Raw genomic sequence first — 71,819 nt, 5'->3', positions numbered from 1 at the left:
GCACAGTGCAGGTATCTGGAATGACCATCAAACTCTCTGATGATCTTCCTGTGTCTATAAGAATCGGGCATTTCTGCCGTCACCAATCTGTGACCTGGCTCAGTTTGACTCTCTCCATTGGTATTATTCTCTGTTTCCACTGAGCTGCAAGAGTGCCTGTCCGCAAAGTAACTGAACACTCTCACACAAATACCCTTTGTTGACGTGCAGCTGGGATTTTCTTTTATCTATTGTCAATGTGAAGTGCCACAGTTTTGAAGCCATGTAAACGTTTCCTGCCCAGGTGAATGGTTGGTCCGCACAGCTGTTAAAAGGAATTAAAAGAATAATCATATTATTTCAGGTTCTTGTCACAGTCATAGAAAAGCACAACACAGAATCAGGCCCTTTGGCCCATCTAGTTTGTGTTGAACTATTTAAACTGTCTGCTCCTGTACCCCTGCCATCCAGGTGCCTATACAACCCTCTTAGAAGTTGAAACTGACCTCGCATGGACCAGCTGGGTTTTCTGCTCATTCCACACCCGGATGACCGTCAGTGGAAGAAGTTTCCCCTCATGTTCCCCTTAACATTTCACCTTTCACCCTTAACCCATGGCCTCTGGTTGTAGTCCCACCCAATCTCAGTGGAAAAAGCCAGCTTGCATTTTCCCCATCTATAACCCTCATGATTTTGGTACGTCTCTGTCAAATCTCCCCTCAATCTTCTACATTCCAAGGAATTCCAATTTTGGGGGATATTAACTTGCCAGTGGATTGGGAAAATCAGGTCAGCACTGGATCTCAAGAGAGAGAATTTGTAGAATGTCTCTGAGACTGATTTTTAGAACAGCTTATTGTTGAGCCCACTCGGGGATCAGCTATACTGGATTGGGTATTGTGTGATGAAACAGAGGTAATTAGAGAGATGGAAGTGAAGGAACCCTTGAGAGGCTGTGATCACAACATGACTGAGTTCCTGTGAAATTTGAGAAAGAGAAGCTGAAATCCGATGTGTCGGTATTTGAGTGGAGTAAAGGAAATTACAGTGGCATGAGAGAGGAACTGGCCAAGGTTGACTGGAAAGGGACACTAGCAGGAAGGACGGCAGAGCAGCAGTGGCTGGAGTTATGTGAGAAGTGAGGAAGGTGCAGGACAGATATATTCCAAAGAAGAAGAAATTTTCGAATGGAAAAAGGATGCAACCGTGGCTGACAAGAGAAGTCAAAGCCAAAGTTAAAGTAAAGCAGAGGGCATAGAAGGAAGCAAAAATTAGTGGGAAGACAGGGGATTGTGAAGTTTTTAAAAGCTTACAGAAGGAAACTAAGCAGGTCATTAAGAGGGAAAAGATGAACAATGAAAGGAAGCTAGCAAATAATATCAAAGATGATACTAAAAGCCTTCTCAAGTATATAAAGAGTAAAAGGCAGGTGTGAATAGATATAGGACTGATAAAAAATGATGTTGGCAAATTGTAATGGGAGATAAGGAGATGGCAGAGGAACTGAACGAGTATTATGCATCAGTCTTCACTGAGGAATACATCAGAAATATACCGGACATTCAAGGATGTCAGGGAAGAGAAATATGCACAGTCACAATTACGACAGAGGAAGTACTCAGGAAGCTGAATAGTCTAAGGGTAGATAAATCTGCTGGACCAGATGGAATGCACCCTTGTGTTTTGATGGAGGTAGCGGTGGAGATTGCGGAGGCATTGGCAATGATCTTTCAAAAGTCAATAGACTCTGGCATGGTTCCGGAGGACTGGAAGACTGCAAATGTCACACTGCTACTTAAGAAAGGGGCAAGGAAGCAAAAAGGAAATTATAGACCTGTTATCTTGACATCGGTGGTTGGGAAGTTGTTGGAGTCGATTGCCAAGGATGAGGTTACGGAGTACCTGGAGGCATATGACAAGATAGGCAGAACTCAGCATGGTTTCCTTAAAGGAAAATCCTGCCTGACAAACCTAGTGTAATTTTTTGAGGGAATCACAAGTAGGCTAGACAAGGGAGATGCAGTGGATGTTGTGAATTTGGATTTTCAGAAGGCCTTTGACAAGGTGCCACACGAGGCTGCTAAACAAGATAAGAGTCCATGGAATTACGGGAAAATTACATACGTGGATAGAGCGTTGGTTGATTGGCGGGAAACAGAGAGTGGGAATAAAGGCATCCCCATTGAGTCCTGACAAAGGGTCTCAGCTCGAAACGTCGTCAGTGCTTCTCCTTATAGATGCTGCCTGGCCTGCTGTGTTCCACCAGCATTTTGTGTGTGTTGTTTTATAAAGGCATCCCATGCTGGTTGCTGCCGGTTACCAGTGGTGTTCCACAGGGGTCCGTGCTGGGGCCGTTTCTTTTTATGTTGTATATCAATGATTTGGATTATGGAATAGATGGCTTTGTGGCTAAGTTTGCTGATGATACAAAGATAGGTGGAGGGGCCCATCATGCTGAGGAAACAGAGAGTCTGCAGAGAGACTTGAATAGATTGGGGGAATGGGCAAAGAAGTGGCAATTGAATTACAATCTCGGAAAGTGTATGGTCATGCACTTTGGTAGAAGAAATAAACGGGCAGACTATTATTTAAATGGAGAGAGAATTCAAAGTTCTGAAATGCAATGGGACTTGGGAGTCCTCGTGCAGGATACTCTTAAGGTTAACCTCCAGGTTGAGTCGGTGGTGAAGAAGGCAAATGCAATATTGGCATTCATTTCTAGAGGAATAGAGTATAAGAGCAGGGATGTGATGTTGAGGCTCTATAAGGCACTGGTAAGACATCACTTAGAATACTGTGTGCAATTTTGGGCTCCTTATTTTTGAAACGATGTGCTGACATTGGAGAGGGTTCAGCGAAGATTCACTAGAATAATTCCAGGAATGAGAGGGTTAACATATGAGGAACGTTTGACCACTCTTGGACTGTACTCCTTGGAGTTTAGAAGAATGAGGGGGGACCTCATAGAAACATTTTGAATGTTGAAAGGCACAGACAGTGTGGATGTGGCAAAGTTGTTTCCCATGGTGGGCGAGTCTAGTACGAGAGGACGTGACTTGAAGATTGCAGGGCGCCCATTGAGAACGGAGATGCAAAAAAAAAAATTTTTAGCCAGAGGGTAGTGAATCTATGGAATTTGTTGCCACGGGCAGCAGTGCTGGTCAAGTCACTGGGTGTATTTAAGGCAGAGATTGATAGGAATCTGAGTAGTCAGGGCATCAAAGGTTATGGTGAGACAGCGGGGGAATGGGACTCAAGGGGAGATTGATCAGCTCATGTTGAAATGGCGGAGCAGACTCAATGTACTGAATCGTCGACTGCTGCTCCTTTGTCTTATGGTGAATCCTGTGTATGCACCCTGGAAGCCTCAAGAAATGATCATGATCATAAATCAGGCCCCAGATAGAAAAGAAAAACCAGCACAGTTTGTTCAGTATGTCCACAGTACTACACAAATGTTCAACACGACCCTGCAAGATTTATTCGGTCTCTCCTGCATGATTCTCTCAGCTGATGAAGGGCAGAAATGGAAGGCAGAATTGAGATACCAAACCTATCAGGAGTTACAGGCGGGAAACCATAATGAGAATGAACAGACCAACCAGATCATTCAAGCCTTGGAAAGGGCTCTCCAGCAACCTGTAAACATCACTAATGTACCTGAATGCAAACCTAAGCCTGGGGAATTTGGACCAGACTATTGAGAGTGATTTGTGGCCTGCTACGGCAGCTTCGCAGGAGACCAAGACTTTAATGATGGGAATCTGTCCCCCCTGTTCAATGACCCATTGCTCCAATGCTTACCAACTAAGTTAGCCAACATGATTAAAACAAATAATATGGACTGGCCTGGGAATGACCAAAATCGAATGCGACGAGCTTTGACATATCATTAGGACCCAACTTCCGAATCCCGATCAACCCCGAAGGGAACTAATATTAAAGGTGAATATGCTCAGCGGGAAGAAAGATGCGAGCGGGCTATATCTGAGGAACAGAAATGGGAGCAAAAACTGGCCAAGGGGCAGGTGGGGACAACAACCCGTTTAGAAACTGACAAGAAGATGCTTTCAACCATGAGTGCCAACCCTCAGGAAGAGCCCAAAGTAATATTGCAAGTTGCTGGAAATCCAGTTCCGTTTATGATTGATATGAGGGCAACCACAACCACTCTCGATCAGGAAATAGTATCGGAAAAGGGATTCCAGCTATCAGACGCTACAATCACTCTGTCTGGGTTCGAAGGCACGGAACGTACGTATTCACGTACCCAGCCACTGCAGGTGGAATTCCAGGATAACCAGTGTGAGGTTTCATTTACAGTCACCACCAGTCGGGGGTGTAATCTCGTAGGGAGAGACGTGCTCTGTCCGTTGGAAGTCAAGATTCTATGCACAGACAAAGCTGCCTGGTTTAGAGAGTATGGAGTATGATCAGAGATTAAGGGAGCTAGGGCTTTACTCTCTGGAGAGGAGGAAGATAGAAGGAGACATCATAGAGGTATACAAGATATTAAGAGGAATAGATAGACTGGACAGTAAGAGGCTTCCGAGGGGCACCACAGCTCAATAAAAGAGGTTGTGGCTTTTAGGTAAGGGGTGGGAGTTTCAAGGGGGATATTAGAGGAAGGTTTTTCACTCAGAGAGTGGTTGGTGCGTGGAATGCACTGCCTGAGTCAGTGGTGGATGCAGATACACTAGTGAAATTTAAGAGAATACTAGACAGGTATATGGAGGAATTTAAGGTGGAGGGTGATATGGGAGGCAGGGTTTGAGGGTCAGCACAACATTGTTCTATGTACTTCTGGTTGGGTGGCGATGATCACAGGTTTACGTAAATCGAAGGTCGGTTGCAGTTGGAAAGGGCCAGGACTGAGCCAGACGGCTGCATAGTCTGGGCCGGGAGTATAGGTTCAGATAGTTCTGGTCCCCCAACCTGTGAGAGTGGATGTCAGTGATGTGGATCTGTTTACGTGTGTGGGTGTGGAGTAAATGGTGGGAAAGGTTGTGGGTCTACTGGTGGGGTGGAAGGAGGTTGGAGATGTGGGTTATCAGACACAGTCTGACCCGGGAGGATGGGTCCTAGGGCAGATTATGTTGTAAGCAAGGGAGGATCTCGTCCGGGAACAGCTCGATGGTGGGAAGCAGATGGTGATGACGAGAGGCTGTTTATTGGAGTCAAGGCCCGTGCCTCCTGGAGCTCCCCAGGGTGACACCCATTGCTACTTGTCATCGATGTCAATAATCTGGTTGAGAATGTACAGGGTATGGGTAGTGAGTTTGCAGCAAGTAATTGTAAACAATTACTTCTTTTTGCAAGATAGTAAATATGAACAACCCCCTTTCTCTCTCCACACTCAGAACGGACCAAAAGCTACTTCAGAAGATGAAAGTTCTTCAAATGAGCAAACACTGAGGGAATGTGAGTGACTTTAAGGAGCTGGGACACTGACAGTACATTACCAGACCTGGAGTGATTGCAACTGGGTCTGATAGACATAACTGACAGTTCTGGGCACATTCAGTCTCACCTCAACTATTCCCTACCTTCCTTTGTACAGGTATGTAAAGTCTAATGGACCAGTGTCTGAGTAAGTGAGACTCACCAAACTTTCTCCTGACTGAATCACTGGAATCTCCGAGTCAGATGGGTCCTCTCCAGTTTATGCTCTCAGTCCTCGGGCTGGTTCACTTGTTGCTGTTCCCTCGTCTTCAGTCGTGGTTTTTCTTCCAATAAATCTCTCACTGCAGGTCTAACTTCAACATGGAAGATAATGAATCACGTTATCCATACAAAGGAGAACAAAACACTTCTTTTCACTGAAACCTAAACATTGAAGACAAATATAATGATCTCAGTGAACAGATCGGTAACTGTCCCTGACACATCACAGAACCTGATACGGGATAGGAAGGAGTCATCGTTCAGTCATGGTCAGATATAAGATGCAGGAACAGAATTAGGGGATTCGATCCATCGAGTCTGCTCCAGCACTCAACCATGACTGAGATTTATTCCAACACCATATTCCTGCCTTCCTCCTGTAACCCTGAAGCTACTTAGCAATCATGAATATAGTAATCTCTGCCATAAATATACCCAAATGACAGCCTCAAACCAACCTCTGTGGCAACAAATTCCACAGATCAGCCATCTTTTGGCTGAAGAAATTTTTCTCATCTCAGTTTTAAAGGGAAGCATCTTTATTCTAAGACAGTGCTGTCAGATCACAGACTCTCCGTCTAATGGAAACATCCACTCCATGTCAAGTCAAGTCAAGTCAACTTTTTATGTCATTTCGACCATAACTGCTGGTACAGTACATAGTAAAAATGAGACGAAGTTTTTCAGGACCATGGTGTTAATTACAAAAACTAGACTGAACTACGTAATAAAAAAAACACAGAGAATGCTACACTAGAATACAGACCGACACTGGACAGCATAAAGTGCACAAAAACAGTACTCGCATTACAATAAATAATAAACAGGACAGTAGGGCAAGGTGTCAGTCCAGGCTTCGGGTACTGAGGAGTCTGATAGCTTGGGGGAAGAAACTGTTACATAGTCTGGTCGAAAGAGCCCGAGTGCTTCGGAGCCTTTTCCCAGATGGCAGGAGGGAGAAGAGATTGTATGACGGGTGCATGGGGTCCTTCATAATGCTGCTTCCTTTGTGGATGCAGCGTGTAGTGTAAATGTCCGTGATGGCGGGAAGAGAGACCCTGATGATCTTCTCAGCTGACCTCACTATCCGCTGCAGGGTCTTGCGATCCCAGATGGTGCAATTTCCGAACCAGACAGTGACGCAGCTGCTCAGGATGCTCTCAATACAACCCCTGTAGAATGTGATGAGGATGTGGGGGGGGGGGGGGGGTGGGAGAGAGATGGACTCTACTCAGCCTTCGCAAAAAGCAGAAACACTGCTGGGCTTTCTTTGCTATAGACCTGGTGTTGAGGGACCAGGTGAGATTCTCCGTCAGGTGAACACCAAGAAATTTGGTGCTCTTTACGATCTCTACCGAGGAGCCGTCGATATTCAGTGGGGAGTGGTCACTCCATGCCCTCCTGAAGTCAACAACCATCTCTTTTGTTTTGTTCACATTCAGAGACAGGTTGTTGGCTCTGCACCAGTCCGTTAGCCGCTGCACCTCCTCTCCGTATGCTGACTCGTCGTTCTTGATGATGAGACCCACCACAGTGCTGTCATCGGCAAACGATGATATGGTTCGAGCTGTGTGTTGCAGCAGAGTGAACAGCAGTGGACTGAGCACACAGCCCTGGGGATTGCCCTCCCGATCCGGACTGACTGAGGTCTCCCAGTCAGCAAGTCCAGGATCCAGTTGCAGAGGGAGGTGTTCGGGCCCAATAGGCTCAGCTTTCCAATCAGTTTCTGAGGGATGATTGTGTTGAATGCTGAACTAAAGTCTATGAACAGCATCCGAACGTATGTGTCTTTTTTTGTCCAGGTGGGTTAGGGCCAGGTGGAGGGTGGTGGCAATGGCGTCATCTGTTGAGCGGTTGGGACGGTACACAAACTGCAGGGGGTCCAGTGAGGGGGGCAGCAGGGTCTTGATATGCCTCATGACGAGCCTCTCGAAGCACTTCATGATGATGGATGTAAGTGTAACGGGATGGTAGTCATTTAGGCAGGACACTGGAGACTTCTTCGGCACGGGGACGATGGTGGCGGCCTTGAAGCACATTGGAATGGTGGCGCTGCTCGGGGAGATGTTGAAGATGTCAGTGAGAACATCTGCCAGCTGGTCTGCACATCCTCTGAGCACTCTACCAGGGATGTTGTCTGGTCCAGCAGCCTTCCGTGGGTTGACCCTGCACAGGGTTCTTCTCACATCGGCCACGGAGAGTCACAGCACCGGGTCATTCGCAGGAGGGGTGGACTTCCTCGCCACCACGTCATTTTCCGCCTCAAACCAAGCGTATAAGTTATTCAGCGCGTTTGGGAGGAAGGCATCACCTGCACAGTCAGGTGATGTTGTCCTGTAATTGGTGATGTCCTGGATGCCCTTCCACATGCGCCGCGCATCACCGCTGTCCTGGAAGCAATTGTGGATTAGCTGGGCATGTGCACGCTTTGCCCCTCTGATGGCTCGGGACAGATTGGCCCTCGCTGTTGTTACAGCCGCCATGTCACCTGCTCTGAAGGCGGAGTCGCGGGACCTCAGCAGCGCACGCACCTCTGCGGTCATTCCATGGCTTCTGATTGTCCCTGTCCACTGCACCCAGGTTTTTCAGCCTTTGGTAGGTTTACTTAACCACCCCCACCCCTTTCACTCCATCGAGCACAGCCCCATAACCATCAAGTGCTCCTCATACATAAAGCCGATCAGTCCTGAGATTATTCATGTGAACCTTGTTAGCAACAACTGCACCGGACACATTCCCAAGTTTAAATCAGGAAATTTAAACCATTCCAGAGTGAATGTAATAAAAACAAACTGGAATCACCAGAATCGCTCAACAGGTAAGGAACTGCTGTGGGAAGAGCAACAAATTTAACGATTCAAGTTCACAACCTTTTATCAGAATGGATTCAGAATTTCTCATTTTTAGTGCAGATCTCCAGCAACTTGAGTTTCTGTTTGATTTCCACTGTCTAACAGACAGGTGACAGCGAGGAGGAACTTCAAAACACAGTTTGAACACTGAACTCCCTGAGTCTATTTCTACTGGTTCAAACACAGAACAGCCCATTTCCTCACAGCCTCTCCTTGCGAGGGATGGAATGGGCACTCATTCCCTCCTCAGACTGGCAGTTATTGCTTCCAAAGGAACTCCAGAAACAAACATCTGATCCCAGACCAGAAATACTCACTCAACACCTCATAAACCCGGGCAGCTTGATCCCCAGGTTTACTGCCACTAATAACATTAGGATTGGATATTTCATTGCTTTTGGTGAAATCCAGGAGCTGTGACTGTGGTGATCCGTGGATTACCTGCTAATACAAAACTAAATTTATCTCACAAACAACCCTATGGCTTCTAAGCAAACAACGTTAATTTGCTTGATAATTATATTTTGTGATAATTAGTGAATGCAACCGTGCGATACTTTGTCATATTATTAAATTAAATATTATATGTTTTATTGCACGTTATATACTGAAATGCAGTGATTGGCTATAATCTTAATATATGTCTTAACTATCACTATATTTCTGTGGAGCTCTGGAATTCATATATATTTCATTCATCTTGGTTTAGTGCTTGACATTATAAAAAGCCATATTCTCATATGTGTGTGTGTGTGTGTGTGTGTGTGTGTGTGTGTGTGTGTGTGTGTGTGTGTGTGTGTGTGCGTGCGTGCGTGTATGTGTGTGTGTGCATGACACTCAATTTGTGTACCTGCTCGTTGCATATGTGTTACGTGAATGGGGCAAGGAAGTTGTTCAGTACATGAAATGCGCAGGTACAAAAATTGGGTGTGACACACGAGGGGTGACTGATAAGTTCGTGGCTGAAGGTGGAAGAAGTCAATTTTACAAAACCTTTCCAGCATCTGCAGATTTCCTCGTGTTTACAAATCCTAGCTATTTTCAATTATCTGAAACAGAAATACCACAAAAGTTATTAATTTCAAACTTTCTGCATAATCACTCAAAGAGTTGAACTACACGTGCAGGTACCGAGAGCTGTATAACTTCAGGCCTTCTAACTTAGGCCACGAACTTATCAATCACCCCTCGTACAGCTCCGGCAGCAAAAACTTGGCAATGCACCCCTGCTCCAGCCGCAGAGCGCAATGCAACCGGCCCAGATTCACACAATCTCGGGCTCAAATCCGACTCACCCCCGCTCGAATCGGAGAACCGCCAACAACAGATGCAGTGAGAAACCGCATGCGTTTAGCAGGAGGTTCTCCGCAGCGCCACCGGTGCCCGGAGGTCTGCATATAGTCGCCGGTGGCCGGTGGTCTGCACATAGTCGCCGGTGGCCGTTGGTCTGCACATAGTCCGGTGGCCGTAGGTCCGCACAGCGCCACCGGTGCCCGGAGGTCCATGCAGCGCCAGCAGTGGCCGGAGGCGGGAGGGACAACGGAGAGGTAAATCACAAACCCGACGAAGTCCGCAGATGCTGGAAATTCAGAACAACACAAACAAAATGCTGGCGGAACTCAGCAGGCCGGGCAGCATTTATAGGAAAGAATCAACAGTCGACGTTTCATGTTGAACCCTGCTTCAGGATTGAGATGGAATGGAGGAAAAATCTGAATAAAATCTGGGACGGCGTGAAATGTCTAGCTGGAAGGTGATAGGTGAAGCCAGGTAGGTGGGAAAGCTCAAGAGCAGAAGAAAATAGAGTCAAATAGGAGAGGAGAGCGGAGAATCGGAGAAAGGGAAGGGATGGAGCAGTGGACCCAGAGAGAAGAGATAAGCAGGTGAGAGGACGTGAAAAGTCTGAGAAGGAGGGGTGAGAGTGAAATTTGTTCACAGGAAGGAGAAATTGATACTTATGCTATCAAGTTGGGGAAGGAGGTACCCAGACGGAATATGAGGTGCTGATCCTGGACCCTGAGGGTGGCCTCATCTTGGCACAAGAGGACACGATGGGTTGACATGCCGGAACTGGAACGGGCATCGGAATGAAAATGCTTGGACACCGGGAAGTCCTGCTCGGAGCGGAGAGTTCAACGGTTAATTTATTATCAATTCAGGTATCCATAAACAAATGCAAGTTTTTTTTTCTTCTCCAGAGAGCCACGAAAGAAAGAAAAAGCATGAAAGTCTTTCAGAGAAAAAAATCAAACTCTCACCTCATCCCCCACATCAAGAAGAACAGCATCCCAATCATCAACCCCCAAAAAAACACCCCCACTCCGCACAACTGCGGAGGATCCGCTGTCACCAGTGTAGAGGCGGCCGCATCGGGAGCAGCGGACACAAAAGGCGACACCGGAAGATTCACAGGTGAAGTGTCGCCTCACCTGGAAGGATGTTTGGACAACGGAGAGCGTTCGGCCGTCCGGCCCTTTCTCTGTGACACCCCGAACTCCACATCAAATCCGTCCAAACGAATCTGGGTGAACTTTAATGCCCAATAAATATAATTCCTCTCAGCGATCAGCTGTCTGAGTGATCCCCTGACTCTGAGAGGAAGGGGTATCTATGGCCCACACTGTCAGGGTGTTGAGTTTACCAGGAGACAAAGACTGCAGGGACGGGAGGTTTTCTGTTGACTAATACACTGTGTGTGGACCCCGCTGGCAATTCTGGTGTTGTGACCCGAATCGGGACAAACACCACGCTGCCCACTCCACCAACAACACGGCACAGCCGGACACGTAACAGGGGACTTTACATCCCACAACCCTGGATTCAGTGATGAAACCCGTGATTAATATTGTTGTCCCACTGAAAAGTCCATTAAGGTGCTTTTAAATGCTAGCGCACTCACACAGCTCCTCCCCGCGCGCGACTGACGTCACACATGGGTTCCCCAAAACCGGGATCTGCGTGGTATTTCGGTTTCACGTCTGGGCTAATGATCACGTGACCAGCCCCTTCCCCATCGCTGTCAACAGAGGATTCAGGAGCTGCGCTATTCCCATTGGTGCGAAGCGATGTCAATCACAGGTTACAACCAGTCGCGGAGGCGGACAGGCCGAGTGGGCGTTACCCCGCTGAGTTCGTCTCCCGCTCAAGCGCCGACCGCCTCCTCAGAGCGGAGAAAACCTAAAAGTAAATGTCCGCTTTCTGATTTATTCCCATTTCCCTCCGAGGGAAGTTTGGGCGTTTGTGAAGCGTCTCCTGCGGCCGGAGCCTGATGTATCAGTGAGAGGTAGGAGGAGACCGCTCGGCCCGTCGGTTTGATGACGGTTCCCCTGGGAGGGATTTTATTGACAGGATGAAGATGGTGAGAGAGGCGGCGGACAAGATGTTTGTTCCGGTGGGGACAGGAGGGGCTCATCCGTGGAAACAGGATGTTCTGGGTAACCACCCAAGAGGAATCATCTCCATACTATCTCGTCCTTTCAGCGTTCGGGATCTTTCAATGAGATCCCCACACATTCCTCTGAATTGCGGCGAGTACAAACCCAGACCCGGCAAACACTCATCATGTTAACCCCTTCATTCCCGGAATAATCCTGGTGAAAATACTCCAAATGCAGCTCGACTAGTGTCTTACAAAGGCTCAGCATTATCTCCTTGCAGTTATATTCGATTCCCCTTGAAATAAACACTAACATTGCACTTGCCTTATTTACCATAGAAACAACCTGTAAATGAACCTTCTGGGTGTCATAAGGGGGGTGCTGGTAGTGGACACAAATGCAAGACACAGACACTGAGGTGCTAGGAACAGCGCTCGGGTTGTCAGGAAAGCAAAGGCAGAAACGACGCTGGACATTGACACACAAGCCCTGGACGAGACTAGGATTCAGGGCCGGGGCCAGGAGTCAGACAAGGAAAGCGGGACCAGGATAAGGAACTTGGTCCTCGGTGCCTGGACTAGGACTCCGAGCCAGAGACTGGACAGGGCCCGAGTGGTACCGACCTCACCCCGTGACCGACCGTCTCCCGAAGGAGAGAAGCTGCTTTCCACCCTGATGTCCTTTACCAGGTCATCCAGGAAGGATTTCGGCTGTCGTCTGTCATTCCCGACACAGCATTCCACTTCCTCTTCCCCTTCCCTCCAAGGATGACTCGCAGGGACTTCACCAGCCTCGGCATGCTAGGCCAGCGAAGCGAGGCTAGTTTAGGCGGATGCTTTGCTCCCTCAGAGCTGTGAATAAACTCTCTGATCTCCTCCACAGGTATCAATGGGGAGATCACATTGTCCATTGTCTCGCTATCACTAGAATCTCCCTCCGACCCATCACTGCAGACAGATCCCCCATCTTCCTCCTCGTGTGTTCTGGAAGGTGGCTGCCCCTGTAACCCACACTGCGTAGCGGGTACCTCCCTCATACCTTCCCGCTCCACCGTCACATCAGTCTTATCCACAGTTACGACGATGGACGGAAAATCCCCAGGGACTCCTGCAGGCCATTAGTTCATGGGGTCGGCATGCAGGTTATATCACCCACCCCAGGAAACAGGTATGAAGGGGACCGCAGCAGCTCTGGTCCAAGGGATTCACCGGCATACTGATGCTGACAGGGAGAGAGCTTGGTCTCCTCTCAGCTCATACTGTTTAATACACTTGCCTCCAGGGAGGCGCTTACTGCTAAGTCCTGGGTGGAGGGCACCAGGTCTGTTTTAGGTGTGCAACCAGGCCTAGCACTAGCTTCCTGCACAACCACACCACCTACCACAGGACTTGTGGCTACATCTGGGGATTCAGGGTTAGACACAAGCTCCACCGAGATTCCGACCCCTTCCTGGGACTTCCCCGCATCTGCATTCCCTGCCCTCCTGGGGGAACATTCCCTTCTCCTCTTCAAGCCGGTGCAGCACACAGGTGCGGGATTTGCTGATGGAGCGGTACTCTTCGCTTCCATCCCTCCGTCCAACTGTGCACTTCCCCGAGCCTCCCGCTCCGCTTCAGGGCAAAAGGGCGTGAGCTCTGTGGTCTCGGGGGCCGACTTCTTCATGTGTTTGGATTTCTTCCTCAGTTTCCTTCCCCGCACAGGCTCCACCCCGTCCCTCGCCTGAACCTCCCCGCACGTAGCCTCAGGATTACCCGACTGAACCATAAGGGCATGAGAAGGGACTGAAACAGACATAGGAATAGGGGCAGTGGTAGAGACAGGGTCAGGGGCAGGAGCAGAGACTGGAACAGACGTAGGAATAGGGACAGGGGTAGACAGAGGGTCAGGGGCAGGAGCAGGGGCCGGCACAGATGTAGGAGCAGGAATGGGATCAGGGGCAGAGGTAGCTGGGGCACTAGTTCCCGAAGTGGGCTCGCTGGGTTTTCGGGTGCTAGGACAGTCCCTCCGAAAATGCCCCACCCCGCACGCATGGCACCGTGTGCGCTCAGAGCTCCAATACACCTGATAATCTACCCCCTCGTGCCGGACAGTAAACCGGCCCTCAACTTCGTCCTCCCTCTCCAGATACATGAATACCTGTCGCCGGAAAGAGATTACGGGATGGAGAGTGCGTCTCTTAATATTGTGCCTGATGGCAGTTATTTCTGACCTTACATGCCACAAGCGTGATCGTGCGGGAAGTAGGTCTTCGTTAGGGATGAAAGGCTTTAAGCTACCTCCACACCGTCCCATATACACTCCCCGTGTCAGACACAGAGCGAATCTACTTCAGTACCGTCCCAACACACACTCCTGGAGTCAGATACAGAGCGAACATCCCTCCACACTGTCACATCACACATTCCAGTAGGTCTGTCACAGAGAGAACCTCCCTCCAATCCTTCCATGGAGACTCCTGGGGACCGACACAGTGTGAATCTCCCTCCACAGTGTCCCATCACACACTCCCGCGGTCAGACACAGAGTGAAGCTCCCTTCACACTGTCCCGTCACACATTCCCGGGGTGAGACACAGAGTGAATTTCCCTCCGCACTGTCCTATCACACACTCCCGGGGTCAGACACAGAGTGAAGCTCCCTTCACACTGTCCCATAAACATTCCCTCTATTTGACGGATGTGGTGGCAGTAAGGAGCCATAAAATCAATAACTTCTTTATTTATTTCATCAGTGTTCGTGGGGAGGGACCATAAACAGGCAGTGACTCCACAAAGTGCTTTTGGAAGTAGGTACAGAGAAGATGTCAGGGGTAATTTCTTTACTCAGAGTGGTGAGTGCGTGAAATGGGCTCTGGCAACAGTGGAGGCGGATACGATAGAGTCTTTTAAGAGAATCTTGTACACGTACATGGAGATCAGAAAATTGGAGGGGAATGGGTAACCCTGGGTAAATTCTTAGGTAAGGACATGTTCGGCTCAGCTCAAATGTAAATTAAACATTGTGAGCGCTGCTGACGGGCAGGAATAAATACACTGTTCCCGAATCACTCACAGTCACACACAATTAACTGATCGGCGACAACGAGTGACAGGCTGCAGAAACAGTCCCGTTTCTCACCCATTGATTATAAAATCACAGTGCCGTGTCTGAGATCGCTGCAGATCGAGGGTCAATGCCGAGGTGTCTGCTAATTTAACATCATTACATCGGCCAGACTGCCGAATGCATCGGCCTCAGCCCAATCCTTAAAAAGAAGCATCCTCTCCTGGGATAATCCCATCCGGGGAACTCGGCCCCACCCGCGGGGTCTTCCTGTCTGTGTAATTCCTGAGGTCGCACTTGTCGGAGCTCTTTACCCGGACTTCAGCCGGAAGCAGAAACGCGGGACGTGAAGCGATATTGTGTCACTGTGGAGCCATCTCTGACGTCACAGAGGGCTTGGCTAGAGCCAGCGTCCGTTGGAACGGTTGGAAATTAAACGGGAGGGCGCCTATTAATGGGAGGGCGGAAATTCGGTCAAAATATCCCTATCCCGCGGGCTGTGATGTTGACACATGCAGATATTCACAGATCCACTCTCAGTCCGGGTCGAAGTTCCTTCAGAGACTCCACTTCCTTCTTCCATGTCTCACTGAACTGATTCCCACTCAGGCTGAAACAGATGGAGGATTAAAGTTTCAGTAAATGGATTATACAATAGTGTCATTACAGGGGACTGAGGTTATGCTTCAAGAACACCCACAAAAATATCACCAGAAAACCCGCGGATCCGCTGATATTAACATTAACACAAACACTCACCAGATCCTCTCCAGACTCGGGAGAGTCAGTATAATGCGGCGGAGAGCGGGGACAGATCGGTCTGTCAGCGAGTTTGATGCCAAGCTCAGCTGCGTCAGTGATGGAATTGTACTGAGAGCGGAGGCGAAATCCTCGGCACCAGAATCCGTGAGACCGACACTGTGAAGCCTGCAGATGAGAGAGAGAGGACGGTGAAGGACAGAGAGAGAGAGGAGACAGTATAAATCCACAGTGTTTATCAGTAACACAATTACTAATCACATTAATGTTCAGTGTCAGACACCCAGTGACTCTAAACACAATCTCCCACAGTCTGGTACTTACCACAGTTCCTGTATTTTACACTTCGCGTCCCTCAGAGCCGCAGACACCAGTTTCACTCCTGAATCTGCCAGTTCATTACCACTCAGGTTCAGCTCTGTCAGGGATGTGTTTCTACTGAGAGCGGAGGCGAGATCTTCGGCACCAGAATCTGTGAGACCGACATAGTCCAGCCTGGAGATAAGAGAGAGTGAGGGTGAAGGACACAGAGAGAGGAGATGGTACAAATCCCCAGTGTTTATTATTAAACCAATTACTGATCACATTAAAGTTCAGTGTCAGACACCCAGTGACAGTAAACACAATCTCCCACAGTCTGGTACTTACCCCAGTTTCTGTATTTTACACTCCGGGTTCCTCAACGCAGCAGACACCAGTTTAACTCCTGAATCTTCCAGTTTATTATCCCCAAGTCTAAACGTAAACAGATAAATTGATGAACAAAGTGATTCAAACCGTGGGTCTCAGGGAATTTCTCTCACTCGGGTATTTCAGGAAACATTAAACCCTTCAGTAAATCACTGATCGGAGATCCCATCACTGTCAATGACTCTCACTGACCAGCTCCGGGATATTCACCGAACCTCAGTGATTTAGTCCGTCGTTGTTACACTGTCAAGTCCCCAAATTCTGTCTCTGTCCATGATGGTTAGAAAAGTGTTCGTGCCTTGAGAGGGTCGACGGGGCCAGAGCAGAAAGGGAGAAACTTCCACAGTAAGGAAGAGATGTGTTTTGGAAAATATCCATGGGAAATTGCGGAAAAGATCCTCAAAGGTGGGAGGGGATGGAAAGTGATTCCACATGAGGAAGGAGTAAAAGGTGAAGAGATCCAATCAGGAGGAAGGTAGATGTGGTAGAGAGATCCATGAGGGAAACATGAATCGACAAGACAATGAGGCAGAAATAGATCGCGCGGACGGGAGGGTGAGGCCCACAGTCCGGAGAAAAGAGATGCGCCCATGAGGTCTGGGTATCTGGTTGTGAGCACAGTCATACAGGTGGACTGATGGAGATAGTCACACACGGGGAAGGGCAGAGAGGACAATCTAACAATGCTATTTATTTCCTTCTCACTGGGACGGTCTGCTGACGGTCTCTTGTCCCTCACCGGGAAGGGGGTGTGAATCTCTGACCCACCTGCTGCAGTCAGTGTCGGTCTGGGTGTCAGTAACAGTGAGAAGGAACATTGTCAATGGACGTGTCACAGGCAGCAGGAAACACGGCCATTCCTGTGATTTACTACCATTAAACCAATGGCCGTTGTTCACTGATCTGATGAATGTCTCCAACATCCCTTCACAAGGAACCACAGGAATATCGACCAATCACAATTATTCACAGTCTGAGTTACTTGAGTTTTACACAAATTCCTTTACACTGAAACAAAAACAACAGAACAGAGTGAGAGTTAAAAACAAATTACCTCAAATCCTGGCACCTGTGCAGCCTGGGTCCCAGACGTTGGATTCCTTCACACTGAATTAGGCAGTACTCCAATTTGAGCTGTTTTACTGTTTCACAGAGTCCGATGGCATGAGACAGGACCGCGCAGTCAATCGGGGTCAGTGTCATTCCGCGGAATGAAAGTGATTCCACAGATCCCAGTGCAGCCTGAGCCAGTCCACGATTCTGAGACTCAAACAGGTAGTGCAATGTGTTCAGGAGGCTCCTTTTACCAGCTTCATTCTCTGTGTTACCACTCTGGCGTTTAATCTCTTCCTTCACCCAGTCAATCACCCGGCAGGTTGTTTCATGAGGAAATGGACCCAGAAACTCCTCCAGACCCCGAGCAGTCATTGGGGAGGAGAGACCAGCAACAAAACGGAGAAACACCTCAAATCGCCCATCTGCTGTGTTGTGGACTTCAGTAAGGAATTTCAGAATATCCCCGGGATTTGGATCAAGGAATTGTGCGACTGCAGCTACAAACTCTTGGATGGTGAGGTGTGGGAATGTGTACACCACGCTCCGGGCAGAATCCTCTCTCTCCAAAAGCTCCATCAGGAACCCGGACAGGAACTGGGAAGGCTGCAGATTGTAGTTGATCAAATCTCCATCTGTAAACACAATCTTCTTCTCGGACACTCCTCTGAAGGCCAACTGACCAACCCTGAATAACACATCACGGGGGTTCTCAATCTCACGCCCGTGGTTTTTCAGGATGTTGTAAATATAGTGGGAGTACAGTTGGGTGATTGTCTTGGGAACTCGCTGCGGGTCCCTGACTCTTTGTGTGAAGAAGGGGCCCAGTGCCAGACCGAGGATCCAGCAGTAGGAGGGGTTGTAGCTCATGGTGTACAGGATCTCATTCTCCTGCACGTGTTTGATAACTGCTGCCGCCACCGTCTGATCTTCAAAATGTCTGATGAAATATTCCTTCCGTTCCTCACCAACAAATCCCAGGATTTCAGCAAAGACACTGATCTCCGCCATTTCCAGTAAATGTAACGCAGTGGGACGGGTGGTCACCAGCACTGAACACCCTGGGAGCAGCTTGCCCTGGATTAAACTATACACAATGTCCGACACTTCACACCAGCACTCGGGATCTGAGCACTGGTGCTTGGGTTCTGTATCTCTCCGACTGTCAGCAAAGTCGATTTTGTGTTTGAATTCATCTATACCATCAAATATGAACAGCAATCCCTTTGGGTTCTTCCAGACCTCTCTCAGTAACTTCACAAAGTAAGGATATTGATCCAGAATCAGTTCCCTCAGGTTTATTCTACAGTTAATCGAGTTTAAATCCCGGAATTTGAAACTGAAGACAAACTGGAATTGTTGGTATATTTTCCCCGAGGCCCAGTCATAAACAATCTTTTGTACCAGTGTTGTTTTCCCGATCCCCGGTACTCCAGCCACTGCTGCCGAACGTCCCGAAGTTGATCGCGCAAATAATCTTTTAATTTTTCCCCAAAATCTATTTGAGTAACTGCTCTGAAATAGATTATCAATGCCGATTTTTTCCAGCTCTCCGCGGAGATGTTTCTGTCTCCACTCCTCCTGGTCTCTGCCTCTTGCCAGAAGCTCATGTTCTACCAGTCTCCTTTCTCGAACAGTAGAAATGACCGTGAGCTCAGCGTATCGATCAACCAGCTGGAAAACCTTCACCTTCTCCCTCATCAGGATCGTGTTCACTCTCAGTTTTTCAGTTTGTGCCCGCAGAGTCTCCATGTGTTTCTGTCGAACATCTGAGGACGGAAAGAAATAGGTTGTCACTGACTGATCTGATGAACAACAAACACTCACGTATTCCAGCCCACAATGAAGAAACTTGTTGAAGACATTGTTTGGGCGAAATTAGGAGATCAGAAACAGAGTGTCTGAAATTGAACGTTGGGCCAGAAACATTTCTGATCTGATTCAGATATGTAGTTAAAAGCTCCGCTCTGCCTATTGTTCGTAGTTTGCAGACTCCCCGGTGTTCCAGCGAGCACCAAGTGCTCACGTGATTCTGGAGCGGAGAGTGTTGTGTGGAGCGGGTGGTCTCACTGCTTTCACTGCTCAGCTTTGGTTGAATTCTGCAAAAGTGCAGACGATTACACGGAGGGGGTTTGCAATGGGCAATTTACGTCATTTTACTTCTCTCATAACTGACCTGATCTTCTTGATAGTCCTTTCAGTTTAAGCTGTCAGTACTGAGCCACAGAGTTTCCTTTGCCAGGCTGAGCCAGCCATGGTATAACTCACGCTGCACTACTCTATTGTCTCTTATTCTCTGAGGGTCTGGGACATGAATGCAGGCAATAAGCACCCAGCACTCACTACAGTCTCCTTTGCTCCGAGGAGCTGGTAGATGAGCTCAGAAATACACCACCACCACATGTCTGCAGTCTCCTCTGCTGCTGGAAACTTGTATTTGAATTCAGGCAATCCTCTGTTGTTGCCCGCAAGAGCAGGAAACTGAAGAGGCTCGCAGTAGCAATAGTGGACTCTATAGTCTGGAGGACAGATAGGCGTTTCTGTGGACAGAAAAAGGAAACATTGCTGGTTCTTTTCCTCCCCGGTCCGAAATGTTTCTGGACACGTCCATAATATGCTGAAATCGGAGGTTGCGCAGCCAGAAGTCGTGGCACATATTGAACTGATGACATAAGAAGTAAAAAGGTTCGGGGTCTGGAAAACAGAACATAGGGAGATAGGAAGGAAGCGGAGAAGTTGGAACTCAAACATAGTAATCACAGTATTTCTGTCTGCTCCACACGACAGTCAACATTGGAATAGAATGAGGCAGAAGAATTGCAGCCCGGGTCAGGGATTCTCGTTTTTGGATAACTGGGACAACCTCTAGGATAGGCGTGCCCCGTACAAAATTGACGGGTTGCATGAATCGGAGCGGTACCAACATTCCTGCGGGAAGATTTACTGGAGCTGCTGGGAGTGTTTTAATATGGCAGGGGGAAGGGAACCAGGATGATAGATCTGAGGATGAGCTAACAGGCTTAGAAGTAGATGATAGGTGTAACATGAATGTACGGAAGGAAGGAGAAGCTCATGTAGGCAACCATGGCTGACAAAGGAAGTTACGGACTGCATAACATAAAACGAAAGGGCATATAAGGCAGCAAAAATGGGTGGGAAGTTGGATGAAAGGAAACCTTTTAAAAAACAACAAAAGTCAACGGATAAAGCTATAAGAATAGAAAAGATTAATTATGAGGCCAGACAAGCCAATTATATACTGAACGTTACCTAACGTGTTTTTCAGTTATGCAGAGTAAAAGGAAGTAAAATTGACGAGGGATCATTGAAAAATGATGTTGAAGTAGTAACGTGAGACAAGGAAATGGCAGATGAACCTAATGGGTGCTCTGCATCTGTCTTCACTGTGGCACACGCTAGCAGTGCGCAGTGGTTCGTGAGTGACAGGCAGGAGGTGCGAGTGTCATTGCTATTGCAAAAGAAAAAGTGCTTGGCATACTGAACAGTCTTAAGGTGGATAAGTCACCTGGACCAGATGGACTATATCCCAGAGTCCTGAAAGAGGTTACTGAAGAGTTAACGGATGCATCGGTCAAGAGTTTTTCAAGAAACGCTTGATTCTGCCATGGTCTCAGAGGAATGGAGGATTGCAAATGTGACTCCACTCTTTAAGAAGGGAGGAAGGACAAAGAAAGGGAATTATAGGCCAGATAGCAAAATCACATTGGTTGGGAATTGTTGAAGTGTATTATTAAGTTTGGGGATTCGAGGTTCTTGGAGACTAATGACAAAATAAGTCAAAGTCACTATGCTCTCTGTTGCGCGAAATTTTGCCTGACAAATCTGTTAAAGATCCTCGAGGTAGTATCAAGCAGGGTGGACAAAGGATAGGCAGTTGATACCAGTCAAATGGATTTTCAGAAGGTATTTGATATGGTGCCACATATGATACTTACTTACAAGTTGGAATCCTATGGTGTTACCGGAAAGATAATAGCAAGGCGAACGGAATTGCTGACAGACAGGAGGCAGCGAATGGGAATAAAATGGACCATTTCTGCTTGGCTGTTGATGACTAGTGGTTTTCCTCAGGGTCAGTATTGGGACCAATGCTTTTCACATTGATTGTCAGTAATTTAAAAAATGGCTTTGCGGATGATATGAAGATAGGTGTAGCTTTCGGTATTGTCGAGGAAGCAAGGCGATTGCAGAGGACACAGACAAATTGGAAGAGTAGGGAGAAATGTCAAAGGTGGAATACAGTACTGGAAAATGTCTGGAAATACCTTGTGGTAAAAGGAACAATAGAGCGGACCATTACCTAAATCGGAAGAAGATCTAAACATCAGAGGTACAGAGGTACTTAGGAGTCCTCGTGCAAGACTACCAGAAGGTTAATTTCCTGGAGTAATGCTGAGTCTTTTTAGACACTCGTCAGACCGCATTTGAAGAATTGTCAACAGTTTTGGGTCCCATATTTCAGAAAGGAAGTGTTATCACTGGAGAGGGTCCAGTGCATGTTCACGAAGATGATTGCAGGAATGAAAGGGTTACATTATGAGGAACATTTTGGCAACTTTGGGCAAAAGTGGAATTTAATAGAACACGCGGGGACGTTCTTGAAACCTACCGCAAGATGAAAGGACAAGAACGGGTGGATGAGGAGAGCATATTTTCAATGGTGAGAGTACACAGAATTAAGGGGCCCAGCCTGAAAAGTGAGGGAGAGAAACTTTAGAACAGAGGTAAGGAGGGATTTTTTTTAGCGAGTAGGGTTCCTTAAAATGCTATGCTACAGACTGCAGTGGAGGCCAAGTCCGTACTTATATTTAAGGCGGAAAGTCGTCGTTTTCTGATCAGTCAGGGCATCAAAGGATATGTTAGAAGGCAAGTGCATGTGGTTGAGTGGGATGCAGGATCAGCCATGATGGAATGGCGGATCAGACTCACTGGGCTGAATGGCCTAATGCTCCCCTATGTCTTCTGTTTTTATGGAGGAATCACAACAAATATCGGCTCCACTTTGGATCAGACGCGTGAGATTTCCTTTGCTGGAGTTGGATATTCCAGTTGGAGAGGTCTGGCTCTAGTTTTGTCAAATCTCCTGATATTTAGCGACGGGAATGTCAGTTTATAAAACCTATAGATGCGTCTGGGTGCATCGCCCGAGACCCAAAATGTACCGTGTGTTGTGACAAATGTATTTTGGTTTCCTGTCGTCAGCCACAGCAACAAAAACCTGCCTCACAGTTTCTGCCAGTCTAGTAACTTGCCTCTAAACACAGGTATCCAGACTGCCGTAACGAAATGAGATTTTTGAGATTTCTGTTCCATCGCTTACCTTTCAGATGCGTGGGCAATTCATATATACCCCGCTCAGTGTCCATGTAGGCGAACTGGTCGTCACCTGTTCAAACAGATTAACCTGCATTAATCTGTGTAATACTCTAAATTCATCACCATTTACAGCTGTAACATACAGTGTTTTGTTCACCGTACCACGTTCCCGTATTTCATTCAATATTCTGCTCAGCTTCGGTAAATGGTGATGTAGTTTCACAAAGGATTCCCACATCACCCTCCGGGCCCCGGAGCCCTTCTCCATCACCAGATCCAGGAGGAGTTTGGAAGCGCCCGCTCGGATTCCCTTTTCCGCGAGCTCAGTCACGTTCTGTAATGAACAATGGGAAATATATTGAGGAGCAAAGGGATGGGTACAAATCTACCCTGAACTAACCCAGCACATTTTCAACGTCACAGATCGCTAAGAACTATTGAAGTGTTCATAGCGGGAGATAAAAATAAAAATAAAATTTCTTCTGACTAATGATGTCGGCCTGAAACATTGACAGCTCGTTTGCAGGGATCCTGCCCGACCTGCTGAGTTCCTCCCGCGTGCTGTGCGTGTTGAATTAATTTAAAAGAAGCGAGTGGGTTCATTCCGGTCATTCTGTGCCACAGATTGCGGGGTCATTATCCACTTGGCAACGTTTAAGCGGAGAAGACATAGTGTGAGTGAGCCAGAGATAGAATGGGGAGTTGAGACTTATTGTCAGAGAAGGTCCAGTGAGACTTCAGGCAGATTTTGGGTATGATTTTACCAGTTGTTTTCACGGTTAGAGCAGTGCGAATGCCAGGAAGGATAGGGGAATGCTCTTCCTACAGGGCGTGGCAAGGCAAGGAGACCTCCAGTGTCCTTGACAACTGCAAGAAGCGCATACAACTGCAGTTTATTATAGACTGTGTTAAGGAACTGGAGCTGGAACTGAATGAACCAGGAATCACTCATCAGGCTGAGAAGTTAACTGACGGGCTATACAGGGAGTGGTATACCCAAGGCTTAGGACATAGGTAACTGGGTAACTGTCAGCAGGGGAAACATCAGAATATCTGCCTGCAGGGAACCCCTCTATAACAGATATATATCTCTCTGTTTCGGGGTATGACCTAGAAGAGAAAAACCATGTCGTTTATGCCTCTGGTACTGAGTTTCGTTTTGTGACTCAGAAGGGGTGGGAAGAGTGATCTTCACTATCAGCGGTTAGGAAAACAGGATGGAAATTCTGCTGACGACAGCAAGTTTGCTGGATGGTGTGTTGTCAAGGTCAGGGCTATCTCGCATCCAGTCTGCAACGTTACTAAGGACAGGATGAGTAGCCAGAAGACGTGATTCACATTGGTACCAATGACAAGAGCAGGAAGTATGATGAAGTCCTGCAAAGTGAGTTCATGGGGTTAGATGCTAATCCAAAAGGCAGGATCCCCATAATTGTGTTCTCAGGATTGCGACCCGTATCACGTGCTAGTGAGGTCGGAAATAGGACGATAGTGCATTTTAACGTGTGGCTGATGATATGACGCATGACCAAGGGCTTCAGATTTTGGGATAATTGGGATCTCTTCCAAGAAAGTTGGGACTTGGACAGGCATGATGGTTTTACACTCATATTGGAGGGCGCTGATACCCTTAAGTGAAGGATTGTTAGCGCTGCATAGGGAGGGGAGATGTGTTAAAGTTAAGATGCAGGGGGATGAAGAACCAGAGTGGATAATGGAGCGGTTGTGTGGGAAAGTCAAGTAGCTAAAGGATGAGCATCGTGAATCTATTTTTTTCCGAAATCCGTATTATACCAATGCAAGCAGTATTGTCGGAAAGGCAGATGAGCTTCACTCATGGATCAGCACATTGAACTACAGCGTTGTAACCATTCATATGATTTGGTTGGAATATGTGCCGGACTGGTTGTTCAGCATTCCAGGGTTCTGTAGCGTTAGACACGGTTCGATAGAGGTGAAGGAGGGGTGGTATTAGGAAAAAATATCACTGCATTGCTCAGAGAGGACAGACTAGAGAGCTCATCTACTGAGTCTACGTGGGTGAAACTAAGCAATAAGAAATGGACGAACACGTTAATTGGATGACATTGTGGACCACGCAATAGTCAATGGGACTTAGAGGATCAAATTTGTAGGGAGATCACAGACAGTTACAAGAAACACGATGTTCTGATGGTAGGTAATTTTAATTGTCGAATTATCGACTGGGGTATCGATACTTGAAAGGGCCGGATGGGATAGTGTAGCTCAAGTATGTCCAGGGACGTTTCCGTAATCAATATATTGAAGTCATGGCTACAGACAGCAAATACTGGAATGCCATCAGAGTACACGACACGTCAGGTGATAGAGGGGTGTGCAGGTGATGAAAATGACATTAGTTTAAAGAACATTATGGACAATATCTTGTCCTCAGGTTAACAATCTAAATTGGAGAAAGTCCAATTTTAATGGTATCCGAAAGGATCTGACGAAAGATGATTGGGACAGGTTGTTTTCTGGTACCGAGGTGATTGGCAGGCTTGAGGCGTCCAAGGCTGAAATGTTGAAGTTTGAATCCACGAATACAGACCGAATATTCGTGACAGAATAAAAGGCGAGACAGGTCCTGGTTTCTGAGTGGCCCTGAGCGCATCGCAAATACAGCCTCGAAGGTCAGAGGAGTACAGGAAATGCAGAAGTTACTAAGGGAGGAAATCCGGACGGCTAAAGTATGGCATGAGTTTGCTCTAGCAGACCAGGAAAAGGAGAACCCCAAACTCTTCATCAAATATACTCAGAACAAAAGAATACCAGCGGACAAAATTGGATTTCTTGAAGTTCAGAATGGGCCTTTATCCATGAAGCTGAAAAAGGCGGAGGAGATTTTAAATCTTTTTTTGTTTTTTTGCATTTATATTTAGTCAGGAGGCACACAGTGTCTTCAGAGTGAGAGAAAACATCAGTGAGATAATGGGCAATGCACGGATTATAGAGGAGGAGATATTTACTGTCTTGAAGGAGATGAAGGTTGATAAATCCCTAGTGCTTTCCTTCGTACCTCGTTTGAGACTATTTCAGAGATTGCAAGTGCTCCAGCAGAGGAATTTAAAACGTCAGAAGTGGAAGCATTGGAGGGTAGGCAATGCTGTTCTGCTGCTTGAAACTCTGTAAAATTAAGGCACGGAATTACAGGTTGGTGAGTCAACACCAATGATGGTAAAGTTATTGGTAGGTACTCTAAGGACGGGATATGAGTATTTGGATGGAGATTACGGGTATTCCACACTGATTTGTGCCTGTTAGATCCCGTCCAACCAATCTTATAGTTTCTTGAAGAAGTTACGAGGCAAATAATGAAAACAAGTCAGTGGATGTTGTCTACTGGGGCTTCAGCAACTTGCTTGGAATTAATGACAGGGCCGCCAGTTAGTTTAGATATTGGATTCGCGAGAGAAGCTAAAAGAGATAGTAGAGGTTTGCTTCTCTGACTGGAGGTCTATGACTAGTGGTGTGCGGCAGGGATCTGTACTGGGTCTGATGTTGTCTGTCAGATAAATCAATGCTCTGTATGACAATGTGGTAAACTGGGTCAGCAAATCTGTGGATAACACCAGCGTAGTGACAGTGAGAAAGGGTATCAGAGCTTACAGCGGGACATGGAACAGCTTGCAAAAGGCGGAATGGAGTTTCAAAGATAGAATTTAATGAAGAACCGTGCGAGGTGATGTACTTTATGAGGACAAACCATGATAATAGTAAGACATTGAGTGGTAGGGCATTGAGCACTGCGGTTAAACTAAGGTATCAGGGAATAGACATCCGAAATTTCTTTAAAGTGTTGTCGAATTTAGATGGCGTTGGAAAGCTTTGAGGACATGGGGCTTCATAAATCAAAATATTGAATACAGAAGTTGGGATATTATGTCGAAATTGATGTGGCAGAAACTAATTTAAAGCAATGTGTGCACCTGTCTCTTGGAAGGATATAAATGATTGACCGAGTGCAGAAAGAAAAATACAGATTGTTGCCAAGGCTTGAGGAACTGAGAGAAAGGGAAATTATGAATAGGCTAGGACATTATTCCATAGAGTGTAGGAGGACCAGTGGAGATGTGATAGAGGTATCTGTTTATAAAAGGTATAGAGAGAGTTAGTGTGAAAAGGCATTTACTACTGAGGTTGGGTGAGACTGGAATTAGAGGTCATTTGGTAACGGTGACAGGTGAAAGGCAATATGAGGGGAACCCGTCACTCAGAGTTTGCTGATAGCGTAAGACGCGTTGCCATCGAAATTAGTCGATATACATTCGACGTGTACATTTAAGATCAAGTTGGATAATTTCATTCAATGGGGAAGTTATGGACTTCTCCAGCCAGGGCGCCGCTCAATGGGACTAAGCAGATATGTCGGTGTGGACTGGATGGTCCGAAGATCATGCTGCTGTACTGTAGAGTTTGATGACTATGGGTAGGTCAAACTATGGCAGAGTCACTGTTGATTTTCCCTGGGGTAATTGTCGGTGAACCCCAACAGGTTCACACTTCTCTGCCGGACTCCATGAGCGCTCCAGTGTCAGCCTACAGCTGGGAACTGGCAGTGAGGAGCTGACAGCAAATTCTGGACTATTGTGCGTGTGTGACAGACCAAAGCTAACTGGTGGTAATGTTGAAAAAGAAGTTTGGACTGAAATTGTCAGCTGCGTCACGTGGAATGTAGTGTTCAGTATGGTGTATGGCTCTTCACTAATATTCATTCTGGGTCGCAAAAGATGAATGCACTCCAGTAGCACAAGGACCATAGGAAAGTGTTTCTTTGTAATACTGCGTTAGCAGTAGATGCTTGGAATATTTTTAATGATAATAATGTTGCACTCCCCAATATAAACAGTATAAGCTGTAGCAAGTACAAACACAAATTGGAACATTCACAAGGAACAGAAGTTAACTGAACCATGAGGCTGTTGTGATATTGATCAAAAAAGGGTCCGTAGTTCAAATGAGAGACGATAGTCAGTGTTGCCTCGTCAGTTGAAAATGGGTTTGAAGGTAGACTGAGAATGAGCTGAGAAATAAGTCACTATATATTTAATTTGTGGGAATCCCGTGGGTCATCAAACACAGTTTGGTGAATGTCCATTAAAGTCGAATATTGGGAGGATGATGTGATGTCAGGCAGAGTGGTGTAAAGAAGGTCTCTGTCCACTTGCAATGTCCGTCAAGTGTCATCTTACTAAATTCACCTGCCAATCATTGTCTTTATCCTTACCTGTCTAAAAATGAGTGTGAGCGAAAAATCGGAAAATATAGTTTCTGCTCATGAAAATTCTTTTCCAGATGTTGTGCACAAGCATTGCTGGATTGTCACTGCCCAGAGGTTCCGTTGCGTTGGTTCTACACTCAGCCTATGTCCCGCCCACTTACGTGATACTCTCGCCCGGTGAAGTGATCCTCGCCCATTAACATGAAGCCGACTCCCTCCACACCCTCCTCAATCGCCTGCTCCAGTCGCTCCATGTAGAAGCTCGTCAACCGGAACAGGTGGTGATCTTCACAATTTGACAGGAAGACGGAGATTGCGGATTTCAGATCTGTAGTCAAAAAGAACATAAAATAGCAGAGTGTACCATGCGTACGCGGACACGATGCCAATTTAAACCAATCCCAACTTCAGCAACATGGTCAATATCCCTCCATTCCCGACATATTCATGAGAGCAAACGCCTCTCAGATGCTACTGAGTATCTGTTTCTATCCCCTCCTTTGGCAGGACATTCCAGACACCGATCACTCTCTGTGGCAAACATGCATCCTAAATCCCCTTTAAACTTTACACTCTAACCTTAAACCTATTCCCTTTGGTATTTGTGGTGAAACTTGTCTGCACACTCACCAGACTCACCACATCAGTCCTGTGATTTGGTTACCAGATGTGTGGACAATTCTAAAATTATCTCTTAACCAACGCGTACCCAGTTACAGGTCAACTTCAACAAATACCTCAACTCATCATTAGCAATCTACCAAATGTGTTGCTACCTTCAGGAAGCTATGCATATCCATCACAAGATACATCCATACATCAATCTTATTAACGGTCAAAGCATTCACTCTGAGCATCGCTCGCGAACGTCCAAAGTGCAACTTCTCACATTTGTCTGAATTAACTGTACTTGGTGACTCTCTTCATATTTCTAATTGGATGCTGAACACGTTGACGAAGTCCCAAATTTACTCAACTCCGTCAACTCTGTAATCAACGAATCAGTTCACCCAGTATATCATTCGGTTAAGACATAGCTTATTATTAATTTATTTACATCACACATAACGCATGGCGTATCAGTGATCCTTGTGGACACTGCTAATGACTACCAACCTTATTCAGGAGCTCCATTTCCTTTCACTGAGGTGAAGATTTACATGGTGAGGGGAGCGATTCCGTCATTCCCCTTGTTAGGTCCCTGCGCTGGACCTGGTGAATTGTTCTATTGCTCAAGGTAAGTTTACCAGGTGGAACAATGACCCCGTTTGATGGTACTTTCTCTCTGCCCCTTTATCTCCCATGTTTATCGTTCTGAACTATTGATGATTTGACTACACGTGTACCATAAGAACAGATTTTTAATGGGAAACAGCCCAGTGAGCATACCTGTGTCCATTCTGAGTCTGACTGCGGTTGGTTGATTGCCGTCTTCTTGTCTGCCGGCCGGGTGGAAGAAAGCACCACCTGCTGGCAATGACCTGAATAACACAAATAAAGGAGTGAGTCAGTTACTCTGCCCTTCATAATTTAAACCACTTTTGTAACGTCACTGCTCACTCTCCTACATTCCAGGGAGCAAATGGAGATTTGGACAAGAACCCCAACTGAACACAAAGTTCAAGAAGGAGAGATGTATTGAAGCTGAAACAGCCAACAGAATTGGGGAAAAAACGAAATCTGTTGTAGAAGATGAGAGAAATCAAAGGAACATTTCATGTAAAATGAGCATAGGAAATGACAAAGAAAGGAAGGACCTTACAGAAGCAAAGGACATCAAAGGGAGTTGGCAGGAACACACAGAAGAATTGTAGAAAGATCCAACAGCGAAGACACCTGCAATGACTCCCTCATCGATACAGTGCCAGGCATTCTGGAAAGTGAAGTTGAATGGGCAATAGAAGATTGCTAGCCTACGCTGGATAATGGAGAAATCGCGAGAATTCGAGAAAAGTATTTATCTATGTTTTATTGACTACTCTAAAGGATTTTTTTTGTTTTTTTTTTTATAACAGTGTGGACCATAATAAACTATGGCAAATACAAGATCAAGAAGCAACAGTTAGAACTGACCATGGAAAAACAAACTAGTTCAAGATTGGGAAAGGATTACGACAAGGCTGCATACTGCCACCCTGCTTATTTAATCTATGTGCTGAACACATCATGCGGAATGCTGGTCGAGAGGACTCAAAATGTTGGAATCAAAATGACCAGAAAATATGAACAACTTCAGATATGCAGGTGATACGATTCTAATGGCCGAGAGTGAGGAGGATCTGAAGAAGCTTCTAATGAACGTGAAAGAAGAAAGTGGAAAGCCGGCTTCTTGCTCAATATTAAGAAAACCAGCCAGTCCTGTTAACTCCGTGGTAATACATGAAAAGGAAGTGGAAGCAGTGACGGAATTTATCTTCCCCGGTTCAAAGATTTCTAAACATAGTAACAACAGCCACAGAATCAAACGGCGCTTACTTCTGGGGAGGGCAGCAATGAGAAATTTAGATAAAATTCTGAAGCGCAGAGACATGAATTGTCTACAAAGGACCGTAGAGTCAAGTCTATGGTATTTCCAGATGTGATGTATGGCTGTGAGAGCTGGACTATTAGTCAGGCTGAATACAAAATAATCGACGCCTTTGAACTCGGATGCTGGAGGAATGTGTTAAGAATTCGTTGGACAGCAAGCAGATCCAACAAGTCAATACTTGAAGAAATACAGCCAGCCTGCTCACTGGGAAGCTTGAAAAGCTGAAAAATTTTGGACACCCATGAGATGACAGGATTCCTTGGAGAAGACTGCCATGTTCAGTAAAACAGAAGGTAAAAGAAGCAGAAGATGACAGATGCTACAATGGATAGATAATAACACTCAGGAAATGCCGACGCCCCTGTTGTATCACTGAGAGGCAGTTTCCAACAAAGAGGCCGTACAAGTCGCTGGAGGAACTCAGAAGGTTGGGCAGCGTCCGTGGAAACGAACAGTCAACGTTTCGGGCCGAGACCGTTCATCAGCACTGAAGAGGGAGGGGGACGAAACCCTATAAAGAAATTGGGGGGAGGGTGGGAAGGAGAAGGCTGGAAGGTGCCAGGTGAAAAGCCAGGAAGAGGAAAGATCAAGAGGTTTGGGAGGGAAAGCAGGGAGGGGATAGGCAGGAAAGGTGAAGAAGGAATGTAAGGTGAAAGCACCAGGTAGCAGAAGAAGGCAGAATAATGAGAGCGGTGATAAGCAGCTGGAGGAGGAGGCAGAGTGAAAATGGGATGGGTGAAGTGAGAGGGAAGGAATTACCATTGTCTTCCGTACCATCACTGCCCTTACCAACTCCGGAGACCTTCTATCCTCAGCCAAAAAAGCTCATAATTCCCACACCCCGCACTGCTCGGTTTCACCTCTTCCCCAAGATCCACAAGCCTGACTGTCCCAGTAGACCCACTGTTTCGGTCTGCTCCTGCACCACTGAACTTGTGTCTACCTACCTGGACTCAATTTTGTCACCCTTAGCTCAGTCCCTCCCCAACTACATCCGGGATACCTCCCATGCCTTCCACCTCACCGTGCCCTCTGCTACTTTCTGGATAATCGGCCTCACCAGTTCCGCAACATCAGCATACTCCTCCGGTTGATGGAACTGGAATTCACACTTAATATCTTCTTTTTTGACTCTTCCTACGTTCTGCAGACCAAGGGTGTTACTATGAGCACTCCCATGGGCCCCACCTGGTGGGGCCTTTGGAGCTAACGACTTATTGACGAAACCCATCTCCCCGTTGGTTGGTATGCTAAATTGGCATTTGCTGTCACCAATTAGAGAAGTAAATCACACGTCTTTTCATGAGAGATACCGGGTACGTGCAGTTGCTTAAATCGTCTCAATGTCAACCCAGGAGCGCAAGGGTGACGAAGCTCCCCGAGAGGACGCGCGTGGGCGGGGAGCTGGTGCGCGCGGTAGACGGGGAGACTGTAGAGTCAGTAACAGGGATCGGGAAGCGCGTCCCTCGGTCCCGTACCGCGCTGGCCAGATCACCGAGTGAGTCATGGTCGATCCGCAACCAACAGGGGTACAACATTAACGCACAAATCTCGATGTATGTACTTAATCAATGTAATGTTTCTTGTCAGTTCCACAATAAAATTAATTTGCTAATGTTATATTGGCTTACACTAATTAAACTGTGGGAACTTTTCTAATCAAGACACCAAAAGCGTAAGTGGACCACTCGGCCCTCCGAAACTTCTGCTGATCTGATTTAAACTTTCGTTATGCATTCCCCCATGTTCATCTCGATAACAGTTCAACCCCACTCTTTATAAACAAACTGGGCTTTGAATGGAATAAAGAGAAACTGGAATCACTAGAAACGCTCAGCAGGTAAGGAACAGCTGTGGGGAAAGGAAACATGTTTGCGATTCGGTTTCCTGGCCTTTCGTCAGAATGGATTCAAACATCTCCCAGATTTTTTGTGGAAAATCTTGGGTTGTTCTCCTTGGAGCGGTGAGGACTGGGGGAAGACCAGATAGAGGTTCATAAGAGAATGAAAAATATTGACAGAGCAGACAGGGAGTATCTTCTCTCTGTTTGGAAATGTCTAATACCAGAGACCATGCAATGAAGGTGTGAGGGAGTAAATGCAAGGGAAATGTGTGGATAAGTTGTTCTACTCAGAGAGCACACCTCTGTCCATGATGTACTGTTCCATGTTCTGTTCTATCTTCAGCATCTTGAGTTTCTGTTTGACTCCCACTGGCAGATAGACAGGTGAGAGTGAGGGGGAATTTCCAAATGTGAATTGAGTTCTGAAACCCCGGTCTCTTTCTACTGGTGCAAACACAAAACAGTGTATTTAATCACAGCCTCTCCCTGTGAGGGATGGAATGGGAACTCATTCTCTACTTTGCTTCCAAAGGAACTTCAGAACCAAACATCTGAGCACAGAACAGGAATACTCGCTCAACATCTCAGAAACCCGGACACAATGAGACCCTGAATCATTTTGTCTGAGTCAAAACAAGTGTGGTATCCCAGGATGCAACCTCAGAGGGTCACAACCCACACCGACAGCCTCGCACATCTTTTCCACATCTCACACTGAGAGATTCACGCTACCAATATCCAGCCCCCGGTGACGTCTGTTTCATTGCAGAAGGAGGAACATCCAGCAGCATCTGTAAAAGCACCAACGTAGACCGAAGCCCAAACACTGACAGTTCCATATTTCTGGAGCTCCCATCCTAAGATTGCATCTCAGGCACAACTCTCTCAGGGCTCTTTGCTGCTGGTAATATGTGGCAGTTTCTCAGCTAATCCCAGCTCAAAAAATTTACACTCCCCTACCAACCCGTGACAGAACTGGAGCCTGATGATCCTTTGTCTAGACAGGGATCAGCCTGGCAACATGGGCATTTGGGACACAAAGAGGGTGTTGATATATTTCAACTTGTCCCCACAGTTATATTGAACACAGTGGTACATTAATTTATTGTTGAGTGTGGTGTAGCCTAGATCAATTAGCAGCCACTTTACCGTCGTGTAAAAGGAACAAAATGTTTTCAACATAAAATTGAAAAGATAGCACTGGAAGCTCAGTACAGGAGATTTTTTTTGTTCTTTCGCTGCAGAAGCGATTGACTGACTGCCAGAAGTTTGACACCCAGAACAGAATTGCATAAATTCAATCCCTACAGTCTTCGTCATTCCATCCCGGACAGTAAATGCTGAAAGCATCCTCGTATCTGAGGCCACTCTCTCTCCACTGAGAGTCAGCAACCAGAGAGTGATAAACACGTTCAACACTCTCTGCAGCTCTGGTGAGCTGTTGCCCTGGTGACGGAGGAAGTGACTCGCAAAGATAACCGAGCGGAGAAACAACAAACTCAGTGTGACACGTTCTCGGTTTCATTGTGACAAAGGTGAACTGAACGTTCAGCCATTTTGTAATGGTGATACTAAAATTTTAGCGTTTGTTATTAGCCTTTCGAGGTATATTCAGTAAATCTCATGGTTGATTCAGCTCTACAGAGATCTCAGCAGTGCAGACGCTGGCCCAAAATAAAAACACATTGTTGGATGCGACAAATATCGATTATGAGTAGAAATCTCAATTTAATTTCGTAGAGCCGTTAGAGCACAGCCACAGGACGGTTAGCCCATCCAGCCCGTGCCATGTTCGGTGTGGTCCCATCCCCCTGTACCCAGACCACAGCCGTCTACACCTCCCTCATCTATTTACCTACCCAAACATCTCTCAAATTCGAAAAGTGAACCTGCATCTCTCATTTATGCTGGGAACTGGTTCCGCCTTCGCACCACCCTCTGAGTGAAGTAGTTCCCCCTGATAACCCTTAAATGTGTCACGTTTTTCCCTAAATCCATGATCTTACCCAACCTGAGGGGAAAATTCCTAGCTGTATTCACCCTATTTATACCATCATAGATTTCTACATCTTTAGCAGGGTGTCCCAAACTGGGGTCTGTGGACTCTTCCTTTAATTGTAGGGGCCAATGGCATAGAAAAATTGGAGCCAAGCTAGAATACCCCCTCATTCTCCCCTATTCCAGGTAATCAAGTCCTAACCTGTTCAACCCATCACTATAATTATTTCCTGAAATACCAGCAATGTCCGTGTAATTTTCCCTGCACTCTTTCACGCTTATCCATATCTGTCCTCCAAGTAGCTGACCAGAACTGCACACAATCCTACATGTTTTGGAATCACGGTGAACTACAACTTTAGCATTAATATCCCAACCCCTCTTCTTAATAGCCTGCGTTATAAAGGTCAATATGCCCAAAACTCTCTTTACGACTCTGGTGCTACCTTAAGAGAATTCTGGATCTGTAACACCCACGCCAGGACAATCAGGTTTAAAACAATTATGTACCCCAAGCAGTAAGCGTAATCAACACGTCTACTCACTAACCCACGCTCCACACCTCACCCACTACTGGTTTAACATTTCCTGACAGTTCTAGACACTCCTGTGCCTAAAGTAATTTAATGGGCAGAAAATCAATATCAGTCTCCATATGTCCACTCTCTCCTGTGCCTAACGTCACTTTATGGACATAGAATCAATGTTTTTAAGCAATCATACTGCATGTAATGTGTTTTGTTTATTATTGTGGTCCCTATCATTTTCTTTCTGTCCTGCTTCGGATACAGAGTAACAATTATTTTGTTCTCCTATACTGGAATGACATTGCCCAATCTTGAATCGTGAACCCTGGGAAAAATACAATGACCAACCACATTATCTGTACTCCCTCCGACAGTGTCAGCTCCTTTCTCCTCTGGAATTAAGATCCAGCTTGGCCAACTTCTTCCCATGAGCCGGCACTTTAGTTTAGACAGCATATTCAGCAATCTCGTCTGCACACTATCCAGACTGATAATATTTTTCCTACAGTAGGGAGAAAACAAATGTACATAACACTCTGTGTATCCGCACCAAAAAAATATATGACTACAATATAATGACCACAATCCAGAACTCAATGCCCTAACTAATGAGTGCCAGCATGATTAAAGCCTTCTTTTGCACCCTCAATACCTACACAACCACTTTCCGTGAACTGTGCTGTTGTACACGCAGCTCGTTCTGTTCCACAACACCCGATGCTCTCCCATTCACTACACCAGTTCCACCCAGTTTGACTGTCCAAAATGCACCCTCTCACTTGCCCAAGTTGAAAACTATTTGCCATTCCTCAGCCCAACTCCAAAACTGACCGAAATGTCTTTCAAATTCATTGTCACCTGTTGCCTTATCAACCAGTCTCCCGAATTCAGTCTCCCTGTGTACTCATGACCGTGTCGTCACCCAGAGCTCTAACCTGCTAATTAAGTTTGTCGACAACACTACATAGATTGGCCTCCTCTCAAGCAACAACGAGGTGGCCAACAGGGAAGAAGTCATCTCTCTGACTCATTAGTGGCAAAGTAACAACCTTCCTCTCAATGTCGCAAAAACAAAGGAGCTGGTTGTGGATTACAGGAGGAATGGAGACAGGCTAACCCCTATTGACATCAATGGATCTGGGGTTGAGAGGGTGAACAGCTTTAAGTTCCTCGGCATCCACATAACCGAGGATCTCACGTGGTCTGTTCACACCAGCTGTGCGGTGAAAAAGGCACAAAAACACGTCTTTCACCTCAGACGTTTGAGCAAGTTCGGTCTGGGCCTCCAAATCATAAGTAGTTTTTATAAGGGCATAATTGAGATCATCCGGACCGGCTGCATCACTGCCTGGTATGGGAAATGTACCTCCCTTAATCAGAGGACTCTGTAGACAGTGGTGCGGACAGTCCAGCGCATCTGTAGTTGTGAACTTCCCATGATTCAGGACATTTACAAGGAGTGGTGTGTAAAAAAGGCCCGAAGGATCATTGGGGTCCAGAGTAACCCCAGCCAGAATCTATTCCAGCTGATACCATCCAAGAAACGGTACTGCAGCATAAAGGCCAGGACCAACAGGTTCCGGGACAGCTTCTTCCACCAGGACTTCAGATTAATTAACTAACGTTAATTTGAGGTAATCCATATTATGTAGACAGTTTAATTTATCTTGAATTATTATAAATTACTTTGACTGCACATTTCACCTTTAGACCGAGACGTTTTGTAAAGAGTTTTACTCCTCATGTATGTGAAGGACGTAAGAAATCAATTCAATTTAATTCAATTCAAACTTGCTGATTGTGCCTTGTACATCCCTATACAAATCAATGGCATGAATAGTGAACTACAGAAGTCTCGACACTGACACACACATCCCACTCGCCACAGGCTTCTATTCGCTAAAACCATCTTTAATCATCTCCCCCTGCTTCTTGTTCTCGATCCCGGTGGGAATCCACCTCGCCAGCGCCCTGTGAATCCCACGTGACCGAACCATCCAGATCAGTTGCCATGCGGGATATTAATACAGACTTTACCAAGGTTCAGATGAACAACATCACTGCTCAACTTCACCCAACTCCCTATTTAACGCTTAAATAACCTCCAAAATACTCGACAGATGTGATGTTCTATTGGACAGTGTAGTTGGCGATTTCTCCATAACCAATGCCCAACCGCTCAGGATTTCAGCTTCACTGTAGACTGAGGAAATGCCGATCCCAGCTGTCGAATTACCAACCTGGACTGAAGCCCGTATACTGCCAATTCCATATCCTCAGAGTCACCAGCCCAATATCATCACCCATATCATCAAAGACGCTTTGGTGCCGGTGATTTGTCGAGGTGTTCCTGCCATTTCCAATTTGCCGTGACTAAGGTGGAATTGGAACTTAATGACCCTCTGCCGGGGCCGGTGCTCAGGCTGGTTCCCCGGTCTGTATAGAGGATGCGGATACATTTCAGCCTGACCCCAGCAGCTAAACCGAGCTCATTTGATCACAATCTTCCTGCTGTGTGGGATCTTGCCCCACACAGCTGGCTGCCATGTTTCCTGCAGTGTAGCAGGAACAGAATGTAAAATTATAAAGTAGAAACGCTGGGAACTCAGTACATCAGACTACATCTCTGAAAGGAGAAATGGTGGAAGACCCAGTTCCAGAACTGAGACTGTCCAAGACGCTGCCGATCTGCTGAGCGATTCCAGTATTTTCTCCTCCTGACTTTAAATTTCCTGCAGCTGTAGTATTTTCTCCTTCTTCATTTTAATGCACAAATAGTAACTGATTCCCACCCTAAACTGTAATTGCCACCACATCCCTACCAATTTCTTGGGTCCTCAGTCCATTCTGACCCTGGTGTAATACGTTCCATATAGTTAATGCTCACAGCGTCCTTTCCTCCCACTGTCATTACTGACACACCCATCACACTCGTCGCTGGCCTTTATTTGCTAAATCCATCTTCAATCATCACCCTCCGCTTACTGTCATTGGGCTCGATCAAAATACTTACGTATTTGAAAAACTACAAATTGTTTGACAAACATAACATCTCACTGGTTGGTCTAGTCAATGATTTTCCCACAGCCAAAGTCCAATCGTCCCGATCTTCAGAATCACTGCACACTGTGCGAATTTCAATTGCAGCTGTAGAAATAACAATATACTGCCCTATCCATATTCTCAGAGACTCCAGCCCAATATTATAACCTACACAAAAACTGCCCACTGAGGCTTTGCCACCAAAAATTTGCTGTGGTGTTCCTGGCATTTCCGATTCACAAACTAAGGAGAACTGAACCTAATGATCGTCTATACATCTTATTTCAAAATTCCTGCAAAAGAACATTGTTTGTTCGTTCTCTCTCTCTCTCTCTCTCTCTCTCTCTCTCTCTCTCTCTCTCTCTCTCTCTCTCTCTCTCTCTCACTGCACAGATAATAAATGTTGGGGGCGCCGGAAGCTGGTCAACAAATTTGTGTAATGCCACCCCTGCCAGTCTGTTAGTTTTCAGTTCATTCCTACTCTTGTGCAATACATTCCATGCAGTCAATATTCACAGCATCCTTTCCTCCAACTATCACTCAGTTACAGTTGCTCCTGCCATCACTCTCTCTACCACAGAGCGATAGAAATGTGCAACACTTCTTGCAGCTCCGAATGGCTGTTACCTTGGAAACGGAGGAAGTCGCTCACCGCAAACAATTAAGAAAGGAAATAACAAACTCAATATAATATGTTCTGAGTTTCATTGTGACAAAAACTTAGCACTGCAGCCATTTTGTAACGGTGAAACTAAAATTTAATGGCTTAATGGCTGCCTTTACATTGCCTCGTGCTGTATTCAATTAAACATCAATTAACCGAACAAAAAACACAGTTCCTGGAAACTCAGTGAGGTAGAAGTGCAGTATAATACTTCTGAATGAGACAAAGGTTAGAAGAAAGATGTTTGACATGTGTATCCTTGACGTGGTTAGATACAGGCTGGAAGGAATTTGAACAAGATGGCATGGAATGATCAGGTAGAACCAGGAGGGAGAAGGGATCGAGAACAATCACTGACGGTCCTACAGCATTACACAGATACTGAATTAATAGTACATACCACTATATGCATATGATCCTAAAATTTCAAATATATAACAAACAATAAGAACTTTCGCATATACACTTTGCCCCTGAATGCACCATAGAAAGCATCCCATCCCGATACTTCACAGCTTCCTACTACTATTGTTCTTCCTTTGACTGCAGGGAATAGCAGAGAACTGTGGACACCGCTGAGCACATCATAGAAACAAGCCTCCCACCCATGGACTCTCTGTATACTTCCCGCTGCCTCAGCAAATCAGGAACCATAATCAATGAGTCCCAGAACCCTAGACATTCTCAATTCTCAACCTCCCATCCGATCGAAGATAAAATAAAACAGAAAAACATCCCAGCGGGCTCAAGGACTGCTTCCATCCTGCTGTTGTAAGCAAACTGAATCTTCTTCAGCATGCGAAATTCTGCAGATGCTGGAAATTCAAGCAGCACACACAAAATGCTTGTGGAACGCAGCAGGCCAGGCAGCATCTATAGGGAGAAGCTCTGTCGACGTTTCGGGCCGAGACCCTCAGCATGATTAGATGGACTCCTGATCTCACAATGTAACTCCATGTGACATTGCATAATATGCCTACCTGCAGTACACTGTCTCTATAACTATAAAGCTTTGTTACACTCCGTTAATGTATACCTAATATACCAGGGGTGATTGATGAGTTCGTGGCCTAAGGTAGGAGGAGATGACTTATTAATTTCAAACTTTCTGCATAATCACTCAAAAAGCTGAACCGCATGTGCACGTAACGAGAGCTGTATAACTCATCTCCTTCTACCTTAGGCCACGAACGCATCAATCACCCCATGCATTGGACACTTCCTGGAGGTCCAAGATCCGTATGCTCCACAACCGCTGGACTAAGTGTGTAAATGTAGGAGAGGGCTATGTAGAAAAAATAAATGTACTAGGTTTTCGGAAATTTACTCCTTCTCTCTCACCCCTCGTGCTGTTGTGACGTATTGATCTGTGTGGAGGGTATGCACGGCAAGATTTTCATTGTACGTCGGTATTTGGCAATAATAAACCATTCCCCATTTAAACTGTGTGGAAATATTAGACAGTCTGAGTTTCAGCTCGGGAAGTTCGGGAGGGCGATTTCACCAAAGTGCACAAATTTTTGAGGAACAGGCAAATGGAAAAGGCTTAATTCTCGCATTAATACGGTTATGTACCCAAAAACATTCGCTGCACTTCGGCGGGTCGTAACAGTGGAATGGAGTCACGAAACAAAAAATAATTGCCCACACAAAAAGAGGGGACGTCACAAATCTGCCATGTCTGAACTGACTTAAGATAAAACTACTCATACACATGGAGCAGTATCCCGCAAACGCGATTATTCCGTTTAACCTCCGGCTGCAAGAACACAAACAGCCGAATTTCCCCAGGTACATCAACGGATAAGTGCAGTCCCGGCATTATCACATTACCCGTTCCTAGGACTGAAGCAACAGGGGCTGAGCGGCGGCTCATCTCTGGCGGTTCGATGTGAAGGCCCTACAACCCGGACCGACCCCGGCAGGTTCTCTCCAGCAACCCGGAACAGGTGTGTTAACGGGACTCAAACATGCCCGCTTGAAAGGGCCTCAAATACTCACCGATGGGAACTTGATGTATTTGCCTCGCAGACAGCGATCCTTCCCCCGTCTCCCCGCGACGATACGCTCAACTCAGAGCGGAAAGTTAACCAAGACTGAGCATGCGCAATTTGCGCCGCGCGTCTTCAGAGCTGGGGCGGGGCTTTTAGAGGCGGAGCAAAGGGGTTGGACAAGAGAGCATAGGCCATCGACCATGGGGCACAGAGTTGTTCAAAAACTTTAAAATAATAACAATAATAATTATATTCTCCATTTTAATTAGGTGGAAATATTAGACATCCTTGTTTGCGGATTTGAATCCTCTGGAAGGAGGCTTAACTGAAGTGTGCACATTTTAGAGACACACAGATCAATGGAAAGGCTTAATTTTTCCATAAATACGGTTGTACACCGTGAAACATTAAAGCACAACAGCTCGTAGCAGTGAAATGTGTCAAAAAAAAACCCACCCACAATGAGAGTGCGTGACAGATTGGATCTCATTGCCTTGACAGAACGGAAGAAAGATTAAAATGCACAACCACGGGAAACAAACCCTCAAATGTTGCAGATCTGCGGTAAAATGGGAAAATTGAGCGGGATGAAGTGACTGGCTAAAGGTCTCCCTCCTAAACTGGTGACTCTGCTGTTCGCCCCTTACACGCTGCATGAACCTCCTGCTGCATTTTCCACATTACTTCATATTTACACCAACTACTTTTTAAAATTATTCCTCTGTATCTTCCTCCTTTCTGCTCCTTTGGTTCAACGATTCATGGGTCTGGCCCCCATACCAGATCGTCATACAGTTTACAACCAGACCGGAAATGTGCAGGTTCTGTTCAAATCAGTTCTATGTTTAGAAACACTAACTTCTATTCGTATTGCCCCCGCCTCACTGGAGAGTAAAAATGTCACATCGCCAAGAGAGAAACTGCAGGATGCGGCCATTCAGCGGATCGAACGATCAACAAGTTGGCCGCTGCGCCCCAATCTCAACCACATGTTTCTGCCCGATCCTCATTTCCTCGATCCCTTCAGTCTCCACACATACCGCCGACCTCTGTTTTATGTGAGGATGATCATGAACCTTTACTGCTTTTACTGGTGGGGATTTACAGACATTCGCCATCCTCGGAGTGGAGACATTACCCCTCATCTCAATTCTGAACAGTCAATTTTTCATTTTTAATTGGTTCAACCGCTGCTGATGTTGTGCATTTCAATGTGTTCTCTACTTCGTCCTCGGGCCTCTAAATTAAAGGCTTATCGCGCTTTATATTTCTTCACATGATGACCCGACCACTCCAGAGATCAGCCTAGTGAATCTTCATTGCATTCCCTCTCACTGATACTCTCTAACCTCTTTGTTATTCCTCTATGGAAAGAAAACTTGCAAAATTCTTGAGGAACTCGGCAGGTTAGGTACTATCTGCAGAAAAGAGTATGCATTCGACATTTCGGACCGAGCCTCTTCGTCAGGACTGAGATGGAAGAAGGGAGATTCCCAAATTAAAAGGTAGTGGGAGCGCAAAGAGGCCTTCTGGAAGGGGATAAGGGAAGCCAGCTGGGTGGGAAGCTGTTGGAGAAGAAAGAATCGTATTGGAGAGGAGAATGGACAGTAAGAGAAAGTGACGGAGGCGGGGGCCCAATGGGAAGTTATAAGAGGTGAGAAGAAGTAAAAGACCAGAATGTGGAATAGGGAAAGGGGGAGAGGTGAAAATTTTGATCACCGGAAGGAGAAATCAGTATTTCTCTTTTTGGGGTCCTCTACTATATCCGGGGTTCCTGGTGTGGCCTCCTGTATATCAATGAACCCCGATGTAGACTGGAGACCGCTTCACCCGAAAAAAAGGGATCTCCCTGTAGACACCCGTTTTACTTCCACTACCCAATAAAATTCCGACATGTCAGTCCCTGGCCTCCTCTACTGTCGTGATAAGGACACACTCAGGTTCGAGGAGCAACACCTTATATTCCTTTGGCTAGCCTTCAAGCCGTCGCCATGAGCAACGATTTCTCGAATATCTGGTAACTGCCCACCCCCTCACTCACCATTCCCCATTATCTACCTACCTGCCCATAACTTCCCTCTGTTGCTCCTCCCCCCTCGTTTTTATTCATGGTTTCTACTCTCTCATATCAGGTTGGCCCTCCCCCAGCCTTTTATCTCTTTCACCAATCGGCTTTACAGATCTTTTTTCTTCACCAATCGCCTGCAAACTTGTATCACTTCCTCCACTCCCCCATCTATTTTTTTTTATCCTGCCTTCTCTCCTTCCATTACAGTCCTGAAGAATGGCCTCGGCCTGAAACGTCAACGGTTGACTTTTGCCAAGAGATGCCGCCTGACCTGCTGCGTTTCTCCAACATGTTGTGTGTGCGTTGCTTTCGAAAAAGTTGGTAATCAAACATCCAATTAATCCTTTTTGCCGACACAGCGTCCATATCCTTCCATTTTCCTCACATCAATATGCCTATGTAAATGGCTGTTAAAGGCCACGAATGTATCTACATCTGCCAATACCCGTCAGCACATCCCAGCTACGCACCACTCTCTGTGTAAAAGTACTTGTCGCTCACATCTCACATCTCTTCTAAAATAACCCCCATCTCATCTAAAATTTCAAATCTAGGAAAAGATATTGTCTCTGTACTCTCGTAATCCTACCATCCTTCTGGAAGTCTTACACCGGCCTGCACGGCCCCAGAGAAAAGAACCCAAGTTTGTCCAACCTCTCGTTATAACTCATGCCCCGTTATCCAGACAAAATCCTGGGAAACCATCTGCACCCTATCTTAAGCCTTGACATCCTTCCTAGAATGCGGCGACTAGAAATGTATGAAATAATTCAATTGTGGCCGAATTTGTGTTTTATAAAGCTGCAACAGAATTTCCTGACGTATCAACTCAATGCCTTGACTAATGAAGGCAAGCATTCCAGTTGCGTTCCTACCCACCCAGTCAATCAGTGTGGTGCCTTTCAGGGGACTGTGAACTTGGAATCCAAGATCCCTCTGCTAATGAACATTGTTTAACAGTGTACTATCTCTTTACAGTTGACCTACCCAGCTGCCACGTTGAAAATCGCTACTCAAATCTCACTGAGTTTTCTGTGGTACTATTGAATGTATTGCCAAGTGCACAAGTACGGGAAGGTACAGGGACAGAGAAACACTGACTTGTGGCAGCATCACAGGCAAGTTCATTCAGATAAAACACGGAACACAAATTATACGATTCTCTGTCAGTAACAATATAGAAATACAAGTTTTATGTCATTAACAATGTATAAATATGATATTTATGTCATTAACAATGTATAAATACACATTTGATGTCATGATCAATTTAAAAGTACACATTTTGTGTGAATAACAGAATGGGAAATGTACTTGGACCCTCAGACAAATTGTTAACACAGCTTAGGAACTCACTGGGACATTCTGCAGGGCCAAGAAGGCTCTGTTCATAAATTCTCTATAAAAACACAGGCAACAGGAACAGGCCACTCGGTTCCTATAGACCATCCTTTCATTCAACAGGACACCGGGTCGATCCATCCTTGACCTCCAACACCACTGCTGTCTACACTTTTCCCGGACCATTGGACCCACTTACAGGTCGACAATCTGCCGGTGTTTGACCCCAGTGTGGTGAATCCTTCTGCTCGCGAACACCGTGGGTTCAGACATTTCGGTAGACGAGACCCTCCTGTCCCCACCGGGAGAAACATCCTGTCCGCCCCCTCTCACACCACCTTCATCCTTTCAATAAAATCCCCCTAACCCTTCTCCCGCCTTCATCTGCCATGATCTCTCCTTCTCCGGGGAGCCAGCAACTGGCCGACGGGCCGAAAGTCTCCTCCTACCTGTCAGCCGTACATCAGACTCCGGTCGCAGGAGACGCATACAACTTCCTTCGGAGGGAAATGGAAAAAATGTTTTACAAAACGGGGTTGGGGTTTTGACGTTTCTTAATGATTTCAGTCGGACAACAACATTAATCACGGTGTTTCAGTATTGAATTCAGTGTTGTGTGACGTAAAGTCCCATTTATCGTGCTCAGCGCTGTCGTGTTGCTGTTGGAGTGGGCAGCATGTGGTTTGTCTCGAGTTTGGTCACAAAACCCCAAATCTTGTGGGGAGCTCTTTCTCGGGATAATCTGGTTTGAGGTGGCTCCGTCATTTTGCGATCTCGTATTTTGATAACCAGAGGTTTCACTAATATGAACGAGAATTGTCAGCGGGCTAGACACATAGCGTATTTGGCAACAGAACAAATATCGTCCCTGCAATCTTTGTCTCCTGGGATACTAAACACTCTGACAATGTAGACCACAGGTACTCTGTCCTCTGAAAGACAGATAATCATTCAGAAAACTGAGGGCTGAGAGGAATTATGTTTGTTAGTCATCGTAGTTCGCTCAGAGTCGATTGGATGGTGTTGATGTGGATATCGGACGTCTCCCAGTGTAAGGACGGACAGCTAAATCGTCCGCGTTGTCGGTCTCCAGCCGCTCGTAGCGCTGTAGTAACCTCCGGCGACGCGCAGGGGCGTTGTGGGAACTTTCGGCAGCGGCAGGCGTAGTGCCGATCCCAGAGCTTGCCGGTTGTTCTCCTGTTCGGGCGGCAGGCCTGAGCTGTTTTGTGGAAATCGGGGGCCGGTTGCCCCGCTTGGAGCTTTCAGTCCGACCCCAGTTTGTGGGATAATTTAGTTGTGGTTCTCAAAACTGGGAGGAGGTTTGGGGTGAAGATCTTTGTATGCGGGGAATGGTTATGGGTGGACGTGTGGGTGTGGAGTGAATGATGGGAAAGTTGTGGAGCCGTAGGCGTGGTGGTGGCGATGTTATTGGAAGAAAGTTGGATGATTGGAAGTTCCGTGACCCGGGAAGGATGGACACGGGAGAAATTAAGTTGTAAACAAGGGAGGATCTGATCTATTAGATCAGACAACTCGCAAGTCCCTTCAGGAAGCAACAATTCTCTATTCATAATAATTATTGTCCAATGTTGCTGTTAACACTGTGTTTGTTGCAAAGCCCAAGAGTCTGGGATATCTGTCACCGTCATGGGCTGCGAGAGCAGATTGGGAATGGGGAAGGGGTGTCAGTGATGCCTGCATTAGAGAAAGACAGGAGTTTGTACAGCCTCCTGTGAGATATAAATGTCCTTACAGTGGATTCAGTTCTGGTGCCATATGTGGAGTTTGCAAAGGGAAAGGGGAAAAGGAAGGGGCTGAGGAGAGAGAGTTTTTACTGGTCAGCAGTGAAGGAGTACACAGGTTGTCTAATGTATTTTTTGAGTTGTTCTTTGAAGATTTCACAGATTGTGACTGAGGAAGAGACTTGTTGAGGGAGGACACCCGGAGGTGAGCAGGTCAGATACGGTATCAGAAGAGTGACAGAGATGTGATTTCCTGCGTCACGGGTACAGACAGTCGTCTGAAGTGAGGAGTTTGTATGGAGATGCAGCTTCCCTGGAGGTGGAGGAAAGAGGACACACCAACAGGTGGAACCAGCTGCGGGAAGACATGGTTTGTTAGGTCTGACGATGAGCTGAATGTACCATATGTCACAGTGAGAAGGTTATTTTTACTGTAAGGAAGCAAAATCAGTGGAAGAAGACACAGAAATTTCATCAATTGCCAGTTGTTTCGCAGAAGTGACCAATTTGTATTTTACTTTGACAGAAACAGCTATTCACAGTGGTGACAAAGGGGTTCAGTCTGGTTTATTTCAGTTTGGAGAGGGGTGTGGAGTTTTGAAATCAATGCCTTGCGGTGCCACCATCGTTAATTTACCGTGTCCGGAGTGGAGGATCACACAGCACGGAAACAGGTCTTTGGCCGGCCATACCTGTTCTGACCGTCCATTCACTGTCCACACTGGCCCCATTTATCAGCACTTGGTTCACAGCCGACTGTATCTCGGCAGTTTCAGTGCTCATCCACTTCGTAAATGTTGTGAAGGGACCTGCCACCACCACCACCTCGGGCAGTGTGTTCCGGATTTCAGCTACGCTCTGAGTAAAAAGTCTCTTCCTCAGATCCCTCTAAAGCTCTTCATCCTCTGCTTAAATCTATGCCCTCTGAACAGTGACACCTCTGTCCCAGGATCGTGGCTGATCTGGGCATCAGTGAGGCCTTTGAGAAGGTTCACATGGTAAGTTGCTGTGGAAAGTCAGATCACACGGGATCCAGGGAGAGCTGGCTCACTGGATGCACAGTTGTCTTGATGGTAGGAAGCAGAGAGTGATGGTGGGAGGCTGTTTATTGGGCTCGAGGCCCGTGTCTAGTGGTGTTCCCCAGGGTTACACATTGCTGCTTTTCATCTACATCAATAATTTCGTTGAGAATGTAGAGGGTATAATTAGCATCTTTGCAGAAAGTACGTTCAAGCAATTACTTTTATTCAGATAGTAAGTCTAGACAATCCTTGTTTCTATCTTGCAGTTGCTCTCCCATTACCTGCTACAGCTGTGTCCACCCTCCCGCACCTTCCCCACCCGCTTTCCCTCTCCACGCAGTCTTTGTTCTGAACCCCGACAGGTTATAGGTTAAGGATGAGAGGTGACATATTTTAGTGGAACCTGAGGGGTGAGCTTCTTCAGTCAGAGTTTGGCGAGAGTGTGGAACGAGCTGTCATCATATGTGGTAGATGCAGATTTGATTTACAACATTTGTGAAGTTCTGGTGAGTACAGAATGGGAGGCGTACGGAGGACTTTGATGCAGGCAGTTGGAACAAATCATAAAATATCATTTTGGCGTGGACTAGATGGGCCGAAAGGCCTGTTTCTCTGTTTTGTTCTCCGTGACTCTAATAATATTCTGATTTGTAATTTCCACAGTCAGAGCTTTGCTGCTAATTACCGATCCCAGTAATTTACTGAATGGGTGTAGAGGCTGCCCCGTGACTGCTCCTGTGATCACTGGGACGTCCCATCACTGAGCAGATATTGCCTTCTCCAATCTCTTTAACTCAGTCTGTCACTCAACAAGTTCATTGTCTACAGGAAATCACAGAACTCACAGAGAAGGGAACCCCGTCAGAAGATTCCTCGCTCTGCCTCGGCCTGGTGATTGGGAAAAGGTCCCAGTCCCAGGGAGTGATGTGCGAATCCTTTGTGGAAATGAGGCATGGGTTTGCAAGATGGGCACAATGCAAGATGTTCTGAAGCTCTTGGTATGGCAAAACAACACAATGAACTGAAAATCACATTGAAACATTGCAGGCTGAACAACGTCATAGAACATAAACATAGAACATAGACTAACATCTATCTTCAGCCTACAATGTTTTTAGGTCTCTGAAAGTGGCCAAGTAGATCAGTAATCAGATGGCAAACTGAACTAATCTAGTTTGTACAGACAATGTCCGAATCTCTCTGCTTTCCTCTCATTCACATGTCTATTGAAGAGGCTCTTAAATGTCCCCGATGTATCTTCCTCAACCAAATCCCAGGTACTCATTTCAGGCACCAACAAATCTGTGTAAAAGAACTTGCCTTTCACTCAGAGGTTGTCTTCCTCCTTTGAACTTACCCCCTCTCACACTGAATGTATGCCCTCTGGTAATCGACTCTTAAAACCCTCAAAAGAGATACTGCCTGCCTACATCTGTACTTGTCATGATCTTATAAACCTCTATCACATTTCGCCTCAAACTCCACGGCATCAGAGAAAACAACCCAAGTTTGTCCCACCACACGCCCTCTAATCCGGACAATATCCTGTTAACCGCATTTGCACCTTCTTCAACTCCTCGATTCCCTTCCTAGAATGGGGCAACCAGAGTTGAACGGAATACTCCAGATGCAGCCTAACTAGAGTTTTAAAAGATGCAACATAGCTACCTGACTTTTAAACTCAGTACTAATACTTTCATAATTTGCCCTGCCCTAGTTAAATACCCTCGCATAATGCTTATCCACCCCTCCACCATACTTTCCTCCAATCATCACATAATTATGTCTGGTCATGCCCAGCTTTTTAGCCCTGGAGAAAAATTTCTAGCTGTCCATTCAATCTGCTGTATGCCTCTGATCATCGTGTACACCTCTATCAAGTCAGCTCTCCTCCGCTTTTTCTCCAAAAAGACACTCTCTCGCTCAAAATATCATCACAGCACATGCTCTCTAATCCAGGCAGCATCCTGGTAAACCTCCTCTGCACCCTATCGATAGTTTCCACATCATTCCTATACTGAGGCGCTTTATAGGACACAATATTCCAACTGAACACAATTTTCCAAGCGCAGTCTAACCGGGATTTTTAGAGTCACAACGTTACCTTGTGGCTCTTGAACTCAAGTCCCTGACAAGTGAAACCGACAGCCAATCCGCCTTCTTAAACTCTCTATCAACGTGTGAAGAAAGGTTGAGGGATCTATAGGTGTGGACCCTATCATCCCTCTGTTCCACCACACTGCAAGCAATCCTGTCATTAATCCTGTATTCTGCCTTCAAATTCGTCCTTCAAAAGCGATTCACTCCACACTTTTCCAGGTTGAACTCCATCTGCCACTTCTCATCACTGTTCTGCATACTTTCAATGTCCTATTTTAACCTACAACAATCTACTACACTATCCACAACTCTACCAACCTCCATATCATCTTCAAATTTGCTGATTCCACCCTTCCACTTCCTCAAACAGATTACTTATAAAAATCACAAAAAGGCAAGGGATCACAGGACAGATCTTGGCGATTGTAGGGATGACTTACAGTGGACTGAAAAGCTTGAGCATATAGATATTAAGAATCAGAATGTACTGCAGCCTTTGGAAAGCATTAAGTTGGATAAGTCTTCGGGATTGGATGATATGTATCCCAGGCTACGGAAGGAGGCAAATGAGGCTATTTCTGAATCTCTGGCGATGATCTTTGCATCATCAATGGAGACGGGAGTGGTTGTGGAAGATTGGAGGGTTGCGGATTGCTGTACCTTTATTGAAGAAAATGAGTAGAGATAGCCCAGGAAATTATAGACAAGTGAGTCTTACTTCAGTGGTTGGTAAGTTGATGGAACAGACACTGAGAGGCAGGATTTATGAACATTTGGAGAAGAATAATATGATTAGTAATAGTCAGCTTGGCTTTGTCAGAGGCATGTTGTGCCTTACGAGCCTGATCGAATTTTTTGAGGATGTGACTTAACAGATTAATGAAGGTCGAGCAGCAGATTTAGTGTATATAGAATTCATGAAGGTATTTGATAGAGTACCTTGTAACTCACGACAACCTGTTTGACCCTTGCGTCCTAAACCTTAAATCATCTTCTTTCTTCTTCTTTTCCAGATGTTGTCAGCCAGGGTTCCTTCACCCTGCCATCCTTTTCCTGCCGATAATACCTCGACATTTCCGTTGTGCATTTCCCAGAGAAAACCCCTTCCCGAATTATGTTCCGAGGTCTGAGCCTAATAGCATTATAATTGCACTATTTTGGAGCTGACAACAGACCGTGGGGAATTAGCAGGGCAGTGTGATTAGTTTGGGGACTGACGTGGAGCTGTGGGAAGATAGCGAAACAACGAAATTAGTTTGGGAACTGACGGACTTTGTGGGCTTGGTGGGGCATAGGACTACTTTGTGTACTGGCATAGGGCAATAGGATTAGTGTGTGTTCCTTGCTTACGAACGGAGACTGCTGGAACAGGATGAATCGCAGTATTTAATTATACTTTACATATGTCTTGGATTTGTGTCATCCCACAAATCGTCACAGATATCTGTCGAGCTAAATTAAAAACATACAGCAATCTACCTCACCCTTCATCGACGAGCTTCTGGAAAAAAAGTCTGCGGAAGGTCCGACAGGCCACCCAGGAGGTTGGGGTTCTTTGGGTCCCTGGAATGGAGTCTAGGCTTCAGTCGGTTTCCCTGTTGAAGAAGAAATATTTTCCGGAGGGGAAAACTGGTAAATCCAGCGTATAGGGTAACACGGCCCAGGACATATCCTTGGGGAGGGTGGAAACTCTCCATCCCCGACTCTCCTTGAGCTGAATTCGATCCGGGTCCAGGGTGCTCTGAGCACTGGCCGCGTTTCCAGAATGGACAGGAGGTTGGCTATGTCTCTGGCTGCGTCTGCCCTGGGACCCTCCGCCTCCCGCCGGCAGCCAGGGAGATCATGCATTCAGAGAAGAGTAGGATTCGGCCGCAGGGAAAGTGATCGCCGTGGTAGAGGGAGTGAGGGCCACGTTGGAAGAGCGAAGGAAGTGTGTCGTGGAGATGGGAAGAAATGCAGTGAAATGATGTGAACATATCTATCAGATCGATTGCGACAATGCGGCAGATGCGCATGCGCTGTTTGATAGTGTGCAGCGTACAGATTGGGCCTCTTGCGCGGAGAAACACCGAAACATTGAAACCCTACGGCACAATACAGGCCCTTCGGACAACAATGTTGTGCCGAACATGTCCCTACCTTAGAAATTACTAGGCTTTCACACAGCCCTCTATTTCTCCCAGCTCCATGTGCCTGTCCAAAATTCTTTTAAAAGACCCTATCGTATCCGCCTCCACCACCTTTCGCCGGCAGCCCATTCCACGCACTCACCACTCACTGAGTAAAACACTTACCCCTGACATCTCCTCTATACCTACTCCCCAGCACCTTAAACCCGTGTCCTCTTGTGGCAACCATTTCAGCCCGGGAAAAAGCCATGACCAATGCTTCTCATCGTCTTATACACCTCTATCAGGTTACCTCTCATCCTCCGTTGCTCCAAGGAGAAGAGATCAAGTACACTCAAACTATTCTCTTAAAACATTCTCCCCAATCCATGCAACATCCTTGTAAATCTCCTCTGCACGCTTCCTATGGCTTCCACATCTTTCCTGTAGTGAGGCGACCAGAACTGGGCACCGTGCTCCAAATGGGATCTGACCAGGGCCCGATATGAGGCGTTCTCGGGGCGAGCAGGATTCAGTGCCCATCAGTTTCGTCTCGTGAGGGTCCGGGTCGTAGCTCCCACATTGTAAATTGGCCAGTGTATTCCCGTTTCCAACATGACTCAGTAGAAGCGTTTCATCAGACTACTCCGTAACAGGAGACGGCGGATGTGGTCACAAAGAGGGTTTGAAGAAAGAGAGATATGGCGGATACGGCGTGGGAAGGAGTGAAAGCATGGAGACGTCGAGGAAGGGGTCATCAGGACGGGAACAGTTGGATGTTTCACAGACGTTGTTAATGGTCAGTAAGAAGAGATGCACATGGAGTTCTGGGTCTTTGCTCTGGATGTCCTGTTGTTTATCTTGCAGTTAATTCGGTGGCAACGAAGACAAATGCAATGCCGGCACACGTGTGAACAGGGCTCGAATGTGTGGAGGCTGACCCATTGGGTGTGGTCAGGGAAAAGGTTTAAAGGTTCTCGATTCGTGAGGGGGCTAACGGTATCTGGAAAATGGAAAGAGATTGAAGTTATCGAACAGACACCCCCAAGAAAGAAAGGCGGCGTGCTGGAAGAAACGCGCTTTTCTCACAAAGTAACGCAAGTTCGGTAGAGTTTAAACTAATTTGCAAGGGGGATGGGACCCGGAGTTACAGAGCGTGAAAGAAGTGCATGGAGCAAAGCCAGATCTAACATACAGAGAGTCTTTGAGAAAAGAGAAGCAGAATAAAGGGTGGAAAGGTCTTAAAGTAGAAGGGCTAAACTTTGTGTACTTCAATGCAAGAAGCATCAGGAACAAAGGTGATGAAGTGAGAGTTTGGATACATAAACGGAATTATGATGTAATGGCCATTAAGGAGACTTGGCTGGCACCAGGGCAGGAATGGATTCTCAATATTCCTGGATTTCAGTGCTTTAAAAGTTATAGAGGGTGGAGGGGAGGATGGGTGGAACTACTGGTCAGGGATACCATTACAGCTACAGAAAGGGTGGGTAATGTAGCAGATCCTCTTTTGAGCCAGTAAGGGTAGAAGTCAGCAACAGGAAGGGAGCAATTATTTACTGCGGTATTCTATAGACCCCCTGGTAGCAGCAGAGATACCGAGGAGCAGATTGGGAGGCAGAGTTTGGAAAGGTGTAAGAATAACAAGGTTGTTATCATGGGTGACTTTAACTTCCCTAATATTGATTGGCACCTGAGTAGTTCCAAGGGTTTAGACGGGGCAGAGTTTGTTAATTGTGTCCATGATTGATTCCTGTCACAGTATGTTGACCGGCCGACTAGGGGGAATGCCATACTAGATCTAGTATTAGGTAACGAACCAGGTCAGGTCACAGATCTGTCAGTGGGTGAGCATCTGGGGAACAGTGATCACCGTTCCCTGACCTTTAGTATTATCATGGAAAAGGATAGAATCAGAGAGGACAGGAAAATATTTAATTAGGGAAGGGTAAATTATGAGGCTATAAGGCCAGAACTTGCAGGTGTGAATTGGGATGATGTTTTTGCAGGGAAATGTACTATTGTCATGTGGTCAATGTTTAAGGATCTCTTGCAGGATGGCAGGGATAAATTTGTCCCGCTGAGGAAGATAAAGAGTGGTAGGGTGAAGGAACCATGGGTGATAAGTCAGGTGGAAAATCTAGTCAGGTGGAAGAAGGCAGTATACACGAGCTTTAGGAAGCAAGGATCAGAAGGGTCTATTGAGGAATATATGGTAACAGGAAAGGACTTATGAAGGGGCTGAGAAGAGCAAAAAGAGTGCAAGAGAAGGTCTTGGCGAGCAGGGTAAATGAAAACCCCAAGGCATTCTTCAGTTATGTGAAGAACAAAAGGATGACAGGAGTGAGGGTGGTACCGATTAGAGACAAAAGTGGGAAGATGTGCCTGCAGGCTGTGGAAGTGAGCGAGGTCCTCAATGAATACTTCTATTCGGTATTGTCCAATGAGAGGGAACTTGATGGCAATGAGTACAAGAAGAGTGAGGTCGATGATCTGGAGCATGTTGATATTAAGAGAGAGGAGGTGCTGGAGTTGTTAAAATACATTAGGACGGATAAGTCCTTGGGGCCTGAAGGGATATTCCGCAGGCTGCCCACGAGGGGAGGGAAGAGATTGCTGAGCCTCTGGCTAAGATCTTTACGTCCTCGCTGTACACGGGAATAGTCCCAGAGGATTGGAGGGAGGCGAATGTTGTCCCCCTTTTCAAAAAAAATAGTAGGGTTAGTCCGGGTAATTATAGACCAGTGAGCCTATGTCTGTGGTGGGAAAGCTGTTGGAAAAGATTCTTAGAGATAGGATCTATGGGCATTTAGAGAATCATGGTCCGATCAGGGACAGTCAGCATAGCTTTGTGAAGGGCAGATCGTACCTAACAAGCCGGATAGAGTTCTTTGAGGAGGTGACTGGGCATATAGATGAGGGTAGTGCAGTGGATGTGATCTACATGGATTTTAGTAAGGCATTTGACAAGGTTCCACACGGTAGGCTTATTCAGAAAGTCAGAAGGCATGGGAACCAGGGAAGTTTGGCTAGGTGGGTTCAGAATTGGCTTGCCTGCAGAAGGCAGATTGACGTGGTGGACGGTGTACATCCATATTGGAGGGTTGTAACTAGTGTTGTCCAACAAGGATCTGTTCTGGGACCTTTACTTTTCGTGATATTTATTAACGACCTGGATGTGGGGGTAGAAGGGTGAGTTGACAAGTTCTAAGACGACACAAAGGTTGGTGGTGTTGTAGATAGTGTAGAGGATTGTCGAAGATAGCAGACAGAGATTGATAGGACGCAGAAGTGTGCTGAGAAGTGGCAGATGGAGTTCAACCCGGAGAAGTGTGAGGTGGTACACAATGGAAGGACAAACCCCAAGGCAGAGTACAAATAAACGGCAGGATACTTGGTAGTGTGGAGGAGCAGAGGGATCTAGGGGTACATGTCTACAGATCCCAGAAAGTTGCCTCACAGTTAGATAGGGTGGTTAAGAAAGCTTATGGGCTGTTAGCCTTCATAACTGGAGGAATAGAGTTTAAGTGTCGCGAGGTAATGATGCAGATCTATAAAACTCTAGTTCGGCCACACTTGGAGTACTGTGTCCAGTTCTGGTCGCCTCACTATAGGAAGGATGTTAAAGCTTTGGAAAGGGTACAGAGGAGATTTACCAGGATGCTCCCTGGTTTAGAGAGTATGGATCATGATCAGAGATTAAGGGAGCTAGGGCTTTACTCTTTGGAGAGAAGGAGGATGAGAGGAGACATGATAGAGGTGTACACGATATGAAGAGGAATAGGTAGAGTGGAGAGCCAGCGGCTCTCCCCAGGGCACCACTGCTCAGTACAAGAGGACATGGCTTTAAGGTAAGGGGAGGGAAGTTCAAGGGGAATATTACAGGAAGGTTTTTCACTCAGAGAGTGTTTAGTGCGCGGAATGTACTGCCTGAGTCAGTGATGGAGGCAGACACACTAGAGAACTTTAAGAGACTACAAGACATGTATATAGAGGAATTTTAAGGTGGGGGTTTATGTGGGAAAACGGGTTAGAGAGACGGCACGACCTTGTGGGCCGAAGGGCTTGTAATGTGCCGTACTATTTTGTGTTCTATGTCTCCTTTAGAAATAGACTTTCTGCAGATGATAATCGGAGCTTCTGCAGACACTCCCTGTGCAGGTGAACACTTCATTAAATTGATAAAATCTCACTGGATACAGGCAAAATCGGCCGTTGAAGTTAGGATGTCTGTAGACGTAGGCGTTGTCTGCTCAAAGCTGTTGACTGACGAGCCGATCCGATGCTGAATGCAATCAGTAAAATCTCACTGTGGTCTTGGCTACTTACTGCGATCACGGAGCAGTCCCGATCTGATCTCCGGTGCGCCCAGTGTGAATTCCGCCCATCCTCGTTGTGACGGCATTATTTCCGCTCTATTTCCTCACCGTCACCGGGAAGCAACCAGGAAGTCGATCACTTCACTGCTGAGTATTTACACTGTAGGGCGGGATTTGTTACCAATAGACGTGTGGCGGTAACGCCAGCGGGAATATGGTGAAACATACAAACAGAAGCTAGTTTCAGTTTATTGACCGGTGGGAGGTGGAAATACAAACAGACGGTGGTTTGAGTTTAATGACCGGTGGGAGGTGGAAGCCGCCGGCTGCAGTTGCCGAGGAGCCTGTTCCGGATCTGGGTCTCGCTCGGGCTCTCAACCACTCTCGCAGCTGCCTCGTTCTCCGATGCCCGTCAGTTCTGTCGTGTCGAGATGGAAAACAGAAACTGCGACTCCCTCTGAGAAGAACTTAGTTAGGTTTGTTTGTTAATTATTTCAATAATTGACGTTAGCGGATATTTCACTGCGCTGATGAACTGCTCTCTGAACTTGGACTGAGTTACCCCATAAATAAACGTGTTTGTGCAGCAACTTAATATCATCAGCATGTATCCAGTGTGTTGAAATATGTATTCCGAATCACTGTAATTATTCTGATCCAATCCGGCGATGGTGTAATAAAGGAATTCGGCAACTTTTACCGACCACAGGATGATGAAGCTTCCGGAGATGGAGAGAAGTAAGATCACAGACCTCCTTCTGCTCTCCATCTCCGGGTCACTGCGGTTCTCCGCCTTGTTCTGACCCCTCAGCCCTTTACGGACGCGACTAGTCACCAAAATGTGTCTGACTGTCAGAGCGTTGAGCAGTAGTATTAAAACAAACGGGAATAATGGCGCTAGAACGGTAGAAAGCCAGCTGTATCCCACCCAGCCGGGATCGGTATAGTAGCTCGATTTACGAATGCAGTCCCAGGGTATATTGTCAATTACTTTCAGAGGTCGATACATAAAGAAGTAGGGCACATTTTTAAAACAGAAAAAAACGCCGGTTGTTGTCAGAACTACTGCCGCAGTTTTCCCGGTGCAAAATTTTGCTTTCTGATTCTGGCAACAGATGGCGACAAACCGATCAAACGTAAAGGTGACGGTGAACCAGACAGAACAGTCTGTGGCTGCCCTTGCTGGGACAAAGATGGAACTGCATACGGGGGTCATCTCCAGAAAAGAACCGGGGAAGTAATAATAACTGATCCGCCACAATATGACCTGAAAGATAATGGTTAGTAGATCCGCCGTTGCCATGGCCACCAGGTAGCGAGTGGTGCAGGTGGAGAGGCCGCACTTTCCCCGGGACAGGATCGCAATCGCCACTAAATTAACTGGGGGAACAGCAGAAAAAATAATGAGTGAATTACTGTCACGCCGCACCACGGCTCTCAGAACAGAGATGTGCAGAAAATTCAGAGCAATCAAAGTTTGCTGGCAATGCATTTCCGGAGTTTAAAAAGTGTAAAGCGGGAATCGCAGATTCCTCTTACAACTGCATGCCTGCCGGCTGAATGGTAACAGTACTCGGTCCAGGAGAAGGAGCAGGGTTTGGGAAGGATGCATTGTCAACGAATTGGCGTATATGCTTTGGTTTAGAGAAATAATTCCAAACGTCCACGATCAGGTTTTTGACATATACAAAGCTTGGAAAGCTCGGCAATTTCTCGGCGACGATGTTTGCTGCGTTTCTATCAGATACGTCCTGGAATCGCCCCTCAGATCCGAGCCCCGCTCCCGCCGCTTCTGTCTCCCGTTCGCATGACTTCACCTCAGCTCCTTTATGCCATCCGCGAACAGAGACCTCTCTCAGTTCGCTTCTTTAAAATTCTGCAACTAGCTTGACCGTGGTCGATTGCAATCAGAAAGTTCTCTTTCCCGATTTTAAAGATTTAGCATGTATTTTAAACATTAGTGCTTAAACCATCCAATTTCCAAAAGAAAGCCAATGTATGTGTTTTTTTTCTTCAAAATATTTGCATCATTTAGTGGATGGTCCAAAATTTCTGCCGTATTATTCCAAATGCTGCCAAGCTCATTGTTCCAGAGCGGAGTATCACATGTATTTTACCCCGTCCGACCTCCAACAGACACTGCTGGATTGGCTCTTCATTCCCTCTTCACTACACGTATCGCAGGACACGGAAACGAGCCCTGGTGTACTGAACCTCTAACAGACCCTCACTTGAATTTTGGAATCTCTCGATGGTTCGGTGACTTACTCACAAGTGATGTCTAGCGTTCTCCCCTGAATATCAGCGGCGATCCGCTCCCCACCTTCCCTTCAGACTTGAAGCGATTCTTCAAACGCAGCGCAGTATGATAAATCTGAATGTAAACATCTTACGCTATTGACACGGAATAATACCAACCAGCCCGTAAAGGTGCCGAGCGCGCTGGATTATCGCAGTTTACTTTGACAGCGGCTTTGAATTGATAAATCAGAACTGCCTGCTCTGAATCCACACAATGAATCTAACTGTTCGATCTTCCCCTCTACATCTGTTTCAACTGCCGCTTTACATTCCGTCGAGCCCACGGGTTAAACTGCGAGGGAGTCTCTGAACGAACACAGGGATTTGTCGCAATGTCTGCACCGCACTCGCGGTCATCACAACGCTGTCGGTAAGCGAACGCGTCCAAAGACCGCGGACACTAAACTGTAAACTTCGCTCCGCCTCTGTTCTTACCAGGAACACCAATAACGGCCATGATCAAGAAGTATATTTTTCTCACACGGTAAAATGTTTCAAGCATGCTGTTTGATATCCAGCCTGTCTTCCAGCTGCCCGGTATCTCGCTGAATAAACTCTGAGCTGATAAATCTCCACGGTCATTCATTTATACTCGCGCCAGCACACTGAATATTCAATACTACACAAGGCTGACGTGATTTCCAAAAGCTGGGGTAGAAATAAACATGATGTCATTCAATTAAAAATCCCAATTCCGATGAGATATGCATTGCATGACACGAAATTGCAAAATCTCAGACAAAGAAATGACGATTGGAGAAGTCAGTGAACGTTGTGAAACACTCCCAGGCTCGCCTCTCGGTTTAGTTATCGTAGATCCTGTCCATTCCTTGGCCCCATGGGCGTGGACATCATAGACCAATGCTGTATTGTCATCGGCTGCTGTGTTTCACTCTGAGAATTGTTCCGGTGACAGATCTTTCAATAGAATTATGTAAAACAGAATAAGTTTGTGTTTGTATGTCGCTCTGTAACATTGTGAAGGGGCCTTAAACTAATGTCGCTTCCAAGCTTACGAAGACAGCCAACGTACCAAACCGTTCATCCAATGAATAGCAACACACACAAGATGCAGGAGGAATTCAACAGGTCAGGCGGCATCTCTGGAAATATGTCGACGCTCTGACCGGGACCCTTTTCCTGATTCATGAACGCATCGTCGAACTCCTCAGCTGCATCGACAAAGTTTTCCAGCGGCCAGCCGTTTCCGTTTCTATCCCCATTCCCGGTGCGACATACCCATGGCCTCTTCTTCTGCCCCGATTGGCCACTGTCAGATTGGAGGGGTAACTCCTTTTATTCAGTCAAAGTAACCTCCATCTTATGGCATGGACATGGGTATCCCCATCTTCCGGTATTTCCGTCTCCCCCTTCCCTCTTCTTTACTTCTCCACTCTGGACTCTTAATCTTCTCCTCGTCTGTCTTTCCCCTCCCCCGGCGCCGCTCCTCCTTCCCTTTCTCCCACGGTCCACTCTCCTCTCCTATTATATTCCTTCTTCTCAAGCACTGTGTCTATTCCGCTAATTCCCTCCCAGCCTCTTACTTGGTCACCCTACTCCAATCACGTGACTTCACCTAGCAGCTTCCGGTTTGCCCTCCTCCCGTTACCCAAACATTCTTATTCAGCCATCTTCTTCCATTTGTTCTCCAGCTCTTTCCTGGGTTCGCGCCCGCAACGTCAACCGCTTTTTCATTTCCATAGATGCTGCCTGACCGGCTGTGTCCCTCCAGCTCTGGTGCAGCCCGTCACATGTTCGCAGCGGTCTGAAGCAGAGTAATTCAATCCCCGTACACACGACCCCCGAACTGGTGAAAATGCTTAAACCGACAGAGAGTCTGCATTCATTGCATTAGTACCAACAATGACAGCTAATTGGTAGCGTTGTTGATAGTGAGGTAGGTGGTCGGATTTACATATTTGACGAACTGACCAGCATTTCCATTGGGAATACAGCACAGTATTCCATATTCTGTAATTTGCTCGTGACGAAGTGCTTATGTGTTGAGTGATCTGAACTGAGTGGCACACAAGGAAAGACTTCCACTGTGACTACATACTGGTTGCAGTAATATATCAATGGGTCGTGGGTTACGGGATTAATTTCACTAGATGGGTACTGAACGGCAGGTCGGGATCAATATTGAGGTACGTGGTGATGATCGTCCATGGGTGAGAAGTGCTGGGATATTCACAGAGACTGACGGGGTTCTCGTGAGTGCCGATCAGAATCAGAATCAGGGTTATTATCAGCGGCAGGGGACGTGAAATTTGTTAACTTAGCAGCAGCAGTTCAATGCAATACATAATATAGCAGAGAATATAATAATAATAATAATAATAATAATAATAATAATAATAATAATAATAATAATAATAATAACAATAATAATAATAATAACAAATAAAACAATAATAGTAAATAAACAAGTAAAACAGTTACGTTTATGGAATAGGTTTTGAAAAACGTGCAAAATCAGAAATACTGTATACTAAAAAATACTGAGGTATTGTCCAAAGATTGGTCATTTAGGAATCGGATGGCAGAGGGAAAGAAACTGTTCCTGAATCACTGAGTGTGTTCCTTCAGGCTTCTGTACCTCCTCCCTGATGGTAACAATGAGAAAAGGGTATGCTCTGGGTGCTGGAGGCCCTGAATAATGGACGCTGCCATGCTGAGAAGGACATGGTAAGGGAATTCCAATATCTGTGACGGTAGTGATGCGGATTGATAATGTGGTGTTTAATACCTGACTTCACTGACGGGAAATGTCATAGTACAGAAATAGGTAATATTGGCCCGATTAGCATCAGGCAATTTTCTGCCCCCTATCGGTCAAGGATGTGATTGCAGTGGAGCTGATGCAGACGTGTGTCATCAGGAGAATGGAACAGTTCAGATATCAGTGTCCGTTTGACCCCAATTCTCGTCCACAGCCCCTGTTCACTCATCGAACCAGTTGCTCCGAGCTTCCCCCCCCCCCCACCTGAAGACGACACTGATGCACGATGTACTTAGCTTCCGATCTCTCTCGTTTTGTGGCCCTTCGTGGCTCGTTATGTTGCGGTTTCTGATTAATCTTATCGATCACCGCTAAATCTTCTCCGCTGTTCTCCTTTTAGATCAAACTCCTCAATCTTTCCAGAATCGATGACTGAAACGTCGATTGACGTCAGAGTATGTTTGAAGAAAGGAGATCGTCAGCCGGCATGAACACACGATCCAGAAGCAGCAGAAAGTCAATAACTGCGGTCCGCCACTCTCATGGGAAGCGTTGTCTGAGCAGTCGGTGCTGGAGTCTGCAGATACTGGAGGCGTTGTCTGAGCAGTCGGTGCTGGAGTCTGCAGATACTGGAGGCGTTGACTGAGCAGTCGGTGCTGGAGTCTGCAGATACTGGAGGCGTTGACTGAGCAGTCGGTGCTGGAGTCTGCAGATACTGGAGGCGTTGTCTGAGCAGTCGGTGCTGGAGTCTGCAGATACTGGAGGCGTTGTCTGAGCAGTCGGTGCTGGAGTCTGCAGATACTGGAGGCGTTGTCTGAGCAGTCGGTGCTGGAGTCTGCAGATACTGGAGGCGTTGGTTGAGCTGTCGGTGCTGGAGTCTGCAGATACTGGAGGCGTTGTCTGAACAGTCGGTGCTGGAGTCTGCAGATACTGGAGGCGTTGTCTGAGCAGTCGGTGCTGGAGTCTGCAGATACTGGAGGCGTTGTCTGAGCAGTCGGTGCTGGAGTCTGCAGATACTGGAGGCGTTGTCTGAGCAGTCGGTGCTGGAATCTGCAGATACTGGAGGCGTTGGTTGAGCTGTGGGAGCCTCGAGCGGGAAGCTGCCGATATGGGAGGCGTTGTCTGAGCAGTCGGTGCTGGAGTCTGCAGATACTGGAGGCGTTGTCTGAGCAGTCGGTGCTGGAATCTGCAGATACTGGAGGCGTTGGTTGAGCTGTGGGAGCCTCGAGCGGGAAGCTGCCGATATGGGAGGCGTTGTCTGAGCAGTCGGTGCTGGAGTCTGCAGATACTGGCGGCGTTGGTTGAGCTGTGGGAGCCTCGAGCGGGAAGCTGACGATATGGGAGGCGCCTGATCAGTCGGGCGCCGTTTCACCGAATCAATGGGAAGGAAATCAGAAAAAAGCGAAGTAGAAAATAGACGGAAACCTGAGGCCGGTGGCGCACGCGACGGGCGGACATGAGACACAGCGGCCGGAAAACGCAGGTGAGGCGAGCAGCAAAGTACGTGGCGCTTCGATGCGACTGACTCCAATGATGCGATCCGAAGGAAGTCAACAGTTTGAAGGTCGAAACAAATGGTTGGGAAGCAAATTTAGCAATCCAGCGGACGGCCGAGTGGGGTTAATAATAATTTTTGTGTATTTAAGAATTTATTCTAAGGCTGTAAGCTACTCTTTCGACCAAAGTAACAGAGAGTCAGACGGCAGGAAAAGTGATGTATATTGGGCTCAGTGTTAGTGACGGCCGATACTACAGATCGTATCCATGGCGACAGACATTACGAGTTGACATCAGATGAAATGAACAAGGACAAGCCTCTGTCAGGAACAGTATATGAAGCGTCACATCCACAGGGAGGAGTGGATGGAGCGTCACGGCCACCGGGAACAACTGATGCAAGGTCAAATCCTCCAAGAGCAGTGGATGTAGGGACACACAACCGGGAGACAAGGATGGTTAGTAACCACACCGGGATTGATGGATGTAGGGACACACAACCGGGAGACAAGGATGGTTAGTAACCACACCGGGTTCAATGGATGGAGGGGTAAATTCCATCGGCAGCAATAGATGTCCGGTCACCCCACCCCCTCCACACGGATCAATGACATCGGGTCATCCCCACCGGGTACTTCGGATGGACGCTTAACAAATATCCGGCACCGGCGAAAATAATTTCCCAGTCATTCCCCTATGTCCCTATCACGGTGATGTGATAGTAGATAAATTCTGTAGCATTCGTCAGCCACAGGAGGATGAAGCTGCCGGAGAGGGTGAACAGCAAAACCACAGACCTCTTCCGGCTCTCCATCTCCGGGTCACTGCTGTTTCCCCCCTTGCTCTGACCCCTCAGCCCCCTACGGACCCGACTGGCCACTAAAATGTGCCTGACTGTCAGAGCGTTGAGCAGCAGAATTACACCGAATGGGAGAAATTGAGTCAACACGATGTCACATCAGTCATACGACACCCACGCCGGGTCAGTGATAACAGAACCAATGTACATTGTTAATGATCTCTCTGTAAGTGAAGTCGAGTGGGCCGTTTCTCAGATAGAACAGACCGCTAGATGGCGCTAGAACCACGGCCGCCGTTCTCCCCGTGCAGGACTTTGTTTTCAGTTTCTGACAGCAAATGGCAACAAACCGATCGAAGGTGAAAGTGACGGTGAACCAGACGGAACAGATCACGGCGATGCGGGACAGGACATGGAGAGCAGTGCACACAGAGAGGACGTTCAGGAAGCAAACGGAAAAATAATGATAATTGAGTTGATACAAAACGACCTCAGTGGTAATGACCAATAGATCCGCCGCTGCCATGGACAACAGGTACCGCGTGATGCAGAAGGAGAGGCCGCACTTTCCCCGGGACAGGATGACAATCGCCACTAAATTCACTGGAGAAAGAGAACGGAATGACATTAAAAAATATGATCCGTAATCAGGCACCCCCAACTTAATCGCCCTCCCCTATACATCAAGGCTAAGGTTGAGTTACTGTTAACCTCAGATTCACTGCTATCGGATTCCAATGATTCACGAGCGGTAAAGAATGTCATCTGATATCCGTCGTGAACAGTGTATTCATTCTTCTGAAATTTTGCCTCCTAGGCCTTGACTGCACGGTACAGGATACATATTTCCCTGCACCCAGACCGTCAATCATAAAAATCTACAGCGCATTTCAGGCCCTTCGGCCCACAATATTGCGCCGACCATCTAAACCCAGACAGAGGTTATCTGCAATATTTGCAAATCATTCGTCTTGCTCAGTATGAATGAATGCACAGGTCATTGTTTGAATGAAGCAGCTTCGTGACGGAGCATCCAGTCCACGTGATCCAATCCCCGTCACAGTACAGCCACGTCAGAAGCCAAGATGGTGAACATTCCTCTATTGCGAGTCGGTATTTCTTAAGCAAGGAGCACAAACTGCACGCGATACAATTTTTTTTGCCTCATAACGTCGAGACGATGTCGGAGTAGGGAAACATGACTCTGACAGGGGGATAGAAGTTACTTGCTGAGAATATCAACTGACCATCTCTGAATCTGACTGGTTGCCCTACTTACAAGTGAAGAGTGTTCCAGGTGACCCGAGAATCAGCACACGAAACATTTCCAATATATTATGCAAATTCCTATTTTGGATGCACTTCGCTTTTAATTTTCCTCATACATTACATTTATCCACATTATTTTTTTGTAATTGCCATGGATTTCCGCACACATCGAGGTTCACTAAATGGCAGTAAGTCATCCTGGCATCCTCATAATTCTGCAAATAACCCAATTTCATCTCGCCCGGAACGACAGGGGAAAAAAAAACATTCATGTAATTCTCCACATCGCCCAATTTCACATCGCCGGGAATGTCAGGAGAAAAAATGTATTCTGTCCTCATAATTCCCCACATCGCCTAAGTTCACATCACCGGGAACGGCAGAAAAGAATAACACGCCCGGTCCCGACCTGATCAATATAATCGATACAGTCTATATCATGGCAGACGGGTTTCATTCTGAGCGCACATGTGATTGCCTGCTGACATAAATCAGAATAATTTGTTGCCAGTATCTGTATTTTTCGTCTGACAACGATTGTTCAAACTGGCTCATCACTGTCTTTTCCACGGGGGAATTTATCCGAGATAATACTTATAATTTTCTACTTTATAGGGAATTAGAGAATCGTTCCTGTTATTGCTGATGGACTAGGCAGTTCAGAGAGATGGGGCCGAAAAGGAATAAAAGGGTGGCGAGAGGGGTGGAGAGAGGGTGGAGAGAATGGTGGGGAGAGGAGGATAGGGTGGGCAGAGAGGTGGAGAGAGAGGATAGGGTGGGAAGATGGGTGGGGAGAGGAGGGGAGAGAGGAGGCTAGGGGGGCGAGAGGGGTAAGGAGAGGAGGATAGGGTGGGGAAGGTGGAGAGAGGAGGATAAGGTGGGGAACGTGGAGAGAGGACGACAGGGTGGAGAGAGTGGTGGGCAGAGGAGGATAGTGTGGGCAGAGAGGTGGAGAGAGTAGGATAGGGTGGGAAGAGGGGTGGAGAGAGGAGAGAGGATAGGGTGGGGAGAGGAGGATAGTGTGGTGAGAGAATGGTGGGGGAAGAGATGGAGAGAGGGGACCGAGGGAGAGAGAGGCTGAGGGAGTGGGTAGTGGGTCTCCTCTCCTCTCCTTACATTCTCTTTCTCCCCTCCCATCCTCAATCTGACCCCTCCCTCTCCCCCACCCCCCTGCAGAAAATGGTGGTGATCCACGGCAACCATCCCGCACCGCCAGACCTCGCCTCCATCTTGTCGGGCAAGCTGCCGCCCACTCCTGCCTCTGACAGGCCCCAGTGATGACACGTCCCCCTACTCCATGGGACAGCCTAAAAGGTTCGGTCCGGACGACCTGAGGCTTGGCCCGAAAGAAAAATCAAGGCGGGATTTTGGAGACCGAAGGGGAAGGAGGTAACGGTGCTAGTCACATTCCTCCCCCAGGGGAACCCCGCAGATTCTGCTCCCTTGTTACTAGCCGCCCTCTCCCACCCTCGGCTCCCGTCACTCCTAAAACACTCCGCTCCCTGTCCCCTCGCTCTCCCCTCTATCACCCCCCATCTTACCCTGGCTGGCGGCCATTTTGTGATGTTTACCATTGACTTCACCTCTCCCAGCATCGTAGAATGGCGCACATCCATTTCCTCACCTTTCACACACTTCCTGTTTATTCAATCTCAATTCCTTATCTCGCCTCTCCCTTTTCTCCCTCCTCACTTTCCCAACTCTCCATTTAACCTTCTGCCGACAGCCATTTTGTGACAGTGTAAGCGCTCCCCTCCCCTTTCTTGCCGTCCGTCTTATTTACGAAGGAAATGTCACCACCAACCCTTCCTCCTCTATTGAGTAAGTCACTCCCCCACACTTCCTATCCTATTCCTCCCCACCCTGTCCCATTATTCTCCCTCCCTCCTTGTCCCATCACTTCCCCTCCTTCCCCGTCACAACACTCCCCCCGCCATCCCCATACCATCGCTTCCGGTCCCTCCTCCTCCCATCACTTCCCCTCCCTGCCCGCTCCATCATTCCCCTTCCTCCCGATCACATCACTCCTGCTCCGTTTCTGTCGTTTATCTCCTCCTCACCGCGTCTTTATATTTTCCATTTCGTCCACCAGTTTGTGACAGGAACTTCCGCCCCTTTCCTACCCTATTGAGTCAATGACTTCGCCACGCTCACCGTCTCATCAGTCCACTCCTCGTTCCTTCACTCCTCTTCATCCCAAACCCCTCACACCTCCTCCCCAAAACCCACACGTATATGTGTATGTGTGAATATCTGAGATATATACATTAGTTTATTCAATGACAAAATTATTGCACTTAAAACATATATACAATGCACAAGGCGATATAAAACACAAATTAAAATACGGTTATTACAATCATTAACACACTCGATCCCGGGATTGTATCCAGGGGCACCGCATGTTCTTTCGCCATAGATTCTGTGTGTGACAGTGGCCATTGTAAGTCAGTGTCTCACTCCATCCCTGGCGGCCACATTAACCAAGGATTCGCCCATTTTAAATCAGCGCGTCCCTCCCTCTCTTGTGCTCACTTCTGCTAAAGCCGTCACTCTCTCCCCAGCGGCCATTTCAAGTGAAGCGTCGGACATCTCATCTCTCCCGGAAGTTTCGGGAGTCTCCCGCATATTGTTAGCGGCTCCCTGACGCCCGCAATTTATATAAAATATCACGGAAATCGTTTTTTTTTGGGAACGAGAGAGAGAGAGAGAGAGAGAGAGAGAGAGAGAGAGAGAGAGAGAGAGAGAGAGAGAGCGCCATGGCAGAGTATTGCAAAAACAGAAAATACAAAACGTACTTCACCCCAAACTACACTGAAGTTTACCCCTGCCTAATTAGGGGTCAAAATAATGACAGTGTTGCTCGCTGCACTGTCTGCAACAGTGACTTTTCTATTGCTCCTGCTGGGTTACATCTCTGTTGAGGTGAGTTTAACGTGTGTCATTCGTTCATCAGCATAGCTAACGCTATTTAAACTAGCTGACTTGCCGCTAAGGAGCTACTCTATTGCAGACATCCCACCTCTCCCGGGAGTTCCGGGAGTCTCCCGCAAATTGATGGCGTTACCTCCCTGAAATGAGTTTTTGTAGGGTGGGATTAATTGAATTCAACGTGTCCTTCACTCCTTCTCTGCCGTTCATTTTATCCAAGCCGTCCCTTCCTCCTTGGTCCCGTTTCAACCCGGCCGAACGGGGTCTCCTCAGTCAGCACATCTCTCCCTTTTTCCCAACAATATTAACGATGCTGACGGCCGTATTCAATCGCCGTCTCACCACCTCCCTCCACTGCGCTCACTTTAAACAAGGTATCACAAACCCGTCAGACAGTTTAAGAGAAGCAACGGCAATTTTCTGTCAGAGCAATAGGTCATTTTACATCGCCCCAATACCCCCTCTCTCTTCTCAATGTGCCACTGACTGCATTTCGGCCACTTTACCAGATGCGTCTCTCCCGCTCTGTTGTCTGTACATCACTCTCTCCCTGTCGGCCATTGTAACAAAGGTATCAGTGACTATTTCAGATCTGGCCGCCACTCCCTCTGATTTGTCACCTCCTGGCGTCCATTTTCTCTCAGTGCATCCCTCCCTCCCTGGACACGATTTTCAAAGCGCGAGTCACCTCTTCCCTATAGACAATGTTATATTTGCGCGTCATTCTCTCCTTGGTATTAATTTTATATTCTGGTTTTAATCCAGAACCCAATATTTAATCAGCAAATAACTTTCCCCGTCCCCCCCCCCCCCGTGATAATTTTCAGTCAGTGCACAATCCCCACCCTGTCGGTTCAATTTAACTCTGCCTCTCTCTCCCACTCTCTTGTCAGTATATCAATCCCTCCCTGCCGGCCATCAGAAACAAGGTAACCACGGCCAACTTAATTCCGCCCATCGCCCCCTCCCTGGCACCCATTGTCACTCAGCCCATCACTTTCTCCCCGGAGACCATTTTCAGTCAACCTTTCACTCCGTTCCTGGTGACCATTCTAAAGCCTTCTGTCGTTCCCTCCCTATTCATTTTTTTCAATCGGCAGCCCCTCTCAGGACAGACACTCTCGACCACCCTCCACCCGATAGGGAGACCGGGAACCGTACCCTGCATAACTTCCTGTGTGTTATGTGGACACCGGGAACCGGGTGCAATGAATCTCCCGGCGTTGGGACATGGAAACCATAAACATCTCTCGCACACACCCACCCCTCCCCCCATCTTCAGGAAGTCGTGCCGAAGGTCCTTCCGTCTGATCGTATCCACCGTCAGTGTTACAAAGCCGTCAACATCTACACGACCCTCGACTTTCCGTGTGACTAATAAACCCATCGGCGTTCCCGTCAGATTTCGTTAACCCCGCTCCGAGTTCTGTCCAATACGGAACTCAAGCGTCCCCGCCAATTCCCAAGATCCCATATCCCTTGGCAATGAACTGAAAGGAGTCCCATTGGGAGGTAGATGGTGTGAGTGAATGGGAAGGGTCATATCCCACTGGGAGATCGGACGACAGGAATGATTGGGAAGGGGTGCAGACGGTGGGGGTAAATGGGAAGGGGCGGGGCTCACTGGCAGGCAAACAGTGGAAGTGAATGGGAAGGGGTGGGGTCTATTGGAAGTTTGGACGATGCAAACGAATGGGTAGGAGTGCGTACCGTTAGGAATGTGGATAGTTGGAGTGAATGGGAAGGGGTGGTGTCATTGGGAGTGCGGATGGTGTGAATGAATGTGAAAGAATGGCATTTGATTGAGATCACGGTCACGTGGGAAGACTCGAATCCACATATTCGGAGGAAGCTGCGCCACTGGACAACAGGCGGAAATACGTCACTACGAGAACGCTTCCGATGTCAATGAGCTCAAGACTGGAGCCGATTGGGAATTTCCCCGGGCTGAAACCGTTGGGAATTTCCCCGGGCGCGTGGCCATTAAATGTGAGCGCGGAGTTAAAGTGGAAAGGGCAGTTAAAGCGGAAGGTTTAGTTAAAGGGGAGGGCGGGGAATCGGCCAGATAGTCCCCAACCCCCGGACGGGGATGTTCACACATTCAGATGTTCACAGATCCACTCTCAGTTCGGGTCTGAGTTCCTGCAGAGATCTTAGTTCCTTCCTCCCGGTCTCACTGAAAAGATTCTCCACAAACCTGAAACAGATGACACGACAGTGTCAGTAACAGGGGGGTTAATGTTTCAAGAACACTCACAGACAAATATCACCAGAAAACCCGCGGATCCGCGGATATTTTATCACATTGAACATTAGCAAACACTCACCAGATCCACTCCAGACTCGGGAGGGTCAGTATGAGGCGGCGGAGAGCAGGGACAGATCGGTCTGTCAGCGAGTTTGATTCCAGCATCAGCCACGTCTGTGATCGGTTTGTTCTGAGAGCGGAGGCGAGATCCTCGGCACCAGAATCTGTGAGACCGACATTCATCAGCCTGGAGATGAGACAGATTGAGGGTGAAGGACACAGAGAGACAGGAGCCACTACAAATCCCCAGTGTTTATCAGTAACACAATTACTGATCACATTAATGTTCAGTGTCAGACACCCCGTGACTGTAAACACAATCTCCCACCGTCTGGTACTTACCACAGTTCCTGTATTTTACACGCCGGGTTCCTCAGAGCCGCAGACACCATTTTCACTCCTGAATCTCCCAGTTTATTACCACTCAGGTCCAGCTCCGTCAGAGATGGGTTTGTACTGAGAGCGGAGGCGAGATCCTCGGCACCAGAATCTGTGAGACCGACATTGTCCAGCCTGGAGATGAGAGAGAGTGAGGGTGAAGGACACAGAGAGACAGGAGACGGTACAAATCCCCAGTGTTTATCAGTAACACAATTACTGATCACATTAATGTTCAGTGTCAGACACCCAGTGACTGTAAACACAATCTCCCTCAGCCTGGAGATGAGAGAGAGTGAGGGTGAAGGACAGAGAGAGACAGGAGACGGTACAAATCCCCAGTGTTCATCAGTAACACAATTATTGATTATTTTCTTCAGCACGACTGCGCAAGTCGGCCAGTGAGAACAGCGAGAAGAGTTTAAAAGGAAGACAGATTTACAGAGCGAGCGTCAGAGGAACGGGAGACAGGGTAGGAAGGCTTTGGCTCAACGGGGCTTCGGAGATAAAGGGTCGAGGCGAGGTTGGTTATCTGTTTACAGTACAGACAGAGAGTATGTGTGTGAGGCTGGTTTTCTGTGCTTGGTGTCAGATGTGGGAGATCCTGGAGACTCCCAGCCTCCCGGACGGCAACATCTGCACCCGGTGTGTCGAGCTGCAGCTCCTTAGAGACCGAGTTAGGGAACTGGAGATGCAACTCGATGACCTTCGTCTGGTCAGGGAGAGCGAGGAGGTGATAGAGAGGAGTTACAGGCAGGTGGTCACACCGGGGCCACGGGAGACTGAAGAAATGGGTCACAGTCAGGAGAAGGAAGGTCAAGAAGCAGTTACTAGTGAATACCCCAGTGGCTGTACCCCTTGACAATAAGTACTCTTGTTCGGGTACTGCTGGAGGCGGGTGGCCTACGGGGGTGAGGAAGCGACAGTCCCCGTCCCTCTGGCACAGTGTCTGGCCCTGTGGCTCAGAAGGGTAGGGAAAGGAAGAGGAAGGCAGTAGTGATAGGGGGCTCTATAGTTTGGGGGTCAGAAAGGAGATTCTTTGAATGCAGGAAAGAAACGCAGATGGCAGTCTGCCTTCTAGGTGCCAGGGTACGGGATGTTTCAGATGTCCTACAGTGGGAGGGAGAACAGCCAGAGATCATGGTACATATTGGTACCAATGACAGGCAGGAAAATGGAACAGGTCCTGAAAGAGTACAGAAGTAAGTTGAGAGGCAGTACCACAAAGGTGGTAATCTCGGGATTACTGCCTGTGACACGTGGCAATGAGAATAGGAATAGGATGAGGTTGAGGATAAACGCGTGGCTGAGGGATTGGAGCAGGAGGCAGGGATTCAGAATTCTGGATCATTGGGAGATCTTTTGGAGCAGGTGTGAACTGCACAAAAAGGACGGGTTGCACTTGAATCCCAGGGCGACCAATATTTGGCGGGGATGTTTGCTGAGGCGACTGGGGAGAATTTAAACTAGACGTGCTGGATGGGGGCGAAGTGATGTGATGGAGGAAAGGTAGGTTGGCTCAGAAATAGAGAACATTTGGAGACAGTGCGTAAAAGAGGATAGGCAGGTGATGGAGAAGGGACGCGCTCAGTCCGATGGTTTGAGATGTGTCTATTTTAATGTGAGGAGTATTACGAGCATATGAGCCTAGGAGAATGGATCAGCACTTGGAGATATGATGTTGTGGCCATTACAGAGACTAGGATGGTGCAAGGGCAGGAATGATTACTTCAAGTGGCATGTTTTAGATGTTTCAGGAAGGAAAGGGAAGGAGGCAAAAGAAGTGGGGTTGTGACACTGTTGATCAGAAATGGTGTCACGGCTGCAGAAAAGGAACAAGTCATGGAGCGGTTATCTATGGAGTCTCTGTGGGTGGAAGTTAGGAACAGGAAGGGGTCGATAGCTCTACTGGGTGTTTTGTACAGACCACCCAACAGTAACAGGGACATAAAGGAGCAGATAGGGAGACAGATTCTGGAAAGGAGTAATAATAACAGGGTTGGTGAAGTGTGAGTTTTTAATTTCCCAATTATTGATTGGCATCTCCCTAGAGTGAGGGGTTCAGATGGGGTGGAGTTTGCTAGGTGTGTTCAGGAAGGTTTCTTGACACAATATGTAGATAAACCTACAAGAGGGGAGGCTGTACTTGATCTGGAACTGCGAGATGGACTTGGCCAGGTGTCAGGTCTCTCAGTGGGACAGCATTTTGGAGATAGTGATCACAATTCTATCTCTTTTATCATAGCATTAGAGAGGGATAGGTACAGGCAAGTTAGGGAAACCTTTAACTGTAGTAAGGAGAACTATGAGGCTATCAGGCT

General features: G+C 47.0%; 1 protein-coding gene across 1 annotated transcript; it reads right to left on the bottom strand.

The window, feature by feature from the left end:
• Nucleotides 1–14,618: 14,618 nt before the first annotated feature.
• On the bottom strand, nt 14,619–40,652 carry LOC132387969 (NACHT, LRR and PYD domains-containing protein 3-like). The gene is made up of 10 exons (XM_059960289.1): nt 40,601–40,652; nt 29,385–29,476; nt 28,157–28,323; nt 22,916–23,087; nt 22,758–22,823; nt 17,418–19,185; nt 16,322–16,408; nt 15,998–16,168; nt 15,674–15,841; nt 14,619–15,524 (listed from the first exon to the last, which is right to left on the bottom strand). The coding sequence occupies exons 2-10, from the start codon at nt 29,392–29,394 to the stop codon at nt 15,437–15,439; spliced, it is 2,697 nt and encodes an 898-aa protein (XP_059816272.1). The 5' UTR covers nt 29,395–29,476; nt 40,601–40,652; the 3' UTR covers nt 14,619–15,436.
• Between the last annotated feature and the right edge of the window lie 31,167 nt (nt 40,653–71,819).

The sequence above is a fragment of the Hypanus sabinus genome, unplaced genomic scaffold, assembly GCF_030144855.1.
Source record: "Hypanus sabinus isolate sHypSab1 unplaced genomic scaffold, sHypSab1.hap1 scaffold_246, whole genome shotgun sequence".
NCBI lineage: Eukaryota > Metazoa > Chordata > Chondrichthyes > Myliobatiformes > Dasyatidae > Hypanus > Hypanus sabinus.
This window is presented reverse-complemented; position numbering and strand designations above follow the sequence as displayed.

Coding starts and splice junctions, on each gene's coding strand:
- LOC132387969 (XM_059960289.1), bottom strand. Junction 23,088..28,156: donor TCACCGGGCGAGAGTATCAC/GTAAGTGGGCGG, acceptor TGTTCATTACAG/AACGTGACTGAGCTCGCGGA. Junction 15,525..15,673: donor CCGAGTCTGGAGAGGATCTG/GTGAGTGTTTGT, acceptor CATCTGTTTCAG/CCTGAGTGGGAATCAGTTCA.